This window comes from Triticum aestivum, chromosome 7B, assembly GCF_018294505.1.
Source record: "Triticum aestivum cultivar Chinese Spring chromosome 7B, IWGSC CS RefSeq v2.1, whole genome shotgun sequence".
NCBI lineage: Eukaryota > Viridiplantae > Streptophyta > Magnoliopsida > Poales > Poaceae > Triticum > Triticum aestivum.
Window position 1 is genome coordinate 651,464,396 of NC_057813.1, and position 72,089 is coordinate 651,536,484.

At 44.7% G+C, this 72,089-nt stretch overlaps 2 protein-coding genes and 1 long non-coding RNA gene across 3 annotated transcripts; 1 reads left to right on the plus strand and 2 right to left on the minus strand.

Annotated features, from left to right (window-relative positions):
- Positions 1-18,072: 18,072 nt before the first annotated feature.
- On the minus strand, positions 18,073-37,740 carry LOC123156111 (ABC transporter G family member 41-like). The gene is made up of 22 exons (XM_044574280.1): positions 37,579-37,740; positions 37,389-37,480; positions 37,010-37,254; positions 26,502-26,578; positions 26,274-26,327; positions 26,103-26,193; positions 25,343-25,644; positions 24,772-25,053; positions 23,397-23,710; positions 22,877-23,037; positions 22,638-22,741; positions 22,399-22,558; positions 22,052-22,177; positions 21,884-21,957; positions 21,447-21,779; positions 20,568-20,858; positions 20,117-20,200; positions 19,582-19,715; positions 19,054-19,287; positions 18,802-18,973; positions 18,448-18,702; positions 18,073-18,342 (listed from the first exon to the last, which is right to left on the minus strand). Exons 1-22 carry the CDS (start codon positions 37,708-37,710, stop codon positions 18,073-18,075), a joined length of 3,987 nt encoding a protein of 1,328 aa, XP_044430215.1. The 5' UTR covers positions 37,711-37,740.
- A 14,733-nt stretch (positions 37,741-52,473) lies between these two features.
- LOC123156113 (uncharacterized) lies at positions 52,474-55,590 on the plus strand. Its single transcript, XR_006477851.1, has 4 exons — positions 52,474-52,960; positions 53,176-53,231; positions 53,652-53,749; positions 54,389-55,590. It is a non-coding gene; the product is annotated as an uncharacterized lncRNA (long non-coding RNA).
- Positions 55,591-57,946: 2,356 nt separating this feature from the next.
- Positions 57,947-59,164, minus strand: LOC123156112 (serine/arginine repetitive matrix protein 1-like). Its single transcript, XM_044574281.1, has 2 exons — positions 58,800-59,164; positions 57,947-58,708 (listed from the first exon to the last, which is right to left on the minus strand). The coding sequence occupies exons 1-2, from the start codon at positions 59,081-59,083 to the stop codon at positions 58,408-58,410; spliced, it is 585 nt and encodes a 194-aa protein (XP_044430216.1). The 5' UTR covers positions 59,084-59,164; the 3' UTR covers positions 57,947-58,407.
- Between the last annotated feature and the right edge of the window lie 12,925 nt (positions 59,165-72,089).

The window sequence follows — 72,089 nt, forward strand, 5'->3', positions numbered from 1 at the left end:
GGGATGATGTGTTACGGAACGAGTAAAGAGACTAGCCGGTAACAAGATTGAACAAGGTATCGGTATACCGACGATCGAATCTCGGGCAAGTACAATACTGCTAGACAAAGGGAATTGTATACGGGATCGATTGAGTCCTTGACATCGTGGTTCATCCGATGAGATCATCGTGGAACATGTGGGAGCCAACATGGGTATCCAGATCCCGCTGTTGGTTATTAATCGGAGAACGTCTCGGTCATGTTTGCATGGTTCCCGAACCCGTAGGGTCTACACACTTAAGGTTCGATGACACTAGGGTTATAAAGGAAGTTTGTATGTGGTTACTGAATGTTGTTCGGAGTCCCGGATGAGATCTCGGACGTCACGAGGAGTTTCGAAATGGTCCGGAGGTAAAGATTTATATATGGGAAGTCCTGTTTTGGTCACCGGAAAAGTTTCGTGTTTTATCGGTAACGTACCGGGACCATCGGGAGGGTCCCGGGGGTCCACCAAGTGGGGCCACCGGCCCTGGAGGGCTGCATGGGCCAAGTGTGGGAGGGGACCAGCCCCAGGTGGGCTGGTGCGCCCCCCACAAGGGCCCAAGGCACCTAGGGTTTGGGGAGGGGGTGCTTCCACCTAACTTGGGGGGCAAGTTTCCCCTCTCCCCCCCTTGGCCTCCACCCTTAGATGGGTTTGGGGCTGCCGCACCCCTTAGGGTGGAAACCCTAGAGGGGGTGCACCCCCATCCCTCTCCCCTATATATAGTTGAGGTCTTGAGGGCTGCCAACACAGGAGTTTGACCTCTCCCTGGCGCAGCCCTACCTCTCTCCCTTCTCCTCTCCCGCGGTGCTTGGCGAAGCCCTGCAGGATTGCCACGCTCCTCCATCACCACCACGCCGTTGTACTGCTGCTGGACGGAGTCTTCCTCAACCTCTCCCTCTCTCCTTGATGGATCAAGGCATGGGAGACGTCACTGGGCTGTACGTGTGTTGAACGCGGAGGTGTCGTCCGTTTGGCACTAGGATCTCCGGTGATTTGGATCACGATGAGTACGACTCCTTCAACCCCGTTCTCTTGAACGCTTCCGCTTAGTGATCTACAAGGGTATGTAGATGCACTATCCTTCCCCTCGTTGCTGGTTTCTCCATAGATAGATCTTGGTGACACGTAGGAAAATTTTGAATTTCTGCTACGTTCCCCAACAATGGCATCATGAGCTAGGTCTATTGCGTAGATTCTTTGCACGAGTAGAACACAAAGTAGTTGTGGGCGTTGATTTTGTTCAATATGCTTACCGTTACTAGTCCAATCTTGTTTCGACGGTATTGTGGGATGAAGCGGCCCGGACCGACCTTACACGTACACTTACGTGAGACAGGTTCCACCGACTGACATGCACTTGGTGCATAAGGTGGCTAGCGGGTGCCAGTCTCTCCCACTTTAGTCGGATCAGATTCGATGAAAGGGGTCCTTATGAAGGGTAAATAGCAATTGGCATATCACGTTGTGGCTTTTGCGTAGGTAAGAAATGTTCTTGCTAGAAACCCTTAGCAGCCACGTAAAACATGCAAACAACAATTAGAGGACGTCTAACTTGTTTTTGCAGGGTATGCTATGTGATGTGATATGGCCAAGAAGAATGTGATGAATATATGTGATGTATGAGATTGATCATGTTCTTGTAATAGTAATCACGACTTGCATGTCGATGAGTATGACAACCGGAAGGAGCCATAGGAGTTGTCTTTATTTATTGTATGACCTGCGTGTCATTGAACAACGCCATGTAATTACTTTACTTTATTGCTAACCGGTAGCCATAGTAGTAGAAGTAATGAGTTGGCGAGACAACTTCATGGAGGCACGATGATGGAGATCATGATGATGGAGATCATGGTGTCATGCCGGTGACGATGATGATCATGGAGCCCCAAAGATGGAGATCAAAAGGAGCAAAATGATATTGGCCATATCATGTCACTATTTGATTGCATGTGATGTTTATCATGTTTATGCATCTTATTTGCTCAGAATGACGGTAGTAAATAAGATGATCCCTTATTAAAATTTCAAGAAAGTGTTCCCCCTAACTGTGCACCGTTGCGAAAGTTCGTCGTTTTGAAGCACCACGTGATGATCGGGTGTGATAGATTCTTACGTTCACATACAACGGGTGTAAGCCAGATTTACACACGCGAAACACTTAGGTTAACTTGACGAGCCTAGCATGTACAGACATGGCCTCGGAACACAAGAGACCGAAAGGTCGAGCATGAGTCGTATGGAGGATGCGATCAACATGAAGATGTTCACCGATGATGACTAGTCCATCTCACGTGATGATCGGACACGGCCTAGTTGACTCGGATCATGTAATCACTTAGATGACTAGAGGGATGTCTATCTGAGTGGGAGTGAACTTAATTATCCTGAACATAGTCAAAAGATCTTTGCAAATTATGTCGTAAGCTCGCATTTTAGTTCCACTATTTAGATATGTTCCTAGAGAAAATATAGTTGAAAGTTGACAGTAGCGATTATGCGAACAGTAGAAAGCTTATGTCCTTAATGCACCGCTCAGTGTCGTGAACCCCAAACGTTGTCTACGGATGTTGCGAACATTGGACATACATGTTTTTGATAACTACGTGATAGTTCAGTTAAACGGTTTAGAGTTGAGGCACCAAAGACGTTTTCGAAACATCGCGGAACATATGAGATGTTTCGAGGGCTGAAATTGGGATTTCAGGCTCGTGCCCACGTCAAGAGGTATAAGACCTCCGACGATTTTCTTAGCCTGCAAACTAAGGGAGAAAAGCTCAATCGTTGAGCTTGTGCTCAGATTGTCTGAGTGCAACAATCACTTGAATCAAGTGGGAGTTGATATTCCTGATGAGATAGTGATGTTTCTCCAGAGTCATCGCCACCAAGCTGCTAGAAGCTTCGTGATGAACTATAACATATCAGGGATAGATATGATGATCCTTGAGCTATTCGCAATGTTCTACACCGCGAATGTAGAAATCAAGAAGGAGCATCAATTGTTGATGGTTAGTGAAACCACTAGTTTCAAGAAGGGCAAGGGCAAGAAGGGGTACTTCATGAAACGGCAAATCAGTTGCTGCTCCAGTGAAGAAACCCAGGGTTGAACCCAAACCCGAGACTAAGTGCTTCTGTAATGAGAGGAACGGACACTGAAGCAGGATTACCCTAGATACTTGGTAGATGAGAAGGTTGGCAAGGTCGATAGAAGTATATTGGATATACATTATGTTAATGTGTACTTTACTAGTACTCCTAGCAGCACCAGGGTATTAGATACCAGTTCGGTTGCTAAGTGTTAGTAACTCGAAATAAAAGCTACGGAATAAACAGAGACTAGCTAAAGGTGAGCTGACGATATGTGTTGGAAGTGTTTCCAAAGGTTGATGTGATCAAGCATCGCCTGCTCCCTCTACCATCGAGATTTGTGTTAAACCTAAATAATTGTTATTTGGTGTTTGCGTTGAGCATAGACATGATTGGATTATGTCTATCGCAATACGGTTATTCATTTAAGGAGAATAATGGTTACTCTATTTATTTGAATAAAACCTTCAATGGTCTTGCACCTAAAAGAATGGTTTATTGAATCTCGATCGTAGTGATACACATTTTCATGCCAAAAGATATAAGGTAGTAATGATAGTACCACTTACTTGTGGCACTGCCATGTAAGTCATATTGGTGTAAAACGCATGAAGAAGCTCCATGTTGATGGATCTTTGGACTCACTCGTTTTTGAAAAGTTTGAGACATGCGAACCATTTCTATTGGTGTATACGCATGAAGAAACTCCATGCAAATGGATCGTTTGGACTCACTTGATTTTGAATCACTTGAGATATGCAAATCATACCACATGGGCAAGATGACTGAAAAGCCTCGTTTTCAGTAAGATGGAAGAAGATAGCAACTTGTTGGAAGTAACACATTTTGATGTGTGCAGTCCAATGAGTGCTGAGGCATGCAGTGGATATCGTTATGTTCTTACTTCACATATGATTCGAGTAGATGTTGAGTATATTTACTTGATGAAACACAAATATGAATTATTGAATGGTTCAAGTAATTTCAGAGTGAAGTTAAAGATCATCGTGACAAGAGGATAAAATGTCTATGATATGATCATAGAGATGAGTATCTGAGTTACGAGCTTTGGCACACAATTAAGACATTGTGGAAATTGTTTCATAATAAATACTGCCTGGAACACCATATTGTGATGGTGTGTCCGAACATCATAGTTGCACCCTATTGAATATGGTGCGTACCATGATGTCACTTATCGAATTACCACTATCGTTCATGGGTTAGGCATTAGAGACAACTGCACTCACTTTAATAGTGCACCACGTAATTCCGTTGAGACGACACCGTTTGAACTATGGTTTGGAGAAACCTAAGTTGTCGTTTCTTAAAAGTTTGGGGCTGCGATGCTTATGTGAAAAAGTTTCAGGTTGATGAGCTCAAACCCAAAGCGGATAAAAATGCATCTTCATAGGACACCCAAAACAGTTGGGTACACCTCCTATCTCAGATTCGGAAGCAAAAGTAATTGTTTCTAGAAACGGGTCCTTTCTCGAGGAAAAGTTTCTCTCGAAAGAATTGAGTGGGAGGATGGTGGAGACTTAATGAGGTTATTAAACCATCACTTCAACCAGTGTGTAGCAGGGCACAGGAAGTTGTTCATGTGGCACCTACACCAATTGCAGTGGAAGCTGATGATAGTGATCATGATGCTTCGGATCAAGTCACTACCGGACCTCATAGGTCGACAAGGACGCATACTACTTCAGAGTGGTACGCAATCCTGTCTTAGAGGTCATGTTGCTAGATAACAATGAACCTACGAGCTATGGAGAAGCGATGGTGGGCCCGAATTCCGACGAATGGCTCGAGGCCATAACATCTGAGAGAGGATCCATGACTTTGGAAGAAATACTTGATGGTCGTAAGGACGTTGGGTAAAGATGGATTTTAAAAGGAAGACGGACAATGATGGTAAGTATCACCATTAAGAAAGCTCTACTTGTCGTTAAAGATATTTTCCGACAAGTTCAAGGAGTTGACTACGGTGAGGCTTTCTCACTCGTAGCGATGCTAAGAGTCTGTTGGAATTGGATTAGCAGTTACTGCATTATTTATGAAATCTTGCATATAGGATGTCAAAACATTGTTTCCTTGACAGTTTTCTTGAGGAAAGGTTGTATGTGATACAACCAGAAGGTTTTTGACAATCCTGAAAGACGCTAACAAGTATGCAAAGCTCCAGCTATCCTTCTAAGGACTGGAGTAAGCATCTCGGAGTTGGAATGTACGCTTTGATGAGATGATCAAAGATTTTGGGTCTATACAAAGTTTATGAGAAATTTGTATTTCCAAAGAAGTGAGTGGGAGCACTATAGAATTTCTGATGAGTATATGTTGTAGACATATTGTTGATCAAAAATAATGCAGAATTTCTAGAAAGCATATAGGGTTGTTTGAAAAGTGTTTTTCAATGGAAAACCTGGATTAAGCTACTAGAACATTGAGCATCAAGATCTATGAGGATAGATCAAAAAACGCTAAATGGTACTTTCAAATGAGCACATACCTTGACATAATCTTGAAGGTGTTCAAGATGGATCAGTCAAAGAAGGAGTTTTTGCCTGAGTTGTAAGGTATGAAGTTAAGAGTTAAAGCTCGACTATGGCAGAAGAGAGAGAAAGGACGAAGGTCGTCCCCTATGCTTCAGACGTAGGCTCTATAGTATGCTATGCTGTGTACCGCACCGGAAGTGTGCCTTGCCATGAGTCAGTCAAGGGGTACAAGAATGATCCAGGAATGGATCATTGGACATCGGTCAAAATTGTTCTTGGAGTAAATAAGGACATGTTTCTCGATTATGGAGGTGATAAAGAGTTCGGTGTAAAGGGTTACGTCGATGCAAGCTTTAACACCTATCCGAGTGACTCTGAGTAGCAAACCGGATACGTATAGTGGAGCAACCATTTGGAATAGCTCCAAGTGGAGTGTGGAAGCAGCATTTACAATATGACCTAGAGATTTGCAAAGTACATATGGATCTGAATGTTGCAGACACGTTGACTAAAACCTCTCTTACAAGCAAAACATGATCAAACCCCAGAACTCATTGAGTCTTAATCACATGATGATGTGAACTGGTTTAGTGACACTAGTAAACTCTTTGGATGTTAGTCACATGGCGATGTGACCTGTGAGTGTTAATCACATGGCGATGTGAACTAGATTATTGACTCTAGTGCAAGTGGGAGACTGTTGGAAATATGCCCTAGAGGCAATAATAAATTAGTTATTATTATTATATTTCCTTGTTCATGATAATCATTTATTACCCATGCTATAATTGTATTGATAGGAAACTCAGATACATGTGTGGGCACATAGACAACACCATGTCCCTAGTAAGCCTCTAGTTGACTAGCTCGTTAATCAACAGATGGTTACGGTTTCCTGACCATGGACATTGGATGTCGTTGATAACGGGATCACATCATTAGAAGAATGATGTGATGGACAAGACCCAATCCTAAGCCTAAGCACAAAGATCGTAGTTCGTATGCTAAAGCTTTTCTAATGTCAAGTATCTTTTCCTTAGACCATGAGATTGTGCAACTCCCGGATACCGTAGGAATGCTTTGGGTGTACCAAACATCACAACGTAACTGGGTGGCTATAAAGGTGCACTACAGGTATCTCCGAAAGTGTCTGTTGGGTTGGCACGAATTGAGACTGGGATTTGTCACTCCGTGTAAACGGAGAGGTATCTCTGGGCCCACTCGGTAGGACATCATCATAATGTGCACAATGTGACCAAGGGGTTGATCACGGGATGATGTGTTACGGAACGAGTAAAGAGACTTGCCGGTAACAAGATTGAACAAGGTATTGGTATACCGACGATCAAATCTCGGGCAAGTACAATACCGCTAGACAAAGGGAATTGTATACAGGATCGATTGAGTCCTTGACATCGTGGTTCATCCGATGACATCATCGTGGAACATGTGGGAGCCAACATGGGTATCCAGATCCCGCTGTTGGTTATTAACCGGAGGACATCTCGGTCATGTCTTCATGGTTCCCGAACCCGTAGGGTCTACACACTTAAGGTTCGATGATGCTAGGGTTATAAAGGAAGTTTGTATGTGGTTACCGAATGTTGTTCGGAGTCCCGGATGAGATCCCGGACGTCACGAGGAGTTCCGGAATGGTCCGGAGGTAAAGATTTATATATGGGAAGTCCTGTTTTGGTCACCGGAAAAGTTTTGGGTTTTATCGGTAACGTACCGGGACCACCGGGAGGGTCCCAGGGGTCCACCAAGTGGGGCCACCGGCCCCGGAGGGCTGCATGGTCCAAGTGTGGGAGGGGACCAGCCCCAGGTGGGCTGGTGCGCCCCCCCACAAGGGCCCAAGGCGCCTAGGGTTTGGGGAGGGGGTGCTTCCACCTAACTTGGGGGGCAAGTTTCCCCTCTCCCCCCCTTGGCCGCCACCCTTAGATGGGTTTGGGGCTGCCGCACCCCTTGGGGTGGAAACCCTAGAGGGGGCGCACCCCCCTCCCTCTCCCCTATATATAGTTGAGGTCTTGAGGGCTGCCAACACAGGAGTTTGACCTCTCCCTGGCGCAGCCCTACCTCTCTCCCTTCTCCTCTCCCGCGGTGCTTGGCGAAGCCCTGCAGGATTGCCACGCTCCTCCATCACCACCATGCCGTTGTGCTGCTGCTGGATGGACTCTTCCTCAACCTCTCCCTCTCTCCTTGCTGGATCAAGGCATGGGAGACGTCACTGGGCTGTACGTGTGTTGAACGCGGAGGTGCCGTCCATTCGGCACTAGGATCTCCGATGATTTGGATCACGATGAGTACGACTCCTTCAACCCCGTTCTCTTGAACGCTTCCGCTTAGCGATATACAAGGGTATGTAGATCCACTCTCCTTCCCCTCGTTGCTGGTTTCTCCATAGATAGGTCTTGGTGACACGTAGGAAAATTTTGAATTTCTGCTACGTTCCCCAACACAAAATGCGCTACTGCTACTAAATAGCAACAACATTGGTTAGCATGGGCCGCACTGCTGTTACATGGGCCGCAGGGCCAAAACGGACCAACAAAGCAGCGACGCCCGAGCTCGAGGCATCCAACGGGCCTGACGCAGCCGGCCCGATGCAGCCGGGGACGAGGGCGGCGAGGCACACCATTCGACCACCGTGCAGATGCTGCGGAGATGGGTGGCGATGGACGGCATGGATTAACGGGCGGGCCGGTGCACAAACGGTGGTTGTGATGGGCCGCCGCATCGCGCGAGGCCGCCAGGTTGGGGCGATGCAGGTGTCCGTTCGGAGTAGGGAGGCGACGGGCGGGCCGACGTGCAGGCGACTGAAAGTGTAACTAATCCCAGGGTGGTTTTGGTAATTCATAACAACATATAGCCCATTGAACGAATATCGATTCAAGTTAAATATTTCAAAAAGTTCAATACTTGGCATGGCATGGACTAGAAATGTGGACCTCTCAAAATGCTAAGGACAAAGATTGGCAAAATCTCAAGACTCTTCATTTTCGTTTTAGTGATCCAAGATCACATTGAGTCCATAGGAAAGTCAATACTATTAAAAGGGGATGAGGTGTTGCTTAATGGTCTACTTGCTCAAAGTGCTTAGCGATATTGCTCCAAAACCCTCAACCACTTTCTCATTTCCACATATGTCCAAAATCCAAAGTCAAACTCGGCCCCACCGATTTGATCTATCTGGCGCCATCGCGTTCAGTTGACATAGCCACTGCCAGAAAACCTAGACAATTCAGTCTCACCGATACGGATCTCAGTCTCACCGAGATGACATTACAAACTCTCTGTTTTCCTTCATAATGTTTTGGTCTCACCGAAATGAGCGATCGGTCCCACCGAGTTTGCATTGCAAACTCTCTGTTTCCCTTCGTAATATTTAGGTCTCACCGAAATGAGCGATCGGTCCCATCGAGTTTGCCTGGCCAACTCTCTTTTTGCTCATTGTTGAAATCGGTCTCACCGAGGTCATGCAATCGGTCTCACCGAGATGAGGTTTTACCCTAGCCCTAGCACATCGGTCCCACCGAATTGATCATGTCGGTCCCACCGAGATTCATAACGTTCACATTTTGAACTAAATCGGTCTCACCGAGTTCATCTATAATTGTTGGTCAATGGTGTGCATGGAGCTCTAATCTATAATTGTTGGTGCTTCCGCCAAGGAGACCCTCTATCACCCATGTTATTCATATTTATCATGAAACAATTCTCTCCCTTCTGGAGAGAACGAGGTGAGTGATCAAAAGATTGCCTATGTTTATGGATGATCTTCCTGAAACCAAAGGAGATGGAGCCAAGAGCCTGCTGGTCAATGCTAGAGGTGTTTGGAGTGGCTTCTGGCCTACGGGTGAATGGACTAGGAGCACAACTATGCCTATTAGATGCTTGGAAGGTAAGATGGTGATGATCGGTAATCTGCTTGGTTGCTCAATTGGTTCGTTCAATCCTATGTAAATACTTGGGGCTGCCCTTATGCATCTGCAAGCCATCGAGTATCCAATTCCAGGGGCTCGTGGATCAGCTAGCGAGTTGTTTGCCAAACAGGAGGGTAGCAACGGTGCCAAAGAGTGGGATACTTCTTCTCATCTAGACTGTGTTATGTGTGATCCAAGTGTATTGATATGGAAATTCTAAATGAATGCTAATAAAGAAAATAAAGTCTGGTGACACTACTAGGGAAAACCCTAGTAGTAGTGCGGGTTTTGAGGTTAGCAGCAGCGCGGGTGGCCGCGCTACTAATAAGGCGCTACAGCTAACTCATAGTAGTAGCACGGCCCTTACCCGCGCTACTACTGTTGACGATATCAACATCGCTTTTTATGAACGTGCTACTATTACCTAGCTATAGCGATTTCGCAGTCCCTCGCTACTGCTATATCTTTCATCATTTTCCCCGTACCCCTTTCCCTTTCAGTTTTCCTTTCAGATACTAGATACTAGGTACTGCTAGTAGATATCAAATTCATAAACCATTACTGGGTAGTACTCCCTTCGTTCCAAATTACTCGTCATGGTTTTAGTTCAAACCACGACGAGTAATTTGGAACGAAGGGAGTACTAGATAACAATTTCATGCATAGTCAACATGCATCCTGAAGCAGTACAAGGTCATATCAACGGCGATCATCATATGTAGTTCTAGATGATATCGACGACGATCATCATATGTAGTTCTAGATGATATAGCCACACACACATATGTAGTTCTAGATGATATCGAAGACAATCATCATCCTCAAGCGTGGGCGGTTGGTGTTCCTGATAGTAATTAGGATGGCCTGTCCAACACGAAGATTCTTGCCATCGAGGAATTTCTTCCACCCAACCGAGTTTAAGTGTGTGCGACCGTCCGTGTCCACACGGTAAGTACAGGTTGTGATGGAGCCCTTTGCAGTAAGGCGTAGTCCAGCTGAGCCTTCTTCATCAGGCTCGATACCATAACTCACAGATATGCTCTTTGCCAATTTTTGAATAAGAAAAACATATCAATTAATAAATAGCCTCGCAAATAAGTACATATGGATTATCTACACTATTAGTAGTTTCCTTAGATTCTACACTAAGAAGCATGTGATCAAACTCTAGGCTAAAACATATCATCGACTAGATTCCACACAACATACCATATCATTGGACTGTACACTAAGTAATTCATCGGATAATTTGCATTTGTAAGTATAACATACCATATCATGTCAATCAACCATGGTATTTGTCAAGCGGGTCACGAATGGCACCCCGACAAAGTCAGCACGTGGCGGAATTATGTCCCACAGGTTGGACACCTCCTCCTCACTCAGCCTTGTTCTTTGAGCTACGATGGCTTCATGAAGTGGGTCATCATCATCTTCATCGAGTGGGTCCTCATTATCTTCATCATCTTCGTCATCTTCATCATCTTCCACCAGGTTGAGATAAATGACAGCCAACTTGGGTCTTTCTGCTCGGAAGGAGAAGCTGATCAACTCACCACCAGTAAGACGCATGCGAGCGACGAAACGGGCCCATCCATCTCCTCCAATCTGCGACATATTGCGTCCTTTCTCGACCTCCATAGTGTACGGCCCCCCAGGAGCCTCAAATGTCACAGTGTCTCCTGTCAGCTTGTTGAATTTCAACCTCACATTGCATGGGATGATCTGTGTAAAATAAGCAAAATGACACAATGCAGTAATGCCAACACTAAAAATAAAATAGTTATTACATTTCATCTAATTTCTTACCGCCGCATAACGAAAACTCGGCTGGAAGTAGATGCCGAACAGCTTGCAAGTTGCAAGGCTGCTGGCGCATCTTGACTTGCACAGTCGACATAGTGGTGGTGGTGGTGGCGCCATTTTTCCTAAAGATCTAGTAACATATTAGATGACAAGGTACCACCTACATTTTGCCAAAAAGTAACTTATTAGAAAAACAAAAACAACTACGTACCTATCCATGTACAGAAAAAATAACAATAAAATGGTGCATACTAAATCAACTAAATGAACTAGCCTACGAAATCAACTAAATCAAAATGTTCTAAATCAACTAAATAAACTAGCCTACTAAATCAACTAAATTAAAATGTTCTAAATCAACTAAATCAACTAGCCTACTAAATTAACTAAATCAAAATGTTCTAAATCAACTAAATCAACTAGCCTACTAAATCAACTAAATCAAAATGTTCTAAATCAACTAAATGAACTAGCCTACTAAATCAACTAAATGAAAATGTTCTAAATCAACTAAATGAACTAGCCTACTAAATCAACTAAATCAAAATGTTCTAAGTCAACTAAATCAACTAGCCTACTAAATCAACTAAATCATATCAACTAAATCAAAATGTTGCATATGAACTAGCCTACTAAATCAAAATGTAGCGGGCAGGAGGGAGAAGGAGGGGCGACTCGAGGAGGGAGAAGAGAGTAGGATGGAGGAGGAAGGCGGAGCGAGGAGGGGCCGGCCGGCGGCCAGTGGAGGGAGGACGAAGGAGGAAGGCGGAGCGAGGAGGGGCCGGCCAGCGGCGAGTGGAGAAGGAGGGCGGAGAAGGAGGCCGGTACCGAGTCCAGCAAGGAGGAGGATGTGATGGCGGCGCAGACGGAGGAGGGGCGACGGGGGTGGACCGGCGCGGGGGATTGAGAGGGGATCCAGTGAGTGTGTGACTGTGAGAGGATCGGATAGAGGAGATGGGGGTGGGAGATGGAATGGCTTAGCAGTAGCGCGCTATAGAGAAAGACGCTACTGCTAAGCTACCCAGCAGCAGCGCCTTTCAGAATAAAGCGCTACTGCTATGTGTCAGCATGTAAAAATAGACTTTGTTCAATATATCAAAAATACATTGATCATCAACGATCTTTTTGTGTACAATCTGATTTGTCAATATGAGTCCTCACCGGTTTAAGAACAGGTGAAGACTCATATTGCAGCCACAAATTCTACACATAGAGTTCAATGAAGACCAAGTGCTTGTCAAAGTTTGATAAGTAACATATTTAAGGTGGTAGAAACTCTCTTCACGGAGCGAGGTGGGACTAAATTTTTGTAGTAAACTTAGCAGTAGCACTTATTGGCGAAATGCGCTGCTACTATGCTACGTAGCAGTAGCGCCCTTCGTTATAACGCGTTGCTGCTATAACTAGCCTCGCGGTGGCCTCGTGGGAATTATAGCAGTAGCGCGTCTTTGAGCGGGCGCGCTACTGCTATATTTGTTTCAGCGGCGAGTTACTCTTGAGCACGCTACTGCTAATTAGCAGCAGCGCCTTATTTTAAAGCGTGCTGCTGATAAGATTCTGTGTATAGGTTTTTCCTTAGTAGTGTGAGTAAATTCCCATCGAGAAGTTTATTATGTAGGAGAACCCTTGCTTGTTAATCAGAGAACGATTTCTTGTAGCAAGATGTACTTGATCCAGGATTGAATCTGATGAAAAGGGAAAATACAATTAAGAACAGTAAAACCGAACCTAAACCGAGCTCTCTCAGTGATTAGCGCTTTGGGCCGTCCGTTTTCCCGATCAAACTGTTTTCGGTCGTTCGATCTGACCAGTGTACCACGTTTCGCCTGGGCTACTCGTGGGCCTACTGTTCTGTGGGCTGCTATTCCCGAAACTATTTTGGAGCCCTCTCGTTCGCCTACACAGCCAAGCGTATGATCCTGAGAGAACGGCTGTGATACGCGTTGTGCATCTGCCTCGCCTCTAGAATTGGGCCAACCTCACTCCACCCCTCCTGGCCTGCCTCTTCTCTCCCATCCGTTTCCCACACAGATGACAATGGCGGCGTCGGCGCCATCGGGGCGGTGAAGATGGTGGCGAGGTCAGTCCGACTTCTTCCTATCCGTCTGGCGCAGGCTGCGGTGTTGGCGACAATCCTGGGGCTTTTGTGCGTTGCGGATCCGGGAGGCCGGAGGCCGTGGCGGTGGATCTCGCGTTCGAAAACTTCGCCGGATGTGGTGATGGTGACCGGAGCGGAGTCGGAGTCGGGGCTACAGGCCCTGTTTTTCGGGTTATGGTTTGTGGTGGTTTATCTACCCTTCGCGTGTTTGGTGTGCTGGAGCCATGATGAAGTTATGGAGCTGTCTTTTCCGTGGGGATTGTCCTGGGCTGATATGCCGGAATCTGACCTCGATTCCCGTTCGATGGGGCGGGACCTATTATGCGGCCTCAAAAGCCATAGATGGCGATGCGGGAAAATGGCTTTTTTCGGCTCGAGCAAACGACGAGCGGCCGGCCGGCAGGTGATTAAGGGGAGCCTGGAGTTTAATAATGTTGTAAGGATCGCTGTGCTTAGGTTGCAGGGCTTGTGGTCTGTTTCCGTCTTTGTTTGTGTACGGAGTGCTTGTATGTGTTGTTGTCATGTACTGCTTATAAGAATATGAATACAAACTTCCTTTTCTAAAATAGAAGACAATGGCGACCGGGGCGCATCAGCTTCCCATGCTTGTCGCAGACTCCCCGCGTGGGGAGTGGGGACCCAATTGGGCATGCTGCTGCCTTCCAGTGGAGTGCCAGATTGGCGTGGTGCCGTAGCGAGCAGCATGGTCCTCCCAGAGTCATCCACAAGTGCGTGCAGTAGCGGTGGAAAATCCAATCCATATGCCGTAGCGAGCAGCATGGTCCTCCCAGAGTCATCCACAAGTGCGTGCAGTAGCGGTGGAAAATCCAGTCCATATGTGCTTGTTTCAGGAGTGAGCACTAAGTCGGTTTCAAATCAAACCGATCTGCTTATTCTACTTCACGAAGACTGCAAGGTGTGTACCGCCTTCTATACAGAACAATGTTGATGAATTAATTTGAACTTTGCAAGGATTTTATGTGGTTTTGGTTCTAGCGTGTTCCTGCAGGAGTTTTGAAACTGGAGACGTCTTGGGCGATGGAGGCCATGCATACAGGGGCGCTTGAGATCAGGTCGTTTGCTGAGGAGGTGAACTGGATGGTTGGCATTGGTTCATAGTTGTACTGAGGTATATGTGACCTTTAGTATCTGGAACCTAATAACCTATGGTAATTAATTAATACTAACTTTCTAACAAATAGCAGCAATATATATTTAGTGATCTTCTTTAATCACAGAATATTGTATCACCTCTGTTTCAAAATATAAGATGTTTCGGTAGGCTAAACTAAGCATACCAAAACTTCTTATATTTCGGAACGGAGGTAGTGTATTTATATAGAAGTATTTGATCACTCAACTATATATCTAGAATGCAGTTTACCAGCCTGAAGCTAGCAAATTATGGGCATGTACCTATTCGTTTTAAACCTTTCAATTATGCACAAGCAACTAGCAAATTATGGGCAATCTATGTATTTATTTACCGAACCTTGCAACTATGAATGGACTAATCAATTGGAAGACAGTTTTGTTGGACCAACCATATTGATTGCTCACTAAGCAGCATTTCAGAAGTAGATAATAGTAATTCAGGTAAAGGTTCTTTTTGCTATGCAAAATATAAAATGGACAAGTCACCTTCTCAAGTAGTTTGGAATGTCCCTTGGGAAATAGTACTTGCTTACTCGATTTTGTTCATAGTTCGAGCATGGACCTTAGAAGGGTGATTTTGCTAGATTGGAGGTTAAATTTTTTTGCGAATAAGTTATATATTCCTTGATGAGAAATCTACCTAATTTTATGTTGGATACCTTCACATATTTGGGTAGATACAAATAACTATCATCATGAAAATTTAACTTCCTCAATTTTTTTTTTTGCTAGATTGCTTTTTCATGCCAGATTCAGATTCAACCAAGTGAGTATTCCAACTTGGTCACAGAATAAGAATATGCCTTGCAGTCCTCTTCTACCACAAGAACATCACCTCTTTGGCTCTTCGCTGTTTCCCTGGCATAAGAACACTCTTCGAACCATTTCCGTGAAGACAATATATTTTAATTTGTCTTACAATACCTACAGTTTTCTTCATACAACAATTCCTTCACCTGCCATTGAACTCCACCAATGATGGATCTACAACAAATAGACAAGGAACCCAGAGGTTGACTCCCAATCTCTCCTTTTATGGAATTATGCTGCATACTGTACTTTGTATCATGATTGCAATATACAGGAATCAAGGTGATACTGAGGAGATTTTCACTTCATATGATGTTTTGGTAATATAAACCAGCAAGAAGATCTTCTTAGAGGTATATACAACTTTGTTTTCAGCTTCATTGAAGTCAGCTTTATTTAGATATCGAACACACTTGAAGGTAAACCTTTTCAAAATCCTCAATCGACCTATTTTATATTGTACAGTTTGACATCTTTTGCACATGAATGACTATTCATTGATAGTGCCTACAAAGATGTGATTGTAGTTGCTTCTTTGTCTGCACTATAGATTGGCTCTCATGCATACCATCATATCTAAGTAAATAAATTCATATTATATTGAAGAAAGGGACGGGCGCGGCAATGTGTGCCATCAATGATCTAGTGAAGATTAAGAATGGGGAAGGAGGGGAGGAAAGGAAGGCCGAACGGATATCAGACAATTGAGAAGAAAGAAGGATCACGCTAACGAAGACTTCCCATCTATCTACTAAAATAAGGTTTGCCCGACTCCGGTAAGAGAGGGGCGATGATGCGCCTTCGGCTCGTTTCAGCGCTTGTAGTCGTCGCTAGATGGTCTATGGATATGGATGTAATTTCCGTTACTTCTAGTATTATTTATATTGTCATGACAGTTGATGAATAGATTAAAAGTTTCCTTGCAATGAAAAGGTTAACGATGCCGATCTCGCCGAAGAATATGCATGATGATCTTATATTGAACAAATATGAAAAGGTTTATTGAATAAAATTGAAAAGCTCTCACGATGGATGACAAGGTAGACCATCAGATAGATCATGGACTAAAAGGCTCCCTGGGCCACCTTTGAAGTCACCAGGCTAGCTTCAGTCGGTTTGATTAGGATAAGGTTTTTTATTTAAAGTATATCCAGGAATTGATAGGTGTGGCTTAAAACTAGTCCATATCAATTTTGAAAAGTTCCAAAAATACAATAAATAAAAAGGAAACGTTTAAAATCAGACGGCCGGCCGAACATTCGGCCGGTCCTCCCTCGCTCTCTCACGCAATCACACTACTTTGTGCACACGACTCCATACGCGCACGCTTCCTGGGTCCCCTCGCGCGGGCGTCCTTATCCGCAGGCCACAACACCGCTCATCCACACAATCTCCCATCTCCTCCATAGCTTTTCTTCGTCTTCCTCCCTCTCCGATGAGATTTCCTCTTTTCCCCCTCCTGCAGCTCCATGCGGCGTCCTCCCCTTCTTGCTCCCTACACCCCTCTCGCTAATGGAGCTACTACCGACCATGCCGGGAGCTACAACCGGTGACCGAGGAGCTACAGCCGGCCACACCGGGAGCTGCAACGGAAGGACGGACGAGCTACAACCGGCCATGCCAGAAGCTACAACCGACGGACAGAGGAGCTACAAGCCGAGGAGCTACCACCAACGTCGATGGTGCTAGAACCCACAAGCAGGGATGCTGCAACTGGTGAACACGTGTGCTGGAACCAGCCATCTCCGGTGTTGGAACTAGCGCGCCTCGTGCTGGAACCGTACAACCGTGCAACGAAAATCCTGGAACTAGCATCTCCAATTGTTACCATAGCGACTAGTCACAACAACGGCTCACGGCGAAGCTGCAACTGCCTGTCCGTTTTACTGGGACCAGCAGCACAATTTGCTGCGTAGGGGGCGACCATCGGCGTGCTGCTACCGGTGTGGGGCAGAGCGACGACCTGCGACGATAGGGACTACCAGTCTACCACGGGTTGAAACATGGACGCTGGAAAATTTGCTACCTCAACCCCCCCCCCCCCCCCTTTTGCTGCAATTGGCAGGGGAATTTGTTACCTGTGGTGTCGGTGAGCGTCGACGGCACGGCAGCAACCTGTTGGCCACCAGGCAAGTAGGGGGGATGGCGGTCGGCGACCTAGGCATCTGCATGCATGGGAGGCATCCATGGTGTCTATTTTTTACTGAGAAAAAAACAAAGCGGTGTGGTGGGCGGGGAATGAGCAGCCAGTACTACCCGTATCGGACGGTGCGTGGTCAATCGGCTGGAATTCGGCCGGTCGACCGGCGCCTATCACTCGCCTAAATAAAAATGCTTATTTAAAGCCTAGGGAAAATATTTACAACCCAAATCAAATTTATTAAATCATTATATTTTAGAAAATCTATTATGGATTGTATAATTAATATTTTCCTAAAATAATTTTTAAGGTTTAAATAATTATCATAATGCCTTTGAAGACCCAAATAATAATTATTTGGAAGAGAAACTCATGTAATTCCCACTCCATTGAAAAATCCAAACAGGCTCTCAAAAGGAACAAGGTCAAACGAAATCAATCAATTTAATTGGTTAACATTTCAAAAAAAATGATTTTTGTTGGGGGCATGTTGCACTTGCAAGTACTGCTGCCCTACTTGGAATACATGTGGGTTTATCTCCGTTGGAAATTGAGCTTTGAGATGCTGTAACCGAAGAGGACAGCAAAAACGATGGGGAACACCGCTAGAGCCACGGCTGCCAGCGGCAGCAGGTCACGTCGAAAACCATAGTAGTCCTTCATGAACGTTGCGACAGATTTGGTCTCTGCAAACACGACTATCATCCTGTCGTTGTAATCCCCGAACTGCGTGGTGAAGAAGACGTTGAGCGACCACGACATTGGGGAGATGTAGTAGAGCCATATCCACCATCTCGGTATTTGCTGCCATATGTTCATGAATCCTTTGTAAGCACAATACTCTTTATATATCTAATAATGATAATCATATGTATATATGTGTATATATATCTAGATGGCTTCTCTTACCGGCGAAGGCACGAGAAAGCCGGAGATGAGGTTTTGTAGGCTGTGGCACACAGCTGTAAGTACAAATGCAAGTTGGATATTAGGGGTGAGTGACACAATCATCATTCCCAGGTAGACGAAGTAGAGCAGCGTGCATGACATGGTGTACATGAACCAGAAGAATTTTGCCGCTGTCCACGCATAACCTATCATCGGATATGCTATCAACATGAACATCACCACCTGCACCATCACATAAGGTATCTCCATGGCAACCTATCTCCAAAAAGGATATAGTAAGTCAATGTCTGTCGCACATATGTAGCAGTAGCATAATCTATCTGAAAAATCTGCATGTGATTAATAGGATAGGACCTGCGCAAAAGAGTAGGCCCAAGGAGAGTACATCCCTGCAAACCTCTCCCTGTACACGACGGAGCGCTCAATTGAGACGAATGGCATCACGGCCTGACAAATGTTGGTGCCGGTGAACATAGTGATTCCATACATGCACCCCAATATGGTGAAGAGGCCTTGCTGGTCGTTTCTACCTCAAACAGAACAAGCAGCAACTTCAATCATATGCTACCACCATATACATGCATAATTAAGAGACAGCTTACATACATGTGATTGATGTTGCCTCGCTGCCAGAACAACGCACCAAAGAAAATGCAGAAGCCTAACATGGACGCCAATCGCACCAGGTTGTAGGAAGGGGTTCTCCAATACGACAAACACTGCTTCCAGAGACAAGCTTTGAATTGCTCCCGAAACTTCTGCGGAAACTGTGTCGGGAAATGAAGGTCACTCGTGCCTGGAACTGGTACGCTCAAGCGCTTTACCAGCATGTCCTTGTCCCTTTGATCACCAAATTTGCATAGTGGTTAGCACAAATATTCTGTTAAGATTAGTTTAAGGACTAAATGAGAGCTCTGTTAAGCATTAAAGGAACCATGCTTAAGTTCTATTCTGATCACCAAATTTGCATAGTGATTACTATGCCTATGTCTTCTTCTGATCAAAACTGTTTTTGTATATCTTAGATATTGTGGAAGGCTGGAAGCACAATTTTATCTGCGTAATCTATCGTGTAATGATTATAATTCGGGTGTTAAGCACTATTGCTAACTGACACGATTCATTGAAACTTACTTGCACATTGACGATGCCCTGTACATTTGTACAAAATCTGCTCCCACTTGAGCTTCCATAGATGTAGAAGTAACTTCTAGCATCCATGTTGATGGGTTGTAGTTGTCCTTGATCCTGGGTATCGCAGGTATTGCCTAGAAGAATAAAAAAACAATCACTAGTTTGTATAGCACAACAACTGGGGATAGAAGTGAGGCGGTGAACTGGTGGTGACCTGAGTATACCCTCCTCGAATCAAAATAGGCTACAAATATGATTAATATAGATCACCCCCTTCACGTGGTATGTAAAATGCGAATCATGAGGGCTAGATAATGGGTTCATAATAATTCATAACTCTTGAATTTTTTGTCCAAAAAGCATAACCTTTGAAAATACAGTAAAAGATGGAAACAAAATATTTTTAGGTTTGTTTACAGTCAATCATAGGCTTAAACTGACCTATATCACATACAACTGGATGATATACAATTACAGAGCATACATGCATTTATTTAGTATTTTTGTGCAAGGCTGAGTTAAACTTAGTAATTACCTGGAAATATTGGATGACCTCACAAGAATGGTGTCCAACTGGCCCAGCATAGATCAACTCTCCACCTCTTCTCATGAGCATCAACTACATTTATATTACAAGATAATTAGTAAATATGGTACTTCAGTTCTAAATGAATAATTTTGGTTGAGGAATTTATGATCAATAAGGTTTACAGTTTAGTTGAATTGGCTGACAATTATACATGCAATTTGTTTCATGGCTGATGGTTAATTTTGTAATCAAGCTTTATAATTTCCGGCTGAGGTAGCAACACTTTGTTAATTCATGTTTGATCGAATCAAAACTGATTTTTGACATACTTATCCAGTATAAACTTATAAATCTATATTCGATTTTTACACCTTAAAAATTTACTTAATACAATATATATTGGTGCCTAGAGAGAGAATCTTGGAGAAGGTCAGCAGGCTATATGTAAAGTAATTACCTCATCAAATGCTTCAAATATATCAATACTTGGTTGGTGAATGGTGCACACGACTGTTCGACCTGTATCTGCAACGTTCTTGACTGCACGCATGACAATAGCAGCTGCCCTTGCATCCAAGCCTGATGTTGGCTCATCCATGAATATGATCGAAGGGTTAGACACAAGCTCGACTGCTATAGTGAGTCGTTTCCATTGCTCTGTCGAAAATCCATTTACCCCTGGTACTCCAACCAAAGAATCTCTAATTTCATCCAGCTCAATTGTTTCAAGAACTTTATTGACAAATTCCTACAAGGGAAAAAGGAATACATATGAGCTCAGAGCTTCATATCTCACTGTTTCTGGTGGCTAGATTACTAGTATGTGTAAAAGTGCATGCTCTAGCCAATGCAACCAAAAGACCGATCTGATGGAAGAGACTAGACATCATATTATATGTTAACACTCCCCCTCACGCATGGCCCCCTCAGGCCTAAACGTGGACTACAATTTAATTGCGCCAGCCGGTTTGAACTCAAGACCTCTTGGCTCTGGTACCATGTACAAGTGCATGATCTAGCCAATGCAGCCAAAAGACCGATCTGATGGAAGATACTAGACAGCACATTATACGTCACCCCCCCCCCCCCCGACGTGTGGCTCCCTCAGGCCTAAACATGGACCGGATATGGGCTGCAATTTAATTGCGCCAGCTGGGTCTTAAACTCGAGACCTCTTGGATCTGATACCATGTAGAAGTGCATGCTCTAACCAATGCAACCAAAAGACCGATCTGATGGAAGAGACTAGGCAACACATTGTACGTCAACTACTTTCTTTCCACATATATTGGCATACAGTAGCTTATGTTTCATTGCAAAAACAAATATAGCTCACATCTCTTGCTTTTGAATCAGTTTCTGGTGGAAGGCGCAACCAAGCTGAATATGCACCTGATTCGCCCACTGTGATTTGTGGGGAATGAACATCAGTCTGTTCACAGTAGCCTGATATCCTAGCAAAAGTTTGTTGAACTTTAGGATAAACCCCTATTCTTATGTCCCCTTCAATAACACCGCCCGTTTTCCTTCGAGCAAGAACATCAAGGAGTGTTGTTTTCCCCGCTCCAGTAACACCCATGAGTGCCGAGAGAACCCCTGGCTGAAATGCTCCTGTGATATTATAGATTAGTTGCAGTTTTCTTTCGGTGTAACCATTCTCCCTCATTTCCTGCGATGAGGAAATACTTATTTATTAGTTACCAGCCCTTGTTATGGCTCTAATTCAGCTCTCTAGTCATATGTTCATAGATGTTCAAGCTACATGAGAATTACCGCGGGGGTGTCTACGTAGTAGTTGACATCCTGGAAAGATATTGTAAGGGGTGTGAAAGGCAATACCATCCTCCCTGCACATGATTTAATATTGATAAGTCAAATCTTTATTTTATTCCATCAACAGTATGAGTTGTGCTTAGTTGCATCTTTTAAAATTCAACTAACTAGTGCTATTAGGTATCAATGAAGTTTCTGCATGTAAATTAGGCCCCCCATTTTCCGCATCCTTATCTTGGTTTCTTCCACCAAATGCGGTAATCTTATCGCAAGAGATAATAGCACGAGAAGATGCTGGAACCAAGAGGCTCAAAGAAGATTAGAACAGATGGCATGTCTAACAAGAGCAAACATTATGTTCTTTCTGAATTGAAGTATTTTTTCTTCCATTTCCGACGTTATTTTTTCCTCCAGCATATGCTTGATTTAGTTCACATTCATGTTATACTATTAGAAAGAAAGCAAAGTATTTACTTATTCTGCTTATTAGCTTAATGTAATTTAAGCCATGTCACACTTACGGTTTTTAATGGTCAAGACGATGGCAAATCCTACATTGAACAACAAAGTAAAGCCAATCAATGCTCCAATTGAGATCCAGTAGAAGTAGCTGGAGAAGTCTAGACCGTGATCCATTAGTATCCTTCTTCCAAGTGTTACGCCAGATATAGTGATCTATCAACAAAGGAACTTTAGTATCGGTTGGGATTGCATTTTTTTACAAATAATTCATACTTGTTATGCTAAAGTGTACCTCTGGCCATCTTGGTGCCAAAAACTCATTTCCAATTAGGCCTATCTCCGCGTAAGACAATGGAGATACCCAAAATACCCATTTTAACCAATTAGGTAGAAATGCTGTAGTGATATGACACTGGAAACGTTAGCGGTGCTTGTTTAATAGTTGAGCACGACATGCGTTTGCAAGAAATTAGGACTCGTCACTTGTTAGCAATATGAAGCTTAAATTATGAAAATAAGGGAGTGTCTTACAGCGAGGAATTAAGAAACCCCCAAATAGAAGGGTGACTAGAAATGCCAAAGTACCACAGACAGAACCAGCCACCATTGTTTGACAGTATGAGGCAACACAACGGAACATTGATACTGTTACTGTGTGCATCAGGAAGAGGACGAGGAGCTGACGGAAAAACCTAAACACAAGAATCATGGATGTTAACACAAAGTAAGGATTTGTCTGAAAACCTAGATTTCGTGGAAATGATAAAAAGAGAAGTAAAGATAGTGTTAGATAAGGGAATTTTATGTTTGACTTTAGAACACCAGATCACTGCAAAAAGCAGTATAAATTATAAACAATGCTTTACTTTGCACTTCTTTCATTTGCAGGTTTTGTTTTTCACTTGGGTGATTACACTTCACATCTAAATGACTCAGAATGTGTCAATAATGATATATAATTCCTGAATGATGACAACAAATTTTGTTGTAGTTTAAATAGTGATTCCTTGCCAGCAGCTAATTAGTTTCCACAACAGAATTGTGACTTTACCTGGATGCTTCTGGGGTATAGCCAATCAAGTAGTAGGATATTGATGTCAAAGCTACCGACCCAACTAAAGAGAATGGAACCTTTAGGATAAAAGATTGTATTGCATAAGCCCACGCAGGATAGAAGTAGTTGTCTCTATGTTTGTAGAAGACTGGCAGTCTGTCGATTGCCATGGCTAGGTCAGGGAATCCATTCACTATCATCAGCATGAGTGCATAGAAGAGCGAACCCAAATAATAGTTGGCATGAATTCTATCAACACCCATACGTGTCCGCAGAAATACTGTCCCAATAATAAGACCAAATACTCCAAGCTGCAGCAAGAACACGTAGTATATGCTAGTTAATGGTGGTTAGGTGGTCATGTCAAGAAAAGTAGAACATTATGACATAGTTGTAATTACGTTGATTTTTATAGTGAAAACTGCAAGAAATACTTTAAGAAAAACAATATAGTTGTCGCACTATAGTAAAGGTAATGATAGAAGCGCACGAGCATTTGAATTCCTCAAATTGCACATTGAGTAGGAACTGAATGTAGAATAAGATGCTGACATGCTGGGCAAGTTCCTGCTGTAGACTGTTATATGGTCTGAGAGTTCAATGTTCTCTGTCTGTAGAAGAAACTACTGCAAATATGGCTACAAGCTCATGTACCCTGTGTTAAGCACATACAGCCCCTAATCCTACAATATTTCTCATCTGAGCACACCTAAAGCTATATATGACATCAATATCTCCCTTTATTTTCTGTTATATGTATTAAGTTGACTTGAAAGCTGAAAGTGACACAAAATGCGGATGTAAGTATAGCTTACAGTTTTTAGTGCAAAGGCTTCATTGGTTCAAGGGAATTCCATAGGATTTTTGGAGGATTTGGATCCTTAGTAATTTTTCCTACAGAGGTTGTTTGATTCGCAGGATTGGAATCCTTAGTAATTTTCCATAGGTTCATTTGTACTACGTTTATTAGTGGAAAATTTCCGTCCACTCAAACCTCTTGGTAGAATTCACTATCAAAACCTCTTTCATCCACATTCCTATAGTTCTGTAATCCTGTAGGATACAATAGGACATGACACTTTATTCCTGTGTTTTTACTATTCCTGTGTTTCGAGAATCCTGTGAATCAAAGTGCCCCTAAAACAGGAACTTTATTACACCACATGGCTTATAGTTTTTGCTATATTTCTATCCATAACTAATACTACTAAGTATAAGGCATGTAATTTGAGGATTGTCCATACAGACTAGAACTCAATTTACACTCATAAACACTTAGCATGTGACATTCGAGATAGCACTGTAAAACTAGGCACAAATCTCCATGTATCAGTCACATCTTTTTCCCGATAGATAGCTTCGACTTGCTTACCTGAGCGGCTTTTGTTATGTGGATGAAGGCATTCCTTTTCATAAGAAGGAGCTCGCGTGCAAAACATGCCTTGAGGAGATCCCACTTGGATAATGAGCAGATACTGAAGGACAGTGCATTCTTATGTCCTTTTGATATATCATACGGCTTTGAAAGCTCCTCGGCAAGATTCTGACCAGTTTGGGATGCTTTGAACTTATCACAGAATTGGTCAACTGTAACAAAATTATATCTTTCTTCGGTGCGGCTCCAGTATTGTTGTTGATCCTTTTTTGACAAGACCTATGTATATATAAGTTTTTAAGAGTGGACTAGTTCATGATGGTAAGAAAGAGTACAAACAAGCAACACAAACTCAGGTTATCATAATCTATACCAAATTACTTTATATTAACAATGTTTACTTTCACTGAATGCACACCCAATATAGTAGTTGTAACTCATACTTCATTCAAATGTTGAAACGCAAAATTCTGTACAAGAGAATTGCTATATAAGAAAATCAAAGTATGTAAATTACTCCCTCCGATCAAAAATAATGAATCAGAGGGAGTAGTATTTTTCTCAATACCTCTTGAAGGAAGTCGGCGCATCCTTTTCTTTCTGGGCACTTGAAGCCACATGATTCAAAGAAACTCATAATGCAGCTCTTAGGGCCATGGTATATAATTTGTCCTTCAGCCATCAATATAATATCATCAAAAAGTTCGTAGGTCTCTGGTGCTGGTTGAAGGAGTGAGACGAGTATGGTAAACTCTGATATATGAACTAGCTGTTGGAGGCAAGAAACAACTTGGAAGGTGGTAGAACTGTCCAGCCCAGTTGATATTTCATCCATGAAGAGGACTTTCGATGGTCCTACTATCATCTCTCCTGCTTGTAAGACATTTTTTACAAGTGAGAAAAAAATTAAGCATCCAATATCGTTATTATTTTTCATTTATCCTATATACACCAAAATTAAGGTTGGGATTATATAAGCTGAATATATCACACTACTAGCTAGCTACATTCTACAAGTAGAGAAAATCATACTACGTTGATTCCCATCAGGGTGGCTTGCACGCTTTCATCACAACAGAAATTTGTGGTTTATTGTGACAAGATTTTCATATCGATTCATGGTAATAATAAAGTATAGAAAACATCAGACGGAATCAATTAGTCACCAGAAATTAGGTGTGTACCTTTCAATACGCAGTTAAGGAATTTTAGTCAATGAATCGCACAACTATTAATTTTTTATTTATCTTGCAAAAATAGTATTTACAAGATTATATAGTTGAGATGATAAAACGATCCTGAAAATGCCATATGTATTGTCAATTCACCTGTGGTTAGTCTTTTCTTCTCGCCGCCAGATATACCTCTTCTCATGGCATCCCCGACTAGTACATCAGCGCATGTGTCAAGTCCCATTATCTGTGAGGCAAGAATAGATTATGCATAGGCAAAACATTGTACTCTGGAACCAGTGGTATTCTTCTTTGAACATTATTTACCTTCATAATGTAGTCTGTTTGCATGCTTCTTTCCAAACCTTCCACAGATATTGCCTACAAAAAAGTGCATACCAGTTGTAACTATATATTTCATTATATGATTTTTCTTCTTCTTAGAATCAATAGGAAAGAATCCCACTGAAAAATTATGTTAGCACTTGGCCGAAAGAATGGCGTTTCCAGTTTTGATTCAATATTATCGAAGAAAGGGTTTCAATCAGTACACACCTTCATGTAGGTGTCTATATTGGGGTCAGGGGTGATCCCGGCCTCCTTCTCCCTTCTAATGACTTCCTTCATGATTTCTATTTTGTACAAGAAATCAAGAGCACTTGGTTTAGCAGATAGAATGGGTAAAAGTTAACTGCGCAAAACCACCACATTGACAGCTAAGTTTGCACGAATGACATATCTATGATTTCATGGCAAAAAAAGACCTTGTGTACGGTAAACTTTTTGCAGAAAACATTGAACGGGGGGTTAGGAAGTTTTGATGAAACGATTGTGTTTTTAATGGCAAAACCTCTTCTTCTATGCAAATTATTTACCGTTGTACGCACTGGCTTCGTATGTGGTCTACGCTACAGCGAACGGAGTATCAATCGCTGTTTAAGGCGGTGTGTATGCGGTTGGAGCGGGTGGCCAGGGAGGTTTTTACCCAACATGGGTGGCAACATAATCTCCGGATCGGTCCACCTCCCCCGTCGACATTGGCATAGTTTTGGACTCATATGGCTTTACTGTTGCCAACTTGTCGTTTTTTTATACATACTTTGCTAGACTCTTCGTTAAGGCTGTGTGCATCTTAGCTATGCAGAGGCCGGGTGTCGCTCATTATGTTATGTATCCACTTGATGCTGCATTATGAGTTAATAAAAACGCCCTTTATCGGAAAGGAAGTTTTGATGACGAACCCCACAGGTAAGGCCGGCCCGTCAGGAGCTGATTTGAAAAAAAAAGGCCACATATTTGCGTTGACTCTTTCTTCTTCCTTCTCTCTTTCCCCTCTTCTTACTAGTAAGCTTGCACGTGCAATGCACGTCTTGCTTGCACATGCAAAGGTAAATAACGACAAATCATGATTAGATCAATGATGGGCATAGGGTCCATTGATTTCTCAAGAAACATACTATGAGCAGAAAATAAATGTAATATAAATGAATAAAGAATTGGTAAGAAAAAATATGATCCGAATAAAGGTTGCATTATGATGGAGAAAAATGTAACATATGTTTTGGATAACAGTGCCCAACCATGTTATGAGTTTCGTACAGGCACTTGAAATTTGATTGTGAGATATTCTCTATTCCTAGTCGATAATGCATAAAAATACAACTGAAAAGGGATATAAAAACCAAGCAATAATCAGCTTGGGCAACATTATCTCATCTCTGTTGAGATGTCTTCACCAAGATTCCGTTCTCTGCTTTCTCTTTACCCAACTTAATTACTGGAAAGGTATTTAAGTTGCTCATTGGTCAGCACACTACATGGGAGATCAATAATACTACCACTGTAAATCACTAAAAGGAGAGGACACTTCGCAAACATGTCTCATATTTCAGTATACTACTTTAGTACTTACCGCAGGTGTGGGAAGATGACAACAACAATCAAAAAAAGGTTTCTTGTCCCTGTAAAATCAGTGAATTGTTATATCTAAATCACATATTTGCTCCATTCAGTTGAACTAATTTTGACGAAGATCAATTTCAGGTCTAAAATTTCAAGCCTAATGAAAAACAAAATGCAATAGACATAACTGAATAATGGGTACATGATAGTAGGTTAAATAAGCCCATACAACTTGTGGTCTATGGAAATAAGAATTAGAATTCAAGCTCATACAAGTAAATAAGTAGATTATCAAAAAGCTATATCAGGTTACAGAGCAACAATAGTGCTACCATGAGGTTGCAGTGAGGAATAGTGGAAAAGGAATAAAAAAATTGTGTAAGCATGAGAGCAAACTTCCTCCAATAATTTTTGTGTCAGTCACATAGCAGGTGCATTCCTGTTCTGATTAAATCAGATAACCAATGATGGAATAATCCCATTAAAGGGGATAGTTGCATTATTGTTCATGTTTTTCTTCACCGCAAAGATCATATATCTGAGTGTAGCCTCTGCAACTAACTTTCATCACCTCCCGGACCGTCATGGTAGGTTGTTGATAACAACAACAGTAACACAATCGCCGCGAGAAAAATGTGTGATGTAGCACAATGGTGACACCAACGCCTCCCGGCTGTGCCCAGCTGTGGCAACTGCCACACCCCACTGCCACCGGACGGCGCCCCCATCCAGGAGTACACAAGTTGCCCCACGCCAAGCGAGATCTTGCAAATCTTCTCTATCATTGTCATTGCAAAAGGACTTTCATCAGTGGCTCGCTGACAATCTCCCCCAAACCCTACAAGAGATTCAAGTAAGTTTAAACTTCCATTTTGCACATGTGCAATTGAGTCACTCACCTTGCTAGATTAGGTCAGATCTATTATCCATACCTAAGCCCTCCGAATTATTGTATTTTCCTGGCCAGATAATGGATCAACAAGCTTGTCCCTTCATATTGTCAAACACGGGCTGACTGGATCATCTACTTTGGTCATTCAAATTATAAAACACAATCATGATATTGAAATCTCATCTCATTCCATCACGTGAGCTTTTCCCAGTTTTTTTTAAAGAGCTTTTCTCAGTTTTGGACAAACTGAATGACGGTGACGATTTGTATATTATAGCTTTTTCTTTCATACGCTTCACTGGGTAGATGGGAGAGCGCGTTGTGCCCTATGTTCAACCCCAAAAACCTTGATTCAAGGTTTGTAGGTCATAGTAGTTGTCATCACTCGCAAGCTTGCTTGTGCACTTTAAAAAACTGCATGACGAAGCACATCAAGAGCAGCAAAGGTGCTCTCAAGTTGTTATGCATATCATATGGCACATGTAGGACAACAAAATGACAGTCATCAAGGAAAATATATAATTACCAAATCAACCCCAAATCAGAACTCGCATCTCCATCTATGTATTAGACTACTTGGAACTGAACTGAATGTAAAGCAAGATTTAAGTGTTGACCATTAGTCCTCAATGTCCCATGTGTTCTCCATCCTGCTCCTGATTTTACTGTCCTACTCTAGTTCGTAGTCTAAATTTAGTTACTGGTTGCACTCACCCCTAAGTGAACACTAAAAGTTTTAACAGGATAAATCACACAGATATATCATTAATTACCTTAGTCAATAGAGTCCTGGAATTGGGTCACAAGATCCTGACAAAACTGACCGGAGTTTTCGTAGTTCTCTGAAACTTTTCATGTCTGGTTCGCTACTACTCACAGTTCTTTCTTGGATTAAATAAGCCCCATGAAAGCAAATTTTCTTGGGGTATACGACTGAAAAGAAGGTTGTAAAATTCATCAAAATCATCTAGAACAAAACAGTATGACATACTTTTTGCGCAAGTACTGTAAAAACAAGTATTACCTGTCCTAGCCTTTCTTTCTCAATAGTCTCTGGCTTGTACTGAAAAAACAGTATGACGTACTTTTTTACTCCTACAACTACCTTCGTGATGATCCGAAGAAAGTGTCGCAGACACTATGCACATTTATTTTGTTGGATTGTGCAGATCCAATTGAGCAGTCCCTAAAGCTGGAAGGACTTGAGAGAATTCAGTACACTATTATTAGGAGCCAACAATTCCGTTTCAGAACACAATTGCTATAGATATATGATGCTGAAAATTCCGTTCTTAAAGTATCCTTCATATTTAAACTCGACATATCTAGAAAATGAGAGCTTTGGCCTTCTTCTGTTAACATGAAAGTAGCAGCTAGCAGCCATGTTGCAACTCCATATTTTAGACGCTTTCAATGAATACACAAGACATGCAAGGACCGCTCACAGTTTCGGCGGCAATGTGAGCAAAACAAGTCAGCAAGCACATAATGATTTCTAGGCTGAGAAGAGTGTAGATAGACGTGCATAACAAGTATTCCTATATACGACCCTTCACCACTTATCTGCTTCTAAAACAAACCATATACTAAAAGCTGGAATACAGATCACGAAAATGTTGCGATAATTCTGATTTTTGCAGTTGACAGAACAGTATTAGTAGAAGGTAAGTAGTATTGTTCTGGAAATTTAGTGAAACGGAAGCGTGATTAGCATATCAAAATACCGTATTAATCGACCCATTGTATTTGGAAGAATAGGGCGGCATATCTCATGGGGTCATCCATGATCGCCGTGGATGTAAATCGCTTGGTGATCGGTGATGAACTGGGGCGAGATGGATGCACCCGATGGACGTTTTGAGCACAGTACTTGACACAATAGCTTTGATCTTTGCGGCCCCTCTCCAAAGCTGCCTTTCTATCCTGAAATCTCCCGAAAAAACCAAACTCTGAGACAGATGGTAGCCGGTGAGGGGAACTGACCACATGCTGCTGAAGTAAGCTTCTGCTTTTTATGTTCCGAGAGGTCAAATTTCAGGCTGGTTCTAGTGATACTTATCAGCCTAAAACTACTTGGTCACATATGGACATGAAGTCCAACTGATTGTCCGGTAGCTAAATAGTTCAAACTTTTTCACTACACGGTTTGTGACTAATAAGTCAGTCATATGTTAGTACTACACAGTGCTTAATGACATTTTAGTTTTTTTGCAAAAAAAAGAATTATAGCAATTGGAGTTCACTTGTTCGTTTTTTCTCTAACTAATGAGAAACAAATAGGATCTGCTTTCTTGCTAAAAATTCTTTAAGCAAGGGATCAACATAACTTCCGTCAAATTCTATGAAATCATGTGATGCTAGATAACAATAACAGCATCAAACTCTACAAAATAAATGCCTCGGCATTTAAAAAAAATCCATGATGAGCTCATTGATGAGAAGCAGACAAACACTATGCCAATAAATAATTACCACTACCTAAGCATCATTGAGCTACATACTATGACACTCTTGTTTATTCAGTAGAAGAGCAAGAAAAGTCTTCCTTTCAGCGTGATAATTGTAAATATTTCAGATGCAGAAGAGTAGGAAAAGAATTTACCAATGGATGAACAGTTTCAATATGAAAATACTTATGTGCATTATAAAGATTATTCAGTTTATGGAACTTTAAAAAGTAATAACATGGCAAAAGCTTTTATATTGTCTTCAGAGGATAAAACAACCATGCATGTTTGAAAAAAGTTCAGAATCAAGTTGTAAACCAGATACCTTTCTAGTTGCAATACCTCCTTCAGCATCCTCTTTCTTGTTGTAGGAAAAAATAAGCTTGAATAATGATCCAAGAGCAAAGGTGTTGGGACTATCAGTGCCACCCATCAGCAGCATTGTCGACTTATATTTCTTCCTCATTGGACCATCACATACTATGTTCTTCTTAACTATCACCTACTCAAGGCAGTTGCAGAGCTTTGCATATAATTTCATATTATTTCAACATAAATAGCACAGCTTATCAAATAACCCAGTATAAAGATATATGCATGAATTTCAGCATAACACAAAGATCTAAACTTCATGCTTTTACAAGGGTAGTAGTAGATGAACACTATACCACTACAATAACTGACAATAGTATCTGAATTGTGGAGCACGACCAGAATGTTCAGAAAAGACGCATGACATTTACCTGAACATGGATAACCTGTTCGTCAATCAAGAAGGCATGTCTCTTCAGAGAATAATATTCAGTTTCGCTGGTTAAAACTGCTGCTTGCTTTTAACTGCATTTCGCTCAAATTAGCCTAACCTCAAAACTGAGGACAGATCAGTCTACTGCTATTGCAGCAAGCAAAATGAAATTCATTCAAAAACAGAAGATAACATAGAGAGCAAGCATGACATGGTGGATAAAATGCGACAGATCGGTGGCTGGTACTCCCTCTGTAAACTATTCCCTCCGTCCCAAAATTCTTGTCTTAGATTTGTCTAAATACGGATGTATCTAGTTACGTTTTAGTGTTAGATACATCTGTATCTAGACAAATGTAAGACAAGAATTTTGGGACGGAGGGAGTAATATAAGAGCATTTAGATCACTAATATAAAACTGGTTCAATGTGATACGAATTGCAACAGATGTCAACACCTATGAAGCTACAGACGGGCAACTCCCAGTTCATTGAAGTATACCACAACTGTATATATACTGCTAAGGACATACAGAGATCAGAACCAAGAATAGGAAGTGGTGGTAACCTGACTGTAGCTGCGACTGCGGCGGTTTCAAGATGGCCTAGGCGAGGCGACGGAGAACCGGCAGGCATCGTGGGGAGTGTGGTCGCGAAGGGGCCAGCGGTGGGGCGTCGTGGTCGCTGTTCGGGGATGGCCTGAGTTGGGAGAGGCGTGCGTTTGTGGAGTGCGAGTGGGGGTGGGCAGCAGCCGGCGTCACCGTGCGCGCCGCAAGGAAGCAGAACCCGGCGGCCACCTCGACCCTCCTCTCCGCCTTCCGTCTCCGCCTCCACCTCGACCGCGCGCACCGTAAGGAAGCAGAACCCGGCCTCCACCTCAACCCTCCGCACCGCAAGGAAGCAGGACCCGGCGGCCATCTCGTTACTCCCCCGCCTCCGCCTCACCGCCTTCCGAGACACCGCGCTCACCCTCCACCTCCTCGTCCGCGGTGGAGGAGGCCAAGCTGACCGGCAGTGGCGGAGGAGGGCGAGGATTTAGGGCGGCGGGCGGCGGCGGAGGCCGAGTGGATAGGCGGGCGGCGGACGGGGCGGACGACGGGGGAGGATCAGCGTCTGCTGGGAGGTGGAGCGGGCGAGGTCGTGGTGCGGGCGTGGCGTGCGGAGCGGTTTTTGTTTTTCGAAGCAGCGGGTAGGATTAGCGATCGATAGTGTGGGCGTGGCTTAATTCCGTGGCTTGCAGCGTTAAACACGAAACGATTAGGAGCCATTAGATTTTGATGATGGATGGATGTGATTGTTTGGATCTGCCCCTCTCTTCCTTTTATAGTGGTAGTAGATACATTATACACCGAACGATTTGTGTGCGCTGGGACGCGGCGCCGGCCTCCCCAGCGTCGTGTTTCACCGGAGCCCGGCGGTGTCACTCCTGGCTGGCAGCGTGGCTTGTCCTCTCCGACCCCTGCCGAGTTCCATGGCGGCCACGCTGCCCCGGGAGTCGTCCTCTTCGACCATGGCCGAGTTCCATGGCGGCCGCGCTGCCACGAGGGTCATCCTCTCCAACCCCCGTCGAAATGAAGGGCTACGGCACCAGCATTCCCCTCCCCCGTGTTTCACGGTCTTTACATCGGGCCGCCGCCACACTGCGGAGGTACGCACGCGCGCGAGCGCCGGAGGACCCTGATGCGCGAGGTGAGCGGATTCGGGAGGTGGCGACAGTAGGACCACGTCGCGGCCGCCGACGCCCATGATCACCCAGAGCCAGAGGAGCGGTGGTGGCTGCGCGCACACCGGGGGTGGGCAGCTTGCCCGCACGACGTCGCCGCTGTCCGCCGTGCCGCACATGGAGATGAATTGCGGGCATCGGCTGCTAGGCAGGAGCTTGCCCGCACGACGTCGCCGCCGTCCGCCGTGCCGCACATGGAGATGAATTGCGGGCATCGGCTGCTAGGCAGGAGCTTGCCCGCACGACGTCGCCGCCGTCCGCCGTGCCGCACATGGAGATGAATTGCGGGCATCGGCTGCTAGGCGTGTGCCTGCCTTGCGTCTGCTGGCGCCCGCCGCGTCACAATGTTTGACTTTCGGTTTGTGAAATTTTTTGCCGCAGACCGAGATGCTGAATTTCGGCCATTTTTAAAAATTTCAGCCAAAATTTAACCAAAATTTGGTTTAAATTTGACCAAATTTTGATGAAAATCCATTTTTTTTTGCTGGAAGGTATTTTTCGCTCCTGGCCGAGATGGCCGAAATCCGTTTTTCTCGGCCGAAATTCAAAACCGTCACACGGACGAGCGTTGCAGGGGATCGCGATCGATCGAATCGATCTCCTGGTCACGCGCTCACGGCTATTCGCGAGAGCTGCAGTGGATATGAGTCAGAGTTTTGCAGCTAGGGCTGGGACGCTTAACTAGATGCTAAGGGCATCTCCAAGCTCTCCTCCCCCGGCCCACCAAAAGAAAAACGGAGCCCGCGCTTTTGTAGCATCCCGTACTGTTTTCGCGGCAAAATCGCCTGATCTCTTCTTACATTCCCCGCCGCTCTCCGCCCAAATCCCGCTCGTTTCTCCCACACTCTCCTTTCATCCGCCGCCGCATGGAACCATCGGAGGTGCCGGAGGATCCGAGCATCACGCTCGCCCGGAAGATCAGCTCGGAGACACGACAGAAAGCGAAGGCCTCAAGGGAGGAGAAGCTCAAGAAGCGGTTGGCTGCCGGTGGGCCTGATGGTAGTGATGGGCGTGTAGGTCGCTGCGGCCATGGCGAACGCCGGCAGATGGGTGCGCCGACAGTACATACATCGTTTTGGCCGGAGCCTTACAAGTCTCGATACTACTATGCCGCCAAGCAGCTCGGAACCCCCACAGGTAAGGTGACTTACATCGTCGACGTTAATGCGGCGCCACTCTTATCCGAGTATTCTTCGCCGTCGCTCGTCCGAGCGCAGCCGGCGGCAGGGGAGCAGATGGGTGCCCGCACGTTGTTCGCTGCAATGCTCAGAGTGGGGGAGCCGACGTATGACGCGGACAGGTAGATGCTCGACATCATCCACGACGGAGGTAGAAAGATGAGTTGGCGGCGGCGGAAGATGAGGACGCGAACATGGAGGCTGCCTACGCGGCGGCAACGGCACCTCCTTGATCGGAGAGCAGCTTGATGGGATTGCCGGTCTGGCAAAACAGAAATGCACGGACTACCGAACTGATGTTCTTTTAGATTCGGACATGTAAAAACTAAGCATATTTGCCTATTTTCGTTTGTGATCGGGGATGCAATTCGTCACGGGTGTGATCCGGCGTGTTGTGTGGATCAGTGTACATTTGAATTTGAATTTAGTGGAGGACATATACATGCTACGGTTGTATGGCGTCTTCCCGCATCCATGTGCACGGGCGGGTCCTCCAATCATGAACGGGTGCGGGAGAAAAATTACTGGTTATCGTTGAAGATGTCCTAACAGACGAAAAAATAAATCTTGGTAAATTAAAAATAGTCTAAGCACTTTATGTTTCAACGGCAGGCGCTAACTAAACGCTAATTAGGGCATCTACAACTCCGGGTGCTATTGCCAGGCGTCAGGATTAATAACCTGCTCAATTGGCACAAATCCCAGCGCCTCACCCTGGCATCGGCGCAAAGGTGGAGGCGGGCGCTTCGTCTATATTTTTGCCCGGCAAGACTTGAGCGATGCATGTAGCGGTAGGTCTTCTAGCTGGTTTAGCGACTAACGAAATGGCTTCACACACGACATGATTGGACGATCTGCGGACGATACACAGTGTGCATGCATCACCTAACACGAAAACCAACTACCTCCTGCATGTACGAGCGCTACTGATGCTGCCACATGGGATCGTGCGCATGTCGGCTGCAATTTCGTCGTGTGTATAGCATCGCTCCGCGACTAATTAGTGCCTGTCGTTAGCGCTCACCGTTGGGTAAAAAGTGCTAAGCTGATTTTTTTATTTTACAGCATTTAATTTTGTCTTTCTAAGCGCCCATGCAAGCGCTGTGCAAAGGAGATGCCCTTAACAGCCTCATGAGAGAGAGAGAGAAAAGGAAGCGGCTGATGCCTATGTTTGGGTTAGTGCGGCGTCCGACGCCGGGATTTTGCGGTTACAACTGCAAATCGACAAGGAATTGAGTAGGAAATCGATCCTAGCACCACCACAAGCGCCTGCCGTTGGACATGCCCTAACAGGAGTAGTGCCCTACGACGGGAAAGAGAGGGAAATTGGAGCTGAAGATTTAGCTGATGGCCCCCATCTCCACCTCAGCTAACATGCACATAATTTGCCAACTCAGAGCATGCTTGGATCCAAGGAACTATTTTTAGTCTGACTAAAACTAGTCTCTTTTAGAGGCTAAAGTTCCAATCACCTCTGACTAAAGAGAGGCTAGAACTAGTCTTGAGACTAAAAAATTTTAGTCAGGGGAACCCTACTAAAATATGAATTAGTCCTCTCTCTCCTCATTTAACTCCTCTCCTTTAACACATGCGAGTTCTGGATTGAAAGGTTTGGAGGATAATAAATGCTCATTAACTCGATTTTATTCTATTTAGTATTTGTATCCAAGCATGGGTGAGGCTAGCAAGTTTTAGTCCCACTACTTTTAGTCATGGGACTAAAACGTATCCAAGCACCCTCTCAGCACCGACCAATGGACCCACAAAAACGTTATTAATGAGTTATAAACCATCAATTAGTATTTTCTGCAAAAAGAATTAACATGACAGGTTGTTTTTTGCCATGGAACAGTGGAAATATCATTCCTGCAAATCTATTAGTCAGTGTGATGGTTTTCTGCCAATTAACTAGTAAATTGGTAATTGATATTTCATCAAATACTACCTCCGTCCGGAAATATTTATCATCAAAATAAATAAAAGGGAATGTATCTAGATGTATATTAGTTCTAGATACATCCCTTTTTATCCATTTTGATGACAAGTATTTTCGGATAGAGGGAGTTTTGGGCATTTGCCTTGATTAGTTAGTAATAGTAGCCTAATGTCGCTACACCTACAAAACTCTATGTTAACCAGGTCCCAAAAGAAAGCAAAAAGAAAAAAAAAATGCTTACCTGCTCTGCTGCCAACGCCCTGAAATCTTGCAGAGAAGTCGAGTGTCTCCCTGACGGTCATCTCAGGAACATGAAGATCATACTGGCCAATGTAAGCTGCCGTTTTCTGTGGAACAAAATCTTGCAGCTTGACACCATTGTATTCAATTTCTCCTGACACCTTGAGATTTTTGTTGAGCTTTCCAGCAAGTGCTAGCAAAAGGGTGGTTTTGCCACAGCCCGGGGATCCAAGGAGAAGGGTCATCCTGCATGCATTGCACAAACACAGATTGGATTTGTATAAATCATTTGCATATATACTCAATTACTGATGATGAGAAAGGAAGGAAGGAAGGAAAGAGGTCAGCACATGGATAGCAGGAGGGACATTTATTATTACCTGGAAGGTTTTAGGATGCCGGTGACATCTTTGAGGATGTGGATCCTTTCTTGGCCACGGTTGAACTTGAACCCCAGCATGGTGGTGAGCGGCTGCATGCGGATCGCAATGGCGGCATTTTAGCGAACAGGTGGCGGGTGCAACTGTGGGACTACGTACGGAAGAGAAGCGAAGAGAAGTAAAAACGAACGGAGAGCCCGGAGACGGCTGAGTTGAGGAGCGTCGGGAGCGGCTTGCCGCGAACGAGCTGACACTCGGCGTCGACGCACACGCCACGCCACCGCACCTCCACCGTCGGCTGCCGCACGCCCACCCTGTCCATTCTGCGGCGCCGGCGCCGGAGAAGGCGCAGGTTGTCGCCGTGGACGTCGTCCGCGACGAGGGCGTGCACCAGCGCCCGCCGGCCGGCCGCCCCCAGCCCCGAATGGAGAGGAAGCGCGGTGTCCCGGGTGCTTGGCAGCTGCTCGATGGCCGCCCATTTCAGCTCGGCCTCTTCTTGGTCGTGGTCGTGCCCCGAGGAGGAGGAGGTGGAGGAGACCGCCTCCTCATTCCCTGAACCATCATCATCCGCAACCTCTTGTTGCTCCTCGCCTCTCATCTCCACCTCGCCCATCACCTCCTAGCAGCAAGTAGTTACCTCGATCAGTATCAAAGCGTCGTTAGCCGCGCTACGTCGGTCAGAGGTTGGAGATGAGCGCATACACTAAGTCAAGTAAAGAAGATTGATCTGACTTCACTGGTTGCATCAACTATTTATACTACATCAATGGTGAGGGAAGGAGGGAGGGAATTGACGCACTACGTATCATGTGCTTCATCACTTGTCAGAAACTAAGTTAAAATCCCGATCCAGGCCAGCTAGATGCAGAATCTTTATGGCCCCCGCATCAACCGCTAGCAATTGACTGGCTGATTAGAAGAAGGGGGCTGCTACGTGCCAGCCGGCGGAATCTATTTACAAGATCCGACGGCTAAGCGGTTGAACGTCTCCCTCTACTTTTCAACAAAGACCTTGTTGCAGAAACATTTGCAAGATAGGTTATGTTGCGGAAATTTTTGTGCAACACAGGTTGTTTTGCGGGATATTTTTGCAACATAGGTTGTGTTGCATAATTTTTATTTGCAACAGAGGATGTGTTGCAGATTTTTTTTCCTGTCTTCACTTTTTTTTCGCAACAACGGTGATGTTGTGAAAGAGCTTTTGCAACATAGATAATGTTGCAATAAATTTTGCAACAGAGGTAGTGCTGCAATTTTTGTGTGAAAGATGAACTGAACGGGATGGGAGACCAAGGAGAGAAAGGGGAGGCAGATGTGAGCTCGCTGGAGGGCAAGAGAAAGGGAAAGGAAGCGGAAGGAGGCCACTGTGGCCTAGGAGAGAGACGGCCGGAGAGAGCTCCGGTGCCGGCTAGAGCGGAATCAAGCGTGTAGCTGCCCTCCCTATATTGGGCTAGAGGAATAGGGGATCACGATAAGGTGGACGAGTGGATGGGGTTCTTTTTGGGGCAGAAAACTGAAGATAAGCACGAAGGAGATAAAAGTGGTGGCAGGCCTCACAGGGACACGCGTCACGCAAGGGGAGGCGGATGAGGGACGAGCATCCGCCGGTTGAAGGGAATCGTTTCCCTTAGAAGAACCCATCCCACCCGGCGTCCAAAGCAAGTGTTCGTATGAAATTTAGAACTCTAGATCGAGTCATGTCCGTCCGTCCTCGAGTCTCTTGAAATACTAGAAGATACCCCGCACGTTGCGGCGGAATTTTGAGCAATGAAATCGCAAACAGAATAACAACTCTATTGTATACATGTGATGGCAAACAATGTTCTAAAAGAGAAGAACCATGTATGCATTATTAAATCAGCATTTCAAATGGTGTTTCGATCATTGAGAAAAATAAATCAAGTCACCTAAATTTTCTGTGAATGGCAACAATTAAACTTTCCTGTCCATACATGTGGTTAGCCTTTTCAATTTCATAACATCATCTCGACCATTTAGATGTTCACATAAGTCGTTATAATCTAGACCACATTTAGATACGACAATTACAGATTTGTTGCATTATGTAATAATAAAATAAATATTGTTACATTTGTTGATATTCTGTAAATGCATAAGTAGAAATTAGGAGTCATTAAATGTTGTTCCGAGAGTCAATAGAAAACTCCAAAATTGGATGACAAAAACTTGAACTGAAGCCTTATCAAATGATGAAAAATACTTAGTGTGCCAAGTTTGTTCTCCCCAATAATTCAGTCTCAATGCTGACGGAAATATTAGATGGATGTCATATGAAACAAAATGTTGTCCGTATTATTCGGAAAAGTGGATCACACTTGAAACTAGAACTTGGTTAATTTGGCTCCTGTGTCCCCTTACTTTTGTTTACTGTTGCTCGTTATTATACCTTTTATATATTAGCATTGCAACACATGTGCTATACTCGAGTTGCTATCATAAAACAAGAGTCACTTCATAATTTTATTTGAAAAATTGTTTGATGTAGTTGACAGAATCTGACATGGGGAACTAAATTGGCCAGTCATTGCAGATAGAGCGAATAAATAGTGATAGCTACCTCACAAATATTATAAATACTACAATAGAGAGATACATCCTTACGATTATCAAGAATGCTAAATTTTGCAAATAGCAGGTGTACGAAGCGGAAAACGTCTTGCCTCGTCGAGAGGGGACGCCGTGCATGTTATAGGCAGGGGCGCGAATCCTAATAACACATACAGTTAAGATCTTATAGGAGGGGTTACAACTTGGAGATCAAGCTAGGAAGAGATAGAATTATAGTTATAGAAGATAAACCTCCTAGCCTATAACCAAAGACTCCTGCTAAGATACGCTGCAAGTCAACCGGGTATGTTGGACACGTACGGCAGACTTGATATTTGATGTTTAACACCCTCCCTTAATCACGACTTCATCTTCAAAACTTCATGTAGGCAAAGGCTTTGTAAATCCATCTACAAGTTGATCTTTGGAATGCACAAAGCGAATGTCAAGTTGCTTCTGAGCAACTCTTTCTCTGATAAAATGAAAATCTATCTCTATATGCTTTGTCCTGGCATGGAACACCGGATTTGCAGAGAGATACGTTGCACCAAGGTTTTCACACCACAAACAAGGAGCCTGCTTACTTTGTATGCCAAGTTCCTTCAGCATGGACTGAACCCATATTATCTCTGCTGGCATTTGCCAACGTCTTGTACTCAGCCTCTGTGCTTGACCTGGATACGGTAGCCTGTTTACGTGCACACCATGATATCAAATTTGGTCCAAAAAATACTGCAAAGCCACCAGTGGAGCGTCTGTCATCAAGACAACCTGCCCAATCAGAGTCAGAAAATGCACTGACAAGAGTGAATGGTGATTTGCTGAAGTTCAGTCCCAAGCTCAAGGTATGCTTAACATACTGAACTATACATTTTGCAGCCGTCAAATGAACATTGGTGGGTGCATGAAGAAACTGGCAGACTTTGTTGACAACAAAGGAAATATCAGGCCTGGAAAGTGTGAGATACTGAAGAGCTCCTACCAAACTTCTGTATTTAGTGTTATCCTCTTTATTCAAAGGCTCTTCTTCTGTAAGAGATAACTTTTCTGAGCTAGATAGTGGAGTAAGTGAGGGCTTACATCCCTGCAATCCAGCTTTCTTAACCAAGTCAATTGCATATTTTTCTTGAGAGAGGAGAAGTCCATCCTTGTGTTTCTTCACCTCAATCCCAAGAAAGTAATGCAAGTCACCAAGATCCTTTAGAGCAAAGTCTGCACTCAAATCCTTAAGAAGTCCTATGATTGCTTCGTCATATGAGCTAGTCACAATAATATCATCAACATATATAAGAACAAATATGCATGTGTTGGACTTGTTGTAGATGAACAATGATGTGTCAGACTTGGAAGGAACAAAACCTAGTGCTTGCATTTTGTGACAGAGGCGAGCATACCACGCCCTAGGAGCTTGCTTCAAACCATATAATGCTTTATCGAGCTTACACACATAAGAAGGAGCATTCTTACTCTCAAACCCAGGAGGTTGTTTCATATACACTTCCTCTTCCAGAACGCCATGGAGGAACAGATTCTGAACATTGAGCTGTCTAAGACTCCATCCTCTAGAGACTGCAATAGTCAGGACAAGATGAATAGTGGCCGCCTTTACCACTAGACTGAAGGTGTCCTCATAGTCTATGCCATATCTCTGTTTAAACCCCTTTGCAATGAGTCTAGCCTGATAACGATCAATGGTTCCATCAGCTTTCCTCTTAATCCTGAAAATCCACTTGCAATCAATCAAGTTTTTACCTTGCTGTGGGGGAACCAAGTGCCATGTTTTGTTTCTTTTCAATGCCATATATTCTTCATGCATAGCTTTCTTCCACTTCTCATCACACAGTGCCGCTTCAAGGGTGTTAGGCTTACCTGGTTCACATGTGGAGCAAACCATACCATACTTGGTCATATGCTTGTAATTAATAGGTTGAATTACCCCTTGTTGCAGACGTGTATGCCGCAGTTGAGACACAGCCAGATCGGCAACAGAGGATCCGCCAGACTGCTCATGTACCACATCAGATCCCAAGAGCGATCCTGATGGATTCTCCGCGGTTTGTTTGTTGAAGTGGAGCACCTGGAATGGCCACAGAGGATCCCGATGCAGCATCTACATGTGCATGTAGCCCATCATTGTGTGATGATGGCGCATCCACCTCGGTCACGGCGCCAGTCGCGCCGATCGAGCCCTCCCTCCGTCGCGCGCCATCGCGCCGCGTGTACGTCACGGGGTGGCTGGCGTACCTCGTACCGCCTGATTGGTGCGGGGCATTGTGCGCCTGAGCGTGCGTGTCCCCCGCGGGACCAGCACGTGGGTTTGGAGGAGGCACGGCGCGCGCGCCTGCACCTGCCTCGGCAGCAGGGGCGATCCCGAGGCGCCTGCACCTGACACGGGATCAGGAGGCGATCCCGAGGAGGATTCGATCCACTGCAGCCGGGCGGATCCCGAGGGCGAGTCGTCTCCCCTGGTGAAGCACATGGAATATGGTGTTGTTTTAGCTATGTTTTCTTTAGTTTCGCACGAATTTCTTCTGTTCCATCAACACAAAACTCATGCACATCATTAGATGGGTTAGTCAACAATAAGTCATCTATATTAGGTCCCCCTTGATCAAAACTAGAGAGATGAGGAGGCAAAAGGAGTATTTATTTTCTTAGGAGTGTGCTAGCATTGGGATGGAGGTCGGCGAACGGAAATTTGGTTTCATCAAAGACCACGTCACGTGAAATGTAGACACGGCCAGTGGAGACATCTGGGCACTTGACCCCCTTATGCTGGGCAGTATACCCTAGGATAGCATACTATTTTGAGTGAAACATGAGTTTGTGAGTGTTGTATGGACGAAGGTTGGGCCAACATGCACATCCAAAGACACGGAGAGACTTATAATCTGGCTTATTGTCAAGAAGTCTTTCTACTGGAGTTTCATTGTTAATGACACGACTGGGTAGCATGTTGATAATGTGAACAGCGGTGAGAAAAGCTTTGTCCCAAAATTTAAGAGGCATGGAGGCACCTGCTAAAAGAGCAAGACCAACCTCAACAATGTGCCTGTGCTTGCATTCAGCGAAACTGTTTTGTTGGTGAGCATACGGGCATGACACGTGGTGTGAGATGTCAAGATTTTGGAAGAAGGAATTTAGCTTTTTGTATTCCCCTCCCCAATCGGATTGGACAACGATAATTTTGCTAGCAAACTTGCGTTCAACAAGCGCTTGAAAGTTTTGGAAAACTTGAAACTGACGTCATCAATGAAACTGACATAATAGGTGTGTCTACCAACAGAGGTAGGGGCTGGACCCCAAACATCAGAAAAAATGAGTTGCAACGGTTTGGTAGAAATACTAGTAGAGATGGGATACGACAATTGATGACTTTTAGCTCGTTGACATGAATCACAAATAATTTTAGCATGAAGCTCACCAACAAACGGGAGCTTATTTTTCCTAAGCAACTTTTCAACTAAAGTAAAAGAGGCATGTCCTAGACGATCGTGCCATCGTGTGGACGAAAGCTTGATAGCACCACAAGCTTGTTTATTGAATCTTCTAAACTTTGGAATCAACGGATGGAACCCTCAAACACATCTACCTTGATAGAGATTTTCCTCATTGCCTGATCCTTGATCAAAAAGAAAAAAGGATGAAATTCGAGAAAAAAACATGATTATCAATGGCAATTCTATGGACGGAAAGAAGATTTTTGTGTGCACTAGGGACATGCAAGATTTTCTTAATGTGTAGTTTGTGACTAGGGGTACGAAATATTGAGTGACCGATGTGACTTATTCCCATACCTTCTCCGCTGGCAGTATGGATCTGATCTTTGCCACGGTATTTTTCCTTCATGGTTACCTTCTCAAGCTCATTCGTGATGTGGTTTGTAGCCCCGCTGTTGATGTACCAATTTGTGTCAACACCGTAGGAGCCATCAGCGGCAGCAGCCACCTTATCATCGTCTTGAGAATCATCATCATCATCATACCGGTACCAGCAATCTTTTGCTATGTGGCCGGGCTTCCTGCAGATCTGGCACCTTGGAGTCTCAGGGCGCGTTTTGTTGCTGCCACCGCGCCCGCGACCGTGGCCTCGGTCGCCCGAGCGCTGAGGAGAGTGGCCACGGTCGTTCCCGCCGCCGCCACCAGATTGCCCTTTGTAGCTAGGAGAGCCACGCGAGCGGGATCCACCACCCCGGCCGCGAGATGCCCTGTTTGCAGAAGACTTGAAGCTGTCGGAGCCATGGTACTGGGCCATGCGCTGGTCGAAGTTGGACAGCATGGCGAAGAGCTCATCGAGGGTCACAGGGGTGACACGGGCATTGAGAGCCGACACCAGAGGTTGGTAGTCCGCCTCCAATCCATGAATGATGTACGAGACAAGCTCATCATCTTGGATAGCCTTGCCCGCTGCGGCCAGTTCGTCGACATAGCCACGCATGGCAATGAAGTAGGAGGCAACTGAGAGGTTACCCTTCTGTGCGTTGATGAGGGAGGTGCGGATGTTGTTGATACGACTCGCCGATTGTGACGAGAATATGGCAGCAAGCGTCGTCCAGAGCGTTCTTGCGTGGTGACCGTGGTCACCGTGACCAGGACCTCTTTTGTGAGGTTGTTCAGCAGGTAGCCAAGGACCTGCTAATCCTCCTGTACCCATATAGGGTGGATAGGGTTGGGCGATGAAGTCTCCTTGCCATCCTTGGTGGTGACGAGGAGCTTGGCCGACTCCAGGATGGTGTCGTCGACGTAGCCGAAGACACCGGCACCATGGAGTTGAGGTGTGATCTGCGTGCGCCACAACATGTAGTTCGTGTGAGACAGCTTCTTTGTAACCTGACTATTGAGACTAGGCAAGAAGGAGCCGGAGGAAGACATGGCTAGGCTAGATGGGTTCGACAGAAACTCTAGATGGGAAAAGGAAAAGCTCTGACTACCATGTATGAAGCGGAAAACGTCTTGCCTCGTCGAGAGGGGACGACGTGCATGTTATAGGCAGGGGTGCGAGTCCTGATAATGCATACAGTTAAGATCTTACAGGAGGGATTACAACTTGGAGATCAAGCTAGGAAGAGATAGAATTATAGTTACAGAAGATAAACCTCCTAGCCTATAACCGAAGACTCCTGGCTAAGATACGATGCAAGTCACCCGAGTATGTTGAACACATACGGCAGACTTGATATTTGATGTTTAACAGCAGGCACTTTGCAACACATCATTAGGCCATCTAGCAAGCTTGAACCAATATTTTCAAATAAGAATGTAGAGCATAAGGTCATCAAATTACTAAATTTAGTAGAATATAAACTGGGAGAACATGCATGTCAGGCTGATGCCTCTGTCCAAGCAGCACCTGTGTGTCATGAGCAGGGAACAAAATTAAATTTAAAGATTAGAAATTCATTTGAGGACATGAACAATAATTAGCTTTGAAATGAAACCAGTTGACCACACATGAAAATGCATTTTCTTGAAACCTCAAGCATTGAGACATTAGGTTTCTGCATTACAAAAAAGGGTTTCCCCCCGTTTTATATTATAAAGCAATGAACTAAAATCCAACAAGTCAGTACGTAGTGCAATCAAGTCATAAAGTCATGCTGGGGGCACAACGAGACAAGCCCCAAATAAAGCTAGAAAAGGCTAATCCGGCTCGGGAGGAGGAGGCGGCGGAGGCGGTGGCACAGCAAAAGCCGAGGCTGAGGAACGGAGACCGGAAATGAAGTTGTTGATGACGTCTCGGTCCCGCTGCTTGCTAAGCGGTCTCCAAAGCTGTAAGAAGCCACACATCTTGTAGATTGCATCAGTCACACGACATGGAATCACACGTTCGATGACAAGTTTATTACGACAACACCATAGCGTCCAGGCTAGGATGCCCAGCGCCACCCAGATGGGTGGATACCGAGGACCGAGTAAACTAAGGACCTCCACAAAGAGGTCCGGGAGGTTGTCGTGTCACCAGTTGCCACCAACCACCTCCTTGAAACAACTCCACAGGAATTGAGCCACCGGACACCAAAAAAAGATATGGTTGCAGTCTTCTGGGACCAAACAGATGGGGCACAGACCGTTTCCAGGTCCGTTATGCTTCTGGATCGCCGTACCCAAAGGTAAGCGACCATGTACCCATTGCCAAAGAAAAATAGGATCTTCAATGGGAGTTCTATTTCCCAAAGAACCGCCAGCTTAACTGGTCCCGGCGAGGGGACAATCGCCTGGTAAAGGGACCTAGTTGAGAATCGGCCACTAGGTTCAAGGTGCCACGAGGGCACATCAGGCTTAAGAGAAGGGGTTTGCAGAGCGATACACGAGAGCAATTCGTCCCATTGCTCGCGTTCCGTCGCCCCAAAGGTACGACGGAATGTAATGGCGCCCAAGTCGGTCAGAGCAATGGCCACAGATAACTGTAGGTGGGCACAAATCGAGAATAAGGCGTGAAAACACTCCGCGAAGGGCCGATTCCCAGCCCACATATCCAGCCAAAACAGGGTGCCTGATCCGGACCCTACTTTGATGGAGGTCCCAATACGCAAGATCGGCATCAACCAGACCACCGTTTCCAGAATTGGGAGCCTCCAGAGCGAGAAGCGAAGGCCAATGGTTGCCCGTGTAGGTATTTTGCGTGAATAATCTACAACCACAAGCCTCCCTCACCGGTCTGGATACGCCAGAGCCGTTTGGAGAGGAGGGCTATGTTCACCTGCTTCGATGAGATGACCCCAAGCCCCCCTTGGTCCTTGGGCTTACAGATCTCAGACCACTTCACCATGTGGTACTTTTGTTTATTATTCTCTCCAACCCAGAAGAATCTGGAGAGGAGCTTGGTGACCTCCTTATGGAGGGATTCGTGAAGACTATAGAATCCCATGAGGTACATCAAGAGGCTAATGAGGGAGGAATTCATCAAAATCACGCGCGCGGCCTTGGACAACCATCTCCCCTGCCAAGGTTCCATCCTTGGTTGGAGTTTGGCGACTATTGGGCGTAAGTCTTTCTCCAGGAGACGCGTGTCACTAATGGGCATGCCTAAATAAGTGGTCGGGAAAGACCCCAGATGACAATTTAGGCGGTTGGCGATTCTCTAGGCTTCGGCTTGGGAATATCCTAGGACCATCAGCTCACTTTTGGCGAAGTTAATCGTAAGGCCCGACATCTCCTGAAAGCATAGGAGGAGGAATTTGAGATTCTGAATATCGTCGTCCGACCCTTCGACCATCATAATGGTGTCGTCGGCATACTGGAGGTGAGTCAGATCTCCATTGGCCACAAGATGGGGGCAAATCCCCCTAATGTGACCAGCCTGCTTGGCCAAATCTAGGATCGAGGCCAAGGCATCGACCACAAGGTTGAAGAGAAATGGAGAAATCGGATCACCTTGCCGAACTTCCTGTCCAGTCAGGAAGTAGGGTCCAATCTCCCCATTCACATTCACCGCCGTGCAACCACTCATCACCAGTTGCATCACCCGAGCTACCCAGTGGTGATCAAACCCACGCTTGAGCAGCACTTCCCGAAGGAAGGACCAGTGGACTGTGTCGTGCGCTTTATGAAATTTGATCTTGAAGAACACCGCACGAAGGTGCTTGCTCTTGACTTCATGGACGATCTCGTGGAGTACAAGGATCCCATCTAGAATGTACCTGCCTTTCATAAAGGCTGACTAGTTTGGATGGTGAACCCGAGGGGCGATTAGGGCCGCCCTAGTGGCGTACCCTTTAGCCAGAATCTGAAAGATGACATTAAGGACTGTGATAGGGTGGAACTGCCTGATATCAGCGGCTCCCGACACTTTGGGTATCAAGGAGATGATCCCGTAGTTAAGCCGGGATACATCCAAAGTCCCCCTAGCGAACCGCAAAAAAGGTCTAGGATAATCTCCTTGACCAGCGGCCAAAATGCCTGGAAGAACTGAACCGGGAGGCCATCCGAGCCCGGCGCCGAGGCCGGGTTCATGGCCCTGACAAAGGCTTCAACCTCCATGGTGTCAAAGGGGGCTAGAAGGGCAGCATTCTCCTCCGAGGAGACGCGCTGGCCGACCGACCATATGTGGTCCGCAAGAGCGACTCCGCCCCTAACTCGCCCCGCAAATAACGACTTGTAGAAGTCGTCCACCAGAGAGTGGATTGCCGGGGGGGTCCTAGAGGAGCTATCCTCCCTCCCAAAGGAGTGGGATGGAACAGCGTCTTCGACGACCATTAGCGATGGCATGGAAGTAGGCCATGTTGGCATCACCAAAAAGCACCCAATTGAAAGATCCTCGCTGGCGCCAGAACTCCTCTTCCTTGGAATAGATCTCCATAAGGGAGTCTTCCAAGTTATAACTATGGGCCCATTCGTCCACAGAAATCCCGGAGATATCTGCACGGAGGTCAAGGGCCTGAATCTCCTTGAGGAGGGAGGCCTTTTGGATCTGTAGATCCCTACCAACATTTGCGCCCCAGCCTTTCATGAACTGTCTAGACCGCTTGGACAGATGATGCCAGTCATCCAAGGTTGACATCCGCCTATGTGGCTCGTCTACGGCCGAAGCCCAATGAGCCTGGACGGCCGCTATGAAGCCCGGTTGACGGAGCCAGAATGCCTCGAACCGAAATCGAGGGGGGGGGGTCTCTCGACCCTAGAGGACAACAGAAGAGGGACATGGTCGGACCCAATGCGGGTGATAGCCTGGAGAGAGGCCAAGGGGAACCGAAGTTCCCAATCGGGGGAAACAAACACCCGATCAAGCACACTAAGGGTAGGGGACACTTGTCTATTAGTCCAAGTGAATCGCGATCCCACCCTGTCCAACTCAAAAAGGCCTAAGTCCGCCACCCAGTCGTTGAAACGACAAACCTCAGCAAGGTCGACCCTAGTGTTACTCTTTTCCGCAGTAGAACAGAGGAGATTGAAATCTCCCCCTACAGCAACAGGGAGGGCTGCGGAGGAGATCTTGGCGTGGAGCTCGGCCAGGAAGGCGGCCGAGCGACTATGGTCAGCCGGACCGTATACCACAATGATCTCCCACTTGAAGTTCATCTCCCGCTCCCAAACCTCCATGCTGATGAAGTGTGATCCATGATCCATGGATCCTACCTCAAAGGTGGTACCTTCACACCTAGAAGGATGCATTAGGTTTCTACATTGTCTCAATATATGATACAATCAACCAATATTAGAACTACCAAGCCTCGATCCTCACCATAGATGGGCTCCTCCTTGTGGAGGTAGTCAATTCGTGTAACAGCTATCACGCCAAAGAGGAACAAGAATCCTACAGACAATTGTTCGGTTGTGAGATGGGTTCCTTACCGTTTAGTTACCTGGGATTTCTCATTCACCATAGTAAATTGGGACATTTACATCTATGCCCCTAACTCGAACCCACTACTCAGATTTGCCCCTAATTTTGAAGCATGCTTAAATTTGCCCCTCCGCCGTTAAGTCACTACTTAGAAATGCCCTTCCGTACAGTACTGTAGCACTTTCCGTCCAATACTGTAGCACTTTCCATCTGCTACATTACACATGGGCCTCTGACGGTCAAAGGCCTTTGACTGGACAGAAGGGCATTTCTGAGTAGTGACTTAACGACAAAGGGGCAAATTTGAGCATGCTTTGAAATTAGGGGCAAATCTGAGTAGGTGGTTCGAGTTAGGGGCAGAAATGCAAATGGCCCTAGTAAATTATCGAATAAGGAGTGAAAGTGTATTGAAGATAGGTTTGGAAAAAGGCTAAGTTGCTGGAAGGGCAAGCTTATGTCTTATGGGAGTCGGCTTGTGCTGATAAACTCAGTTTTGACTAGCTTGCCGATGTTCCTTCCATCGTTCTTTGAAGTACCGGTAGGGGTATGGAAAAGATTAGCTTTTTACCGATCTCGATTCTTCTGGCAAGGTGATGAGGGCAAGACGAAATATAGATTAGCTCGATGGATATAATTTGCAGATCCAAAGACCAAGATGGGTTAGGGATAGAAAACCTAGAAGTCAATAACATATGCCTTCTTAGCAAATGGCTTTACAGGTTGTCTGTCGGGACGGAAGGTACGTGGTACAAATTTTGTGTAACAAGTACCTACAAACAAAAACGTTGGCCCAAGTTACCGCTAGACCCACTGATTCACTGGCAGCACGAGCTATCTTCAACTGATTTGGATGTCGAGCTACTAATAGGCTAGATGTTTAGTCATCGTGACCTATTCTTTTTTCGCCGGCTATGGCATCTTTTATTTATTTTGTTGAGCTCCTTTTGTGAGCGGATTTTAGACCTCGTATTTTGGTGGACATCTTTTGCTTAATAAAATGGCTGCATGCGTGATTCTGATGCAAAGACCGAGAATTATCCTCCATTTTTTTTAAAAGGACGACAATATTGCTATCAAGTAGCCCTTCATGGACGGAGGCGCTGATGGTGGACTCGTGCTTTACTTGTTCAGTGACCGGTTGGTTCTTCTGTGGCGCAGGTAGGCAGATCAGTAGGGACCGGTGCCATCGGCTTGTCACTCCTTTTCCTCCGGCACAAACGACTGAGTTGTTAGAGTATCTCCACGAGACTCCTTAAAATGGGCGGCCTGTAAAAATCCGGCGACTATAAGGGTTTGACCTATTTTTGTGCAAGACCAAAGCCTGTTAGTCGTCCGGCCGGTAAATGTTTTTACGGTGGCCAGCAAATTGCCCCCCTCCCATTCAGTATATCTAAGAGTTTGCGGCTAGAATACAGGTTGGAACCCTATCCTCCTCTCGATTTCTCATCGCCACCGACTTCAATCCCACTCGATGTGGCGCAGAATGTGCTCGGCGTGCCGTGGCGCCGGCGGTGGCGACGACCCCGAGCGGAGGCGGTGCGTCATCGCCGATGGTGCTCGGAAAGGGCTGCCTGTAGGTATACAAACCACGGCCTCTCGCCGCCGCCGAATCTCCTCTGCAGCGAGAGAGGAGTACGACCGTAGGCCGGCGCTCCTGTCGTGGGCTGTCCTCCGGCTCCTCCGCCGTGGGCAGCTCGTGAGCCAGTGCCTCGAGCTCCCGTACGCCGCTCACCCTGGTGAAAAAGAAGCTAGTGGAGCTCCCGCCGCTCCGCGCGGTGAAGATGGAGCTCGAGACGAAGTCGAAGCGACGGGGCGGTGGCATCGTCGGGCTGGACGATTTGCTCCCCTCGGCAAAGGCGGATGCCATGGAGGCCGCCATCCTCGCACGCAATACGCGGGAGGAGGAGGAGGTGGTGCAGTGCCGCCGCCGCCGGGAGGAGGAGGTCAACAACGTCCTGCTCGAGCAGGGCCTTGCCAGGGTGCGCGAGTTCAAGGAGAAGGAGAAGGCGTGGCGCCGCGAAGCCGAGGCATAGGACACCAAGTACGTCGACCTCACCTCCGACATCGACGACGAGTGATCGCCGCCGTCGCTGCAGCGTCACCGCTGCACCTGCAGGGCTCAACGGTGAGCCCCATTTTGGCCAGTTTAGGGATAGGGTAGGCCGACGCGCTTTCCGCCGCCGATGGACTATATGTATGTATGAATGATCATCTATATTATATGTATGTATGAATGATCATCTCTAGTGTTTCTCGTTCATTTCTTGCGCGAAACATTTTTTTTAAAATTTTACAGTTTCATATGTGGTTTCGATCGACCGCAGACAAATTCGCCCTTTATATCACCTCCGACGGAACCGTAACCCCCTCCCCCCCTCTCTATATCTTTACCTAATCTTTACCTAATAATAAAGCAAATTGGGTTTCTTTCGTCCGTCATGACATTTTTTCAGAAAAGTCCCTCTATTTCAGAGAATTCAACCCGCAGTTCTATTTTAAGTTAAAACGAAGCGTTATTTTTGTATTTTACATAAAAGTCCATGTCTTTTCTTGAAATCAACCCGCCGTCCGGATTTAAGTCATTCCCGAACTGTTATTTTACATTTTTAGAAAACCCCCTGATGTTTTAGGTAATTCATCCACGAATCATATTTAAGTTAAACAAATGCTTTTTAAAATCATCCATATCTTTTAAACCGTAACTATGATTTGAACATGTTATACTACCTCTCTCTCAGTTTACAAGGCGTGCGCGTACCCCTAGGTCGTCAATTTGACCAACCTAATATAAGTAATATATTACAAAAAATATACCAATATGAACTTCAGATGTTATATTTTCAAAAGATATAATTTTTGTGTTATATAGTTTATATTAGGGTGATTAAATTGGCAACCTAGGTCACTACACCACGACACTACATTCCCTACCGACGTGTGTTGGCAAAAGTCACTTTCGCCGACCGACTGCAGGTCGAGAAAACTTCTATCGAACTGTTGGTCGGTAATACTCACGTGTACCACCCAACAGTCGGTCGGGAATGCTGAAGTGTGTAGCATCAAACCGTTGGTCGGTAAAAAGTGCACTACTATCGAACTGTTGGTCGGCAAATAATGCCGACCGATCGTGGGTCGCCAGTTGGGCCTCCCAAAATATCCGCGCGCGTGCCTGGGAAACTTAGGGCGCGAAGCCCATCCAAAATTTACTGCCCCTCATCCCGCAGCCCAGAGCCCACCCTAATCTTCCCGTATCTCTCTGCCCTCTCTCCCTTATCTCTTTCTCTGCCGATCTGAGCGGAGGCGGCGGTGGCTCCCATCCTCTTCCTCCACTCCTCTCCCTCAGATTGAGCTCCGCCCCGGAGGAAAGGGTACGCGGCCGTCGATCTGTGCGCGTCTAGCCATGGAGGGCTCGCCCCTCTCGCGCGCCTCGTCCGCACGGAGCGCTAGCAGCCCACACGGCGTAGATCCACTATCCCTGCGTCCGCCCCACACCGGCCGCCGGTGACTGCCGCACTATTCCATTCCTCCCCAAGCCCGCCGCACGCGACGGCCCATGCTGCCATGCCGTTTTTCTGCAGCCAGACCGCCGCCCCTACGCTCGCGCTCCGGGCAGATGCTCGTTCTTCTTGGTGGTGACTACGCGTTCCTCCCGGTGGTGGCGCTCTACCCTTTGTGTTGCCTTTCTCCAAGCAGTTGTGCCCTTCGACCCCTACCTGTAATCAGTGAGTCCTTCCTGTTTTCTTCGAATTTTGATGTGCAACTGTAGTTTCTCCATTTATCTTGAATTCTCTCAGATCCCTGTCGGTCAGTTACTCAGTTTGTAGTAGAACTACACATCTTTCCTAGACCTCCATTAAATTATTTTTTCTTACTAGGTCATAGTTGTTTGATTATTGGCAAACAATCATTCTTTACCTATCCTTTTTTGCATCCGCAGATTGATCCGGCAACAGAGAGTTGAAGCTGCAAACAAGCGTGATGAGGAAAAAGCCGGTACACCACTACTCTTTGTAATATTTGGGAGAGGACGACTAATCTAATATTGCCAAGATATACGTTTGTTGTCCTTGACCTGATTTTTATGGCACTCAATTTATTTCATCTTGGAGTTGGTTTGTATTGTTTCTGCAAAACAATTGTCTGAACATGTAAATAATAGTTGGTCACAAGTCATATGGGTACAGTGCATCATAACAACTCTGCCCCTACACAATATACATCCCATTACTTATTTTTTTGGTATGGTAAGTTGAGAAACAACTTTTTTTGTTGTTTTCTGATGTGAACTACATTATATGGACCTTTCACTCGATTATGTGCTATTTTTTTTTTACTATAATTGACGTGTTGATATGTCATTCTAGAATTTTGTTGCTTCTGTTGGAACCTAATTTTCAATTTTATACCTTGCAGAATTTATGACTGACAGATTACATGCTGGTTTCTTACTGCTTGGGTTTCGACATTTGACAATTGAACAAATCATATACTGCAGATTATTATAATAGAAGGTAAACTTACCAAGCGAACAGAGCGAACAATACTTGTGTTAGTGTTTTCCAGTCTGTTGCATGCGCATTGTGCTCACTACTGTCAATCCATGGAAATTTAAATGTATAGTGATGGATTAAACAAATGGAACCTATATCCTGACTTGCCACTACTATACTGTAGCTTCTGAAACACGTGTATGCATAGATAGTTTCTCTTTTATCATAACTGAAACATTATAAAGATAAATCTCACTCAGTTTTTAAGTGGGGAAGGGAAAGCTTCAAGATATTGCATTTAAAACACTGATATCTATTTGAAAATTAATTCATGTGCATAACTCCTGGTTCCTATCATTATCATGTCTCTATTTCTCTTGTTCAAGAGAAGTGTGAAACAAAGCACTCATATTCACAGCAGCACGTACAGTTATTCTATGCTATCAGAAATAAGGTCGTTAATATTCAGATATATGCATGTAAACTTGGCCGGTTAATCATCAAACACACACACACACACACACACACACACACACACACACAAACACCATGCTGGAAGGTGGTATTCATGGTTGATAGATGTCCCTATAAGATTGTACATTGTTCCTCTGATCCATTGCGAGGTATATAAATGATTCGATTTTGACTTTATTTTTTCAGCTTAGTTCACCTAGTGTTGGATAAAAGTTGGACAGATGCACATAGGTAAGTCTTATCCATATAATGCTTTTACAATCTGCCAGTGGAACTTTAAATGATACGATTTACCAATTTCAATGATGTATAATAGCAGATTAAGTAAAAGCAGTGTTAGATATGAAATGAACTTAATTCAACCATTCTCTAGAAGAAAGTACCTATTTGTCATAATGGCGATGTTATCTTGTAGAACAGCAATAGGGATTTGTTAACATTCGACCTTTATGCTGTACTTTTTCCATTTTGATTCGCCCACTGTTAATATCCTCTTCTTCAACTGACACATTCTTGCAAGCTATCACAATTGATGAAATATAATTACGAGCACTTAGCTTTTTTGAATTTTATATGCATACCAGAAGATTTACTCGTTACAAACATTAAACAGACGGACCTCTTTTTCAACAAGTTGTTTCAAATCCCACTGAGACAAAATAAAAGTGTGCTACTGCTAATTACTATACGAGAACAGAATGTATGGTTCTATATTGGAATTTTTAGCTGTTGTGGTGTTCCTAATAACTTAAAACTGCTGTGAAGATGAACTGAACCATAGTACTCTCGAATTAGAGAGCAAGAAATTTCGAGTTAGTCTACTGTAGGGTAATAAAGTTCTTATATATGCTGCAAATCAGTTGCCTTGTGGTGTAATCACTGATGTCATGTTTCCATAAGTGGGCTGCTGTAATGACCTTAATAGTGCAAAGCTATGTTTTATATAAATTTGCCTATTCTTTCCAGAGTGCAGGGAAATGTATGAGGTGAATCAATTTTCCTATTCTGTTGTTGCTGCTATATTCAGGTGTATGTGGGTTTAAGATTGGCCACTAATTGTTGAACCAGGAGCTTTCCCTCGTTAGGAATATAAGCTGAAACTTTCCCATTGCCTTGATTCTTTGTAGGAAAGACATACAAGATGACCAGGAACCATGAAGCTTGCAGTTTGCGTTAACTGTGTAATGGAGCGGACTATGAATCACTGGACATGTGTCTATTAGCTATCATATATGGTGTCTCGGTCAAGTGGATATTCTGTGTAATGGAAGACGCATGATTTGTAGGACATATATCTATTGGCTATCATTTTGTAAACCTATCCGGTCTCTCGGTCACTGAACCATAAATGTTTCCTCTTAATTGGCTACCTCATCCGTTTCTGAGAAGTAATTAATGTGCTATTTTTGTTTGGTTTTGGTTTAATATTTTTGGAGTACATGCATGTTACTTTAATTTGATTGATATTATACTGTAATGAGATATATTACTAGACGGGCACTGTTTTGGTGAGGCAAATGCCAAATAATTGGTGGGTATTAAATGTTGATTGCCTAAACAAAATGCTGTCAAGCTGTTGGTCGGTAAAACAAACCCCCATTTGACCGTTGGTTGGGAAAGGTTCACGGCAACCCCAATGGATTGTTGGTCCGGAAACAATATGCTGTCCCATAGTCAGTTGGGAAAGGCCCATGGCAGTCCAAACAGATTGTTGGTCGGGAAAGGCCCATGATAGGCCCAATAGAATGTTGGTCGGGAAAGGTACACCATAGCCGACAAGTAGTCGGTCGGGAAAGACATGTCGGTCGGGAAAGGGTTTTCCCATCTGGACTTTCCCCAACAGACAGTGTCGGTCGGCAATAGTCTTTCCCGACTGACTGTCTGTTGGCAAAACTTGTATTCCCGACCGACCTGGCTGTTGGGGATCTAGTGCTGTGGTGTAGTGGGTATATGCGTAGGACTTGTAAACTGAGACGGAGGGAGTATATGAAATTTGATTAGAAAAATATGTAGAATATGAATATGAGATTATTTTTACCTGTTAAGTATTTTTAAATATTATTTTGGAATATATTTGAGTCAAACCAAATGATTTTCTAAATTATCTGTATCTCTTAAACCGTAACTTCGATTTTAACATATTATATATGAAAATTTATTAGAAAAATGTGTGGAATCTAAATATGATGTTAATTTTACCTGTTAAATATTTTTAAAATATTGTTATGGAAGCAAAGTTATAATTTATAGCGCAAGATCCGTTTTTTTTCATACCGGCGGCAATCCGGATTGCAAATAAATACCCCATTATAACCATATACGGAAAAGAAAACATCGGTAACTACACGTGCATACCTCTGAAAAATGTCGGAAAAGGGAAAACAACAGATTTCTCATCGCGGGAGTGAGAGAAAGCGAGCGAGAGAGAGAGGGGGAGAGAGAGAGGGAGAGGGAGGAGAGAAGGAGAGATAGACGCCTTAGGATTAACCATATTCAACACACGTTTTTTGTTGTTTTGTGTGAACACCGAGGCCATCGCCGGCGAGGGTGAGAAGGAGGATAAACGGCAACACAAATATAATGTCTCACAAAAATAAAGGAGATGGACCTATTGTGGTGTTGAGTGATGGTTTTTGAGTTAAGAGTGTGTATTATGTTTTCTCTCCTGTTGCAACGCACGGGCTCTTTTGCTAGTATCTTTACCTAATAATAAAGCAAATTGGGTTTCTTTCGTCCGTCATGGCATTTTTTCAGAAAAGTCCCTCTATTTCAGAGAATTCAACCCGCAGTACTGTTTTAAGCAAAAACGAAGCATTATTTTCGTATTTTACACAAAAGTCCCTGTCTTTTCTTGAAATCAACCTGCCGTCCGAATTTAAGTCACACCCGAACCGTTATTTTACATTTTTCGAAACCCCCCCTGATGTTTTAGGTAATTCATCCGCGGATCATATTTAAGTCAAACAAATGCTTTCTAAAATCATCCATATCTTTTAAACCGTAACTCTAATTTGAACATGTTATATATGAAATTTGATTAGAAAAATATGTAGAATATGAATATGAGATTATTATTACCTGTTAAGTATTTTAAAATATTATTTTAGAATATATTTGAGTCAAATCAAATGATTTTCTAAATTATCTGTATCTTTTAAACCGTAACTTCAATTTTAACATATTATATATGAAATTTTATTTAAAAAATGTGTGGAATCTAAATATGATGTTAATTTTACCTGTGAATTTTTTTAAAAATATTGTTATGGAAGCAAACTTATAATTTATAGCGCAAGATCCGTTTTTTCATACCGGCGGCGATCCGGATTGCAAATAAATACCTCACTATAACCATATACGGAAAAAAAACATCGATAACTACACGTGCATACCTCTGAAAAATGTCGTAAGGGAAAACAACAGATTTCTCATCGCGACAGTGAGAGAAAGCGAGCGAGAGAGAGGGGGACAGAGAGAGAGGGAGGACAGAGGGAGAGAGAGACGCCTTAGGATTAACCATATTCAACACCCATTTTTTGTTGTTTTGTGTGAACACTGAGGCCATCGCCGGTGAGGGTGAGAAGGAGGATAAGCGGCAACATAAATATGATGTCTCGCAAAAATAAACGAGATGGACCTATTATGGTCTTGAGTGATGGTTGTTGAGTGAAGAGTGTGTGTTATGTTTTCTCTCCCGTTGCAACGCACGGGCTCTTTTGCTAGTATATAATAATAAAGAGAAATGGGTCACTGTCGTCCGTCGTCGCTGGCGATTTTGCATAAAAGCCTCTTGGTTTACAAGAAATTAACCCGCAGTCCTATTTTAATGTGTTCTAGGAGAAAACTGTTGGATTTTGCAAAAAGCCCCTGCGTCCATTGCCGTTCTCCGCCGCCGCTTATCCATTGCCATACTCCACCGCCGGGCACGCCGCTTGTCGCTGACGCCCGCGCGCCGTCCTCCACCGCCTGGCACGCGCCTCCTCTTGCCGCCGGCATCCACGCCGCCCGAGGCCAGTAATGGGGCGCGGCGTCGTGGCGGGCGTTCGAGGGCGCGGCGGACAGGGAGTCGCCGAAGGCCTGAAGGTGGCCTTGGCCGGCACGGGGGTGAGCTCGCGGGCGCGCTTGCGGCAGGCTAGCCTAGCCCGCAACTCCTCACTCTGCTTGGCGAGGCACCTTCGTGCGCCGAGGCGTCGCGACGGAGGAAGCTAAGGCGGCCGGCGTGCTTGTTGGGGCGAGGCGTCGCGGTGCGTCGGCTGCATGCGAGGGAGCGCGCTGCGGCGGGGCGGCTTCAGGCGTAGTGGCTGAGGCAGGACTGGGGTCTCACCAGAAAGCCGACTCGGTGCTGGTGCGCACATACGGGAGCAGGGATAGGACACGGAGTGCGACAGCGCTGCTGGTCTCCGGTGGTACGGCGCCGCGACCTGGAGGCGGGGACGAGGCTGGGAACGCAGGGCCTCGCCGGATCTGGCGGAGAAGGCGATGAACGGAGCAGGGCGGCGGCGGGAGCTGCAAGGCCAAGGTGGGGAAAATTCAGAGAAGAGGCAGAGAGGGAGTAAAAGAGATAGAAGAAGAAGAGGGACGACAGAGGGAGGCGGACCCGGTGGAGCTCGTGCTCCGACGAGCTGCTGCTCGGTGTGGAGGAGGCCGAGACGGGCGCTGGGCTGTAGGAGCCGGCCGAGGACATGGCCGGAGGCGGGCGGAGCTCCTGTTGGCGGCGCCATGGCCAAGCTCGGGTGACGGCGGCTGGGACGCGGGGCTCCGGCAGGCGAGGCGGCGAGCTGCGGTGGCCGGGGAGGATAGGATGGAACTGGCGTGGAGAGGTCTTGGGCGGCTGGATCGAAGCGAGGCCTGCAGGCGGCGGCAGTTGGCGTCGATGGCCATGGCGGCTCCCTGTTGCAGCGGGACAGAGTGAGTGAGAGCCGTGTGAGAGTGAGAGCAACGCTTGGCAGCCTCTTCTCCCTTGTCCACACTATTGCCATCACCATTCTCTGCTCCGTGTATTGCTTTGCTGCTTGTTGCTTGCTCCATGAGTAGTACACCATTTTGAAGATGCAAGTGTCTGAATTTCAAGAAGTTTTTGTTTGCTCCATGTATTGCTTGCTGCAGATTTTGCTTCCTGCTTGCTGTCCGAGAATGCCATGAACGCTTGGATTCCCAGGGGCAGTGCTATCTTCATATGTGGAAACTATTTTCTTTTCTCTATTTTACAAATATTATAAGGACAAAAGGAGTTTATTCGAGAGCGTAGCGTTACCGATGATGCATGTTAAACCACTGAAATGCGTATATCCCGTTGCGACGCATGGGCATCTGTGCTAGTTATATATATGTATGAATGATCATCTCTAGTGTTTCTTGTTCATTTCTTACGCGAAACTGAAATAAATATGAACTCTCACCCTCTCGTTCTCTTTCTATACCTCAGCATCAATTTCTTCCGATTCTCATCTTCGCTCAGATGTTGTTCTTCGGAACATGACAGCCGTTGGAGTTGTAGAGGAGGTCGAGGTTGGGCGCATCAAGGCTGTAGGGTGTAGCGCCGAAGCGGCACGCTCTCAACACGTCTGCTCCTCGTGTCAGTGCGCGGATCTGAGCCCTGTCCAACGTCGCACAAGCAAGGCCAAAAAGAAAGCCAACTCCAAAGTTCAATCTCACCAGCAGTTGATCCGATTTCGATGGAATCGACCAGAGCAAGAACCCAAACAGTGCTGCTATAGAATTTTCTATGTTGGGAGCAGATTTCGATGGAATCGTGCGGCCGATGCCTGCACGATTTGTACGTGGCAGCGCTAAGGGTGAGCGTGCATGCTAGTATTTTCTATGTTGGGAGCAGGTATCGTTCGCAGATCGTGCATGGTTTGTCGTCCGTGAAGCAATTTCGGAAGTCGGAACCCAAACAGCGTTGGAGCTACCTTGGGCGGAACAAAGACATACACGGGAGACGAGGACCAGGCACCGCGGCGGCCGTCTGGACGACGCATGGCACCACACCTGGCGGCTGAGAGAATCCCGGAGAGTCACGGAGCCAAAGCCGGATCCGCGCTCGTGCCGGAGCAGCGCCCAGATCGGCTCTTAGCCGCCACAGAGAAAAATTGTGTTTTTCTTTTCTCTCGGGGAGAGGAGGGGTCGATCGAGAGGGAGCGGTCGCGTTTTACTTTCGAGGGAGAGAGAGGGTCCATTGTTTATGGCTGGAAACGGGGAGACGGCTCGACTTCAACTGCTCCTCTTCGATACATGGATTCTGTACGCTGGTAACTGAACGTCCGACGTGGTATCATGCACGTTAAAATTTGCTGACTTGGCCGGGATGATGAGTTGGATAGCCTACATGTCAAGAGAATATAAAATATAAATTTGTTAGCCCGGAGTTTGTGCGCGATACTAATATATGTACTTCCTCCGTTCAGAATTACTTGTCACAAAAACGAATGTATCTATAACTAAAATACATCTAGATACATTCATTTCTTCGACAAATAATTCCGAACGGAGGGAGTACATAATATATAGACTTCAAGTTGGCCACCCCACTTGGTTTTAAATGGTGATTATCTGCTGGTACTACCGCCGTCGTGGTGGTTGACTAATAAAATAGGAGTTATATGTGCAAAAATAATGTCAATTAAAACTACATTCAAATACGAAACCAACGATATAATTTTTGGTGACATGTATTAATATTTTTTTGTACATATCAATCTCTTTTTTTTTTGCACCGCCCCGCGTCGCTCGCACGGGGCGGCTCGGGCGGCGCCTCCTTTCGTGGCGGCCGTGACCACCCCAGCCTCCTCATCTCCTCGCCGTCGCCGACGTTAGCCACCAGGGCAAATCCCTCGTTTGGTGCCGGCGGCGGCGGGACAGCGCCAACGTTCATTGTTTTCTTCTAATCCCCTGGTATACCTTCGCCAAATCTGTCTGTCGTGGCTGCTCTGACAATGATGCAACTGCTCGCGGCCTTCACAGCTGCTACTCCTCGGTTGTTCAGTGGCACGCTGCTTCACGGCGACGGCTCGTTGGTGAGGGTCTGCCGGCGGGGCGACCATGGATCCACATGGATTTGGTCCTGTGCACCAGCTGCCTTGGCCTCGTGTTGACCGGCATGGCAGCACCGGGTCACGTCGGTGGTGCATCGGGCTGGCTCCTTGCTGGCCTGTGCTCGTGGCGGCAACCTGGATCTAGTGGGCACGGAGGCGGGCGGCGTGTCGGTGCGCTGGGACGCGTGGACTTGGTCCAGCTGATGCGTGCGTCCTCCGGCGTCGCTTGGGCCAGGCCTTGCTAGATGGCAGCCCGGTCTCCCCTCGTCTGTCCGCGGTATCTCGGGCAGTAACTGTGATCCATATCTTGTTCGGCCAAGAGCTGGTGGCTGCGATGAGATGCAACTATGGACGTCGGCTTGACGCAGAGGAATGGTTGTACAGCGGCGCATCGCATGTAGCTGGTGGGGTCGTGGAAAAGTTGGTGGCGACAACACATTTGTGACGTCTATGGTGATGCTTCTTAAGTACCCGGTATCGAGTTCCGGGCATTGCTCGTATATGCTCGGACAGTTTCTTCAGGGTGAAAACCTAGATTCCGGCGTTGACTGTTGGATCAGTGACGGCGGCGTTTGAGCGTTGCTCCCTTCCTGAAGGTGTTGTTGTTGAAGAATCACGATGTTCATATGGTGTCTTGAGACGGTTGGTGCGGATATGGTCTTTCCTGTAGTTTGCCGATCACGGAACTGATCACTTTGGAACTTTTTCTTTCTTTCTTTTTCTCGCTCATGCATAGCTTTGGTTTTATATGACTTTGCAATTTGCTAGCGTGTTTTGTGTGTGGGTTGGTGTTGGCTGTGTGCATCCTAACTATGCAGAGGTTGGGTGTGTGCTCACCATGTTTGTATTCTCTTGATGCTTCATTTTGAGCTAATAAAATATACCTTTTTTTGAAAAAAAATCACTCTATTTTTTCTCTTAATGAAAATGCAGCACACCTGCCATCTTCAAGAAAAGAAAAGATATAGGTTTCTCCAATAGTCTACAAAGAAGAAACGCAGAAAAATAAAACTAATAGAGACTCCAATAGTCTATATAGTAACGAAAGGAAACGTATACCCATCTCGCATTGTACACTACAGGCCGACGTCTGTATACCCGCACGTGTGCAAAAAAAAAACACGATCTGCCGCCGCCGCGTGTGTACGGGAAAAAGAGGAAGTTGCATGATCTTCGCGCCCGCCCGGCGATCACGCTTCTTCCGTTCCATTTTTCCAACTAGTCGATCGCCGCCGGTGGCCGGGGGTGTGGAAGAATGTCGTTGGTTGGTTGGAACGCCGTCCCAACCCCATCGGAAGCCGCATCTCACCGTCCTCGTCTGATGCCGCGGACGTGAACAGCCCGACGTCCGACACCACCTCCGCCGCGACTGACCGCTGTCGTCCCCCGCCGCGAATCTGGCCAAAAATTTCGCGGCTTCCTCGTCTTGCACGTCGCCACCCGCTAGAATCAAGCCGGAGACCCCTGCCTCAAGGCCCGTCGTCCTACGCCGGCGACGTCTACACCACAGCCCAAGGTTTGGCATCTAAACCTAGCAAGATGGATGGAAGCCATTTAGTTCATGTAGTGACTTAGGGTTTAGGTTCATCTAAACCTCCTGCCGCATCGCCGCCTCCACAAACGACCGCATGATGTAGAGTTAGTGTTGCACTTGGGAATGATCCACTGTACGAAATTTAACACATGATAAATTATCAATGTTGTGGAGTTTTGCGAGTTAGGTGTGTTGACATGGACAAAAAAACCGCATCGACGGGGGATGAGAATGATACTGATAAGGTGACTCATACTGATAACGATAGTTTTAAGGAAGATGAGGACAGCAGCAACGATTCGTGCTCGTCATTTGATATCTTACCTCCGGAGAATTTTGATAATACTGAACATGGGGCGAATAGTGAAAATATAAGTGGCGTATATTTTGATTTTATTTTTGAATTTGCAAAGTATGGCCAGGCTAACTATTTCTCTATGTTTACAAATTTGCGGGGAGATGTGGATGTTGACAATGTGCAAAATAGTTTCCATGAATCATTCGTGGATAACTTGAGCCAGGTTCGTTCATACATGTTGTACATCACGCAATAGTATGAAGTAAATGATAGTAATTGGCATAGTTTCATATGTAATTTTGTATGAGAGTCAGATGGTCCTAGCGGTGATCACGATGAGGCAGAGATGGACTTGAGGAGGCTCGAAGGCAGCAAGATGTTGGGACACATTGGAAGGTCATTGCTATGACATTTCGGTCGCAAGGGGATGCATACATATTCTACAACAATCATGCCAAAGAGCGCTGGTTTAGCATCAGGAAACAGAAGGTCAAATGAGGTGCTTCAGGAATGATGCGGTACCGGCAGTTTCTTTGCTCCAGGGAAGGATGAAGGCTGAGGAAATTCATAATGGAGGGCCGCAAGCGCATGCTTAGACCGGAGACTCGTTGCGATTGCGGTGCACAGATGGTGGTGAAGCTGGACAGAGAAAGTGTGTTTGGTTCATCGCGTCATTTGTGGAACCACGGCGATGGCTCGTCCCAACGAGGTTTGTTTTCTGTGGTCACACAGACGGATTGGAGATGGCACGAGGGCAGATATATTGGTGATGAAAGCGGACGGGATGAGAAAGCATATAATAATGGACAACTTCATCAACAGATACGGTTCGTATGATAAGTGCGGACTTATCAGGTGGGACATTTACAATATGTGCTACAGAGAGAAAATGAAGCTTACTGAAAAGGGTGATGCTGAGATGGCAATTGGCATTATGAGGAGCAGAAAGGAGAAGGACTCTAAGTTTTTTTTGTGAATATGTGCTTCATAAGGAAGGGCGACTGAAGAGTATGTTCTGGTGCAATGCACAATCGTGGAGGGACTATCAGGACTACGAAGATGTGGTCGTGTTTGCCAGCACATATAAGATGAACAGGTATGGTATGCCGTTCATCCCCTTTGTCGGAGTTAACAACCACTGTTGCACCACACTGTTTGATTGTGCCACTGTTTTTGACGAGACCAAAGGGACATATGTGTGGCTGCTACAGACATTTATGAGGGCAAACTATCAGGTGAAGCCAAAGTCAATAATCACAGACGATGACGCTGCAATGATCCGAGCGATTCAGATTGTCCTTTCGGATGTGTTCCATTGTCTTTGCTCCTGGCATATCTAGAAAAATATGCAGAGGCACCTACATTACAAGTCACTGGATGAGTTTAGATTGCTCCTGTACTATGCCACCTCTCATGCCAACTTTGAGCAGAGATGGACTGCTTTCGTCGATAAATGGAAGACGGATAAACTGAAGAGTGACTTAACAGGATGTATAGGAAAAGAAGACTTTGGGCAGCTTCATATCTTTCCGATGGGTTTTTTCCTTGGTATGCGAAGTATCCAAAGGAGCGAAAGACTAAACTCCTGCCTTCACCTTCACATGGACTACGGTTTGACAATAGTTGATTTGATGGTGCATTATGAGAACTATATAGTTCACCTTCATGAGATCGAGGCGTACGATGATTGCGATCACATTACAAAGTGCCACCGTCGGTTCCTGAATATAAGGCCCTTGAGGAGCATGCTGCCACTGTATTCACACCTACTAATTTCTACATCCTGCAAGATGATTTGTTGGACCTCGCTGACCGACTTAAATAGTTGCGCTGGCATACGCTCCCAAGCTTCTCAATTACAAGTGTCTCCACAACCCCGTTGGACCTTGCTTCTAGGCCCATTTGCGGGCCGAATCGACCGCCTGAGTTGCCTTCGCGCTTGATTTGGATTGGTTGTATAGTCTACTATGGCACCAGGAGTGGCGGTCGGGCATTTTTTTCTAAGTTAAATCTTGTCCCACATACAAGCGGGCGGCCGTCGTTTATATTTTCTCTAAGAGCCATCAGACGGCGGCGTCATCATCACAAAATCATACAACATAAAAAATCTGAATATAGCTAGTTGAAAAATCATCACAAAATCCTCAGCCATAATGGTACAAATAAGAGTGACGTTGCAAAATCAAAATTATAGCAAGTACCGACCACGGCACGTTTATTTAGTTGCGAAACATGCAAAATCATGTCACATTACAATAAAGAAATGTCTTAATACCAAAATTGTACCAAGTACCAACCACGACTCGTTTATTTAGTTGTGAAATATGCAAAATCATGTCGCATTACAATAAAGAATTGTCTTAATAGCCAACACCCCATCCTCTTATTCATTTCTTATCCATGATCTTGAGAATCTTCTCTTTCACATTTTCCATCGTGTTGCATTCTGAAAAAAGTTTTTCAGCTAGAACGAGTCCCCTTGAAGAATTAAGCTCAGCCTGGTCAAAGTCAAATATCCACTCATCTCCATCCCAGTGTTCAGCGCATTTCACCATGAAAAGATGACAAGAGACACGGCAAAAAACTGTGAGTCAAGTAATGGATCAGAGAACTACATATAAATTCAACTTTGAACATATCCGTCCTATTGTAACGGCTTATCGTACTCCCTTATTGTCCAGGAAGAGACATCAGGATATTCCATTTGCAAAATGGAGTTGACCTCCTTAGTATCTTTAGCTATTTCTGCCCTCTGAAACAGAAATGTCAAATCCATATTAAGTACATAACAAATGACTATATTCTATTTTATGTAAAGTTGTAAGCTTACCAGCGTAGTAATCTTTGAAGAATTCTCTTGCTGATTTTACCAGTAGAATTTAAAACTTGAAACTATTTTCTTCTTCTTGTGCATGACAACGGTTATCCAATTATTATCGTCCACAGGAAAAGGAAAGTATGCCTACAATAAAGTTTTGTTATGTAGGTGTGCATACAGATAGTTAGGTAGTGCGAAGGGTCATACTAAAATGAAGTACCTTATCTTTGACATAATACTCATCAATTACTCTAGACACCATTTTTGTTTGGTTTGTGAAATGCTCCAGAAAATGCTTCTTAGAGTTCTTAACCTTTCCATCAGCACGAAGAAGAAGCCAGTGGGACACCCAAGATGATAATATGTGACGATTAGCACGAGGATTATGGGTCTGCATATGGTTGCAATAACAATTGATAACCTATAAATATCATAACAGTAATACGGCTATTACAAATTAATAAAAAGGACATGTACAACTTAATAAATTAATGCTCATAATTACAACGCCATTCAACCACTTTTTTGAAGTGATGGCTTGAAGCATATATGGCGTACATGTTTCCCAACCTATTCCCATCATGCGGACGACAGTTTTTCTACAATGCTTCTCTGAGTTTGCTAGTGTTTGGATATAAACCTTTGCATCCTCTGTGTGTTCCTCCATAATGTAATCAGTACTAATTAGAGCGACCCTTATACCAAATAGACCTACAATAGTTAACACACAATGGGTTAATAAAGTGTGCATGCAAGGACATAAATATCTTCCAAGAATAAATTACCTAGCACTTACTTTTTTAGATGTTTACGTCCACCGTTATGCTAGTAGGGTGAACGAAAGTATTTTGACTGTTGCCGCTTGAGTTTCCCTTCATGCTCCTTAGTCCCATTTTCTTTCGCATTTTTCATATGGGTTTTCAGACTATCCATACTAATTTCCTCATATTTATTGGTGCTAGACCCGTCTGATACTGTATTCTATGGGGTTGCAGTAACAGATGGAAAATCTTTTGTGTCTAATGTTGCTAATGATAGGACGGGTGAATTACCATTGTCCTCGATAATGAAGGGGTCAGTTTCATCACCTGTACCGGGTGTATTGTGATACACGCCTTTGTCATCCGCAAACTCCATACCCTTCCCGGTGGTGAAGGATGCCTCCACCTTCTCCTCCGTGTGTTCTTTTATAGGAGTTGAATTCACTTCTGTCCAACATTTAGGAGTATACTTCTTCATCCGCTCTTCACTTTCCTCCACAAACTCAGATTCATCATGGAACACCCTCTTTGGCTTGAAGACAAGAACTTTCTTCTGCAGCTTCTCCACTAGTATCTGCAAGAACACATCAAAATCATAAACTACATGCAAACATTATGAATAATCCCATGTAAATTGAAATACACATCACTCATTACCTCAGCACATTTATCAGGGAGAAGATGAATTTCTTTCTGCATATCTTTGTTGCGTTTCATCACTTGATTTAATGTAATGTCCTTGCTCGACGAAGCCTTGTCTCTATTATCTTTCCTTTTCCGGGCACGACCTGTTCGTTCTTCTGGCTCAAATTCTACCTCTGCAGTTTTCCCTTCTTGAGCAATTAATGCATATCTGTACTTCTCACTCATTAATTCATCAATTCTGACACGTTCAATGAATTTAAATTACTCAACATTTAAATAGTACCATAAGTGCATGCAATACAAACCATAAATACTTACCGTGCCATTACCATGGCCATATGATGTGTCGTAGCCGTCACTCTTCGCAGCCTCAACTTCTGTCCAGTTTAGCATTAAGGGATATTCATGAGCCAGTGGATCGAATGTCTCGTCATCTATTGGCTGCACTTCCTCCCAATACAAATACTGCATGAACATGAAATGTATTAGCAATATTTATTTTCAAAACTTTAATTGGAAAGAAAAAATGTAAATTGCAATTTACCTGAATGAGGGCAAGGTTTCCCACCGGTCATGTAAATTGTGTAACATCTCGAACCGTCTTTGTGATGCCAACAATGCAAACGCGTAAGGTAAACGCGTTCCAATTAAATGCTTTTATGGCCTCCACATCCTCCACCAACTTGAGAAAACCATTAGGAACTTCTTTTGTGGAGTGCGGTGCAAGAACTGTACCAAGGAGAACCAACAAAATTCTATGCAGGAAATGATCATCATATGTGCCACTCGTAATGATGTTCTCAATCAGCTGGTCCATCATTATTTCACCCATAGTGGAATCTACAAACGAGAAGGCACCTTCACATTTGCATGTAACCCCCCTTTACCTAGCGCTTTCATGACATTTTTGCCCTTGTTGTCTAGCCCAAAAATGCTAAACACATCTTCAGTGCGCCATGATATCACACCGTTTTTTAGTTTCATAATGAACCTTTTTCTGGTCAAGTCATATGTTTTAATTATGAATTTCAGCAAACACTTTCGCATTTGCACAGTAGGAATCATCAACATTTTTCCAACCTAGTGCTTGCGAATCGCTTTTTCTGCCTAGAGTTTAATTTGCTAACCAATAGGCACCACTTCTCAACAAAACAATATATTTCTCCGTACTGGTCCATCACTACGAATACAAGCAAAAAAAAATATGAGCTACTGTACATGTCTACATGCTATACATGATGATTGCACCATGCGTTCGAAAAACAAAACCTTATCTCCTACCAATTGGCCCTAGGTGGCCGGCGGCATGCATGATGTACTCCTGCAGCTCAAGGGGACGACAACACGATCAGGGGGCGATCATGTGATAATGGGAGGATGGCGTGATGAGGAACGGCAGATGGCGGCGTCCATGACGCGGGCAGGTCGGCCTGCTTCCTGATGGTGGCGTTGTGATGGGGCAGATGGGGGTGTTGGCGAGATGGGGCGGGTGGCGGTGTGCGTGATGGGGGAAGATGGCGGCGTGCGTACGTAGCTAGGGTTGGGAGGGTGGCGAGCGTGACGGGGGGCAGGGTGGCGGTGATACATCTCCAACGTATCTACAATTTATGAAGTATTCATGCCATATTTACAACAATTTTATATGGTTTTGATATGATTTGAATGGAACTAACCCGGACTGACGTTGTTTTCAGGAGAACTACCGTGGTGTTGTTTTTGTGTGGAAATAAAATTCTCGGAATTAGAAGAAACTTTTTGACGATTTTTTTGGAAGAAAAGAGAAATAATGGAGCAAAGAACCACTAGAGGGGGGGGGCTGCTGCCCGCCAGACACCAGGGCGCGCCAGCCCCCCCTCCCCCCCCACCGGCGCGCCCTGGTGGGTGGTGGGCCTCCTGAGGCCCATCTGGATGTGAGACCGACGCCAAAAAAATCCTATAAATACCAATGTTGAGGATATCGCTTATCCTTATCGTCTCGGCTAGCTAAGGATTAGAGATTAATCAGAAATCGACTGATTAATCGATTTAATTGACCGACTATTAATTGGATATTTTTTTTGCAAATCTCAGGTTCCCAACACTAAAATACGCTATATTCAACACCAAAAAAATATTTGACAGAAGTGTTACCTTGATTCCTAGCCTTTGAATCCTCGTATAATGAGAAACAAAATAGGACAACAATACATATTGCATAACAAGGTCCACAAAACATAAATAAACATACTTTTTGTAAACATAGTGCTATGAATTAATAGGTCCGATTTATCGGTAGATTCCCAATAAATCGCTTATCAAAGCGATAAATCGGTCCAAAAGATAAATGGTGAAGATAAGGCATAATCTTATCGGTCACCCCCCTTATTAGCGATAAATCAGAAGATTAATCACTGAATCGGAAGATTTTTGAACAGTGATAAATACAGAAACCCCCCAAAATAACCCTAGATCGGAAGTTCCACCGCCGCAAGCCTCAGTATCCATGAAAAACCAATCTGGACCCTGTTCAGGCACCCCGTTGGAGGGGGAAATCATCACCGAAGGCCATCTTCATCATCCCGACAGCCACCATGATGAGGAGGTAGTAGTCCACCCTCGGAGCTGAGGGTTTGTACCAGTACTATGTGTTTAATCTCTCTCTCTCTCTCTCTCTCTCTCGTGTTCTTCATTTGGCACGAATCTTGATGTATCACGAGCTTTGTTAATATAGTCAGATCATATGATGTTTTCCCCTCTCTATCTTGTTGTGATGAATTGAGTTTTCCCTTTGAGATTTCGTTATTATCGGATTGAATACTTTTATGGATTTGAGAACACTTGATCTATGTCTTGCTATGAATACCCATGGTGACAATGGGGTATCATATTGATTCACTTGATATGTGTTTTGGCACTCAACTCGTGGATTTCTGAGGTGCCATTGGGGTAATCTATGCATAGGGGTTGATGCATGTTCTCGTCTTTGTTTCTTCGGTGGAAATCTTGGGGCACTCTTTGAGGTTCTTTGTGTTGGATTGAGTATTATGAATCTAAAATTGTTTGATGCATATTGTATAATCAACTGACGGATACTCGTGGTGACATTGGAGTATCTAGGTGATATTAGAGTTGGTTGATGTGTACCATATGGTGTTATTTTAGTATGAACTCTTGGATAGATCGATCAATAAAGATAACTTGGTGTTATTTTAGTACGAACTCTTGGAAAGATTGAAGAGAAAGAATAACTTTGAGGGGGTTTCGTACCCTACAAACAAGTTCTTCTTATGTTCTCCGCTAGATGGGAACTTTGGAGTGATTCTTCATCGCACGTTGAGGAATGGTTATATGATCCAATTATATTAGCATTGTTGAGAGATTGCACTAGTGAAAGTACGAACCCTAGGCCTTGATTTCAAGCATTGAAATACCATTTGTGCTCACTTTTATCGATTGCTACCTTGCTTTTTGTATTTATTCAGATTATAAAAATATATTTCTACCATCCATATTACACTTTTATCACCACCTCTTCGCCAAACTTGTGCACTTATACAATTGGCGATTGTATTGGGTCTGTTGGTGACACAAGAGACTCTTTGTTATATGGTCGCAGGGTTGTTTGAGAGAGACCATCTTCATCCTATGCCTCCCACAGATTGATAAACCTTAGGTCATCCACTTGAGGGAAATTTTCTACTGTCCTACAAAACTCTGCGCTTGGAGGCCCAACACGAGTCTATAAGAACAAGTTGTGTAGTAGACATGAAATTCTTTTCTGGCACCGTGGTTGGGGAGGTGAGTGCTTGAAGGTATATATTTAGATCTTGTAACTGAATCTTTTAGTTTCTTGTTTTATCGCTAGTTTGGTTTATAAAAAGAAAACTACCAAAAAATGGAATTGACGTAGCCTCATATTATTCGTCTTTATCATGTCTTTTCTTGAAAATGATGGAAACGAAAATTTTGCTCAATTGGTAGAAGAATTCAATAAAATGTTTGGCATAAAATCTTTGAATGATGAGCATGATTGCAATGTTATTAGTATGAATTCTTTGAATATCCATGATGCTAATGATATGCAAAGCCATAAGCTTGGGGATGCTATGTTTTATGAAGATGATATTTTTAGTCCCCCGAGTTTTGATGAGAATATTTGTTATGATGATTACATTGTTGGAAATATGCACTAGAGGAAATAATAAATTGGTTATTATCATATTTCCCTATTCATGATAAACATCTATTATCCATGCTAGAATTGTATTGATCGAATACTCAGATACATGTGTGCATACATAGACAACACCATGTCCCTAGTGAGCCTCTACTAGACTAGCTCGTTGATCAAAATATGGTTAAGCTTTCCTAACCATAGACATGTGTTGTCACTTGACAACGGGATCACATCATTGGGAGAATGATGTGATGGACAAGACCTAACCTTTAGCATAGCATATGATCGTTCAGTTTATTGCTACTGCTTTCTTAATGTCACATACATGTTTCTTCGACCATGAGATCATGCAACTCCCGGACTCCAGAGGAATGTCTTGTGTGCCATCAAACGTCACAACGTAATTGGGTGATCATAAAGGTGCTCTATAGGTATCTCCGAAGGTGTCTATTGAGTTGGTGTGAATCGAGATTGGGATTTGTCACTCTGTATGACGGAGAGGTATCTCTGGGCCCTCTCGGAAATACAACATCACAAGAAGCTTGCAAGCAAAGTGAATAAGGAGTTAGTTACAAGATGATGTATTATGGAACGAGTAATGAGACTTGCGGGTAACGAGATTGAACTAAGTATGGCGATAC

What these genes read in the sequence shown, in the direction of transcription:
- LOC123156111 (XM_044574280.1), bottom strand. Translation starts at nt 37,710, where the DNA reads ATGGACAGGGTGGGCGTGCGGCAGCCGACGGTGGAGGTGCGGTGGCGT. An exon ending in ATTGATACCTAATAGCACTA is followed by an intron (nt 21,958 to 22,051) that starts GTTAGTTGAATT and finishes AATCATGTGCAG; the next exon opens with GGAGGATGGTATTGCCTTTC. An exon ending in CTGATTCAAAAGCAAGAGAT is followed by an intron (nt 20,859 to 21,446) that starts GTGAGCTATATT and finishes TTTCCCTTGTAG; the next exon opens with GAATTTGTCAATAAAGTTCT.
- LOC123156112 (XM_044574281.1), bottom strand. Translation starts at nt 59,083, where the DNA reads ATGGCCATCGACGCCAACTGCCGCCGCCTGCAGGCCTCGCTTCGATCC. An exon ending in CGGAGCACGAGCTCCACCGG is followed by an intron (nt 58,709 to 58,799) that starts GTCCGCCTCCCT and finishes TTGGCCTTGCAG; the next exon opens with CTCCCGCCGCCGCCCTGCTC.